This window comes from Eubalaena glacialis, chromosome 3, assembly GCF_028564815.1.
Source record: "Eubalaena glacialis isolate mEubGla1 chromosome 3, mEubGla1.1.hap2.+ XY, whole genome shotgun sequence".
Lineage (NCBI taxonomy): Eukaryota > Metazoa > Chordata > Mammalia > Artiodactyla > Balaenidae > Eubalaena > Eubalaena glacialis.
Genome location: NC_083718.1, coordinates 155,305,690 through 155,377,778, shown reverse-complemented (window position 1 = coordinate 155,377,778; position 72,089 = coordinate 155,305,690). Strand labels below are relative to the sequence as shown.

Sequence of the window (72,089 nt, the reverse complement as noted above, 5' to 3'; positions counted from 1 at the left end):
GGGAATATGGTTTATTCCCCATGCCTCTAATGTAATTAAGTGCGCATTATAAAGAAGGCTGCACTGTTGAGATGCAGATTAGTAATGGCAGTTTACCTTCTAATTGCCATTTTGTTAAGGTTACCATAGTGTTGTTTCAAGTGCTTAAAAGTGCATTATTCATGTAACAAACACAGGAAGTCCACCAGGAGAGAAAGTACAACACACTCAAGAGACAATTCGAGGCCTCTGGACTTCGTCATATCCATGAGAACTATTACTTCAACCCCTCCCCTGTTTGTTCTCCCTGTATCCTGCAAAATGTGCCAGACACAGAACACTGGGGTAGTGGGGGAAGGAAAAGAGAAAACAGTCTGCAGCTTGGGCAGCTACTCTTGAGATTCACCACTTTGAGCAAGTTGTTCTTTTTTTTTTTTAAAGATTTTTTTGATGTGGACCATTTTTTAAAGTCTTTATTGAATTTGTTACAATATTGCTTCTGTTTTATGTTTTGGTTTTCTGGCCAGGGGGCATGTGGGATCTTAGCTCCCAGACCAGGGATCGAACCCACACCCCCTGCATTGGAAGGCAAAGTCTCAACCACTGGACTGCCAGGGAAGTCCCAGAGCAAGTTGTTCTTATTAGAGATGTCCAAAAGGCAAGCATTATTTTGAGGTATTTCTCGAATGTCTCCCAGCTAGGGAATACCGTACAACGAAGGGGAGAAGCACGTGAAGAACACTTTAAAAAAAAAAAAATTATTTATTTGGTTGTGCCGAGTCTTAGTTGCGGCAGGCGGGCTCCTTACTTAGGGTTCGCAGGCTCCTTAGTTGTGGCACATGTGCTCCTTATTGTGTCCAGTAGGCTCCTTAGTTGCGGCTCATGGCTCCTTAATTGTGGCATGTGAACTCTTAGTTGCAGCATGCATGTGGGACCTAGTTCCCTGACCAGGGATCGAACCCGGACCCCCTCTGTGGGGAGAATGGAGTCTTAACCACTGTGCCACCAGGGAAGTCCCTGAAGAACATTTTAGAATCCTGAGCTGTGTCTGTGTCTGGCAGCCTGGCCTGTCCCTCTGCTCTGCAGTCTCTCTCTCAATCCTGAGAGGGCTCTGGCCTAGCCACAGAGTGGGTATCACAGAGAGGATGCTCAGGGGACCCAGATGAGACTGCTGCCAGATGACACGAGCTCTGACTTGGATTAGCAAGAAACCACCAGGAACAATCCTCTCAGTTCTACGAACCACCATTAATCAAGCGCTGCCATTGTCCAGGTGCAATGCTTGAATGACCCCCTTCACCAGTCTGAAGCATAAAAAAGATTTACAAGCCTTTTACTTCTTAATTAATTGTTCAAGGCCTACCTGCTTATAATATCTATCCTCCTTGAGGTATGAGAATGTCAACAACTTCCAAGAATGTCATGTAACACAAAGGGTTTGGCGATGCTTCCAAGTGCACTCAATCTATCAAGGAGATTCTAATCTTCCTAGAGATTCCTCAACTCCATGCAAGTTCATCTCCTTCTCCTAAGTAGTCAGATCTTGGGAGGTTTTGCAAAGAACAATCTTTGTGAGCCTAAAGCCTCCTGTTATACCCATCCCACATCTCAGTGTGTACTTTGTGGTCTTTTTTTGCAATAACTAAGACGTACATCTGAGGTATTCAAAGGAAAACCGAAGATCTACTGCAAGATAATAAAGCTTACAATATTTGTCAGGTAGAAATCACTGGCAATTTCTCTTGATGAAAAAATCTTAAGTTCTGTCTCACTTGGCAGTCTATCACGCATGTGTACATAATTTAATCCTTTCAACAATTTTGTAAGGTAAGACAGTTAATCTCATAGTTCAAATTTTTATTATTATTAGAGTGATAGAAAAAGCTAATAAGTTCTTAGCACCTTCTTTGTTTCAGGAATGGCGCTAGGTCCTATATAAATAATAAATACTATCACTAATCCTTACCATAAGACCACAAGGTGAATATTATCATTCCATTTAACAAACTAGGAAATCAAATCTCAGAGGAGCAATTTGCTCAAGATTCGGTAGTTTGCACATTCTGTAAGTGGCAGAGCTAGGATTCAATGGCACATCTCACTCACTCCCAAACCCACGATTTGCACAACATAGTGACCTGCCTGCAGATGTTCACCTGTCCTGGATATGGCGGGACATGCTTTTCCAGAGGGTCCTGCCCTAACAGGGGCAGGGGACACATTTCAGATATGTTGTATAAGGTGCTCCTGCCGAGGGGACCAGGGGGCTGCACAATGTCCCTTCCAGCCCAGGGACTGACTCATTGTGAGTCAGCAGACAGGCTCTTTGTCGAGCACAATCTGGCACAAAAAATGGGTTAAAAAGTATTTGTTGAAGATTGAAAGTGTTCTGACTTGGGACTGAATTAATGATAAAGAAAATACACTAGAAATAGTCAGGGAAAGGGAGGTTACCGTAGTCTGCAGTGGTCAGGGAAGTGGAGGCAGATTTTGACCCAAGACGTGAAATAACTTGCTTAGTGATGCCCATCAGACTGAGAAGATTAGGGTCTCTGGGAGCAAATCTCTGTGACCCCTTTTGTAAGACTTTAGAAAGCCTGCAGTATGAGTTTTAACCCTAGATGGCACTCATGTACTTTTTTAGCTTTTATAGCTTGGCTTTCAAAGGAACTCAAGCAGTGGTTCTGGCCAATGTCTGTCCAAATTTGCATCTAACTGTGTTTCTCTAGGTCAGGGTGTCCACTTATGACTAATAAAATACCAGAGAAAAAACACGTTTTTATCTTGTTTATTCTTACTTCATTCACGTATACCTCCTCTCAGCCTAAAAAGGATTTGAGACTGGACAGTCTGGCATCCTGTATGATACATATTTGAGGCAGATGACACAGATGCTTTTGAGATAGTTCTTCTGATGCCAGCGTGACACAGCATGAAGGGACAAGATCCCGGCACAGCCCTGCCCTGGGGTAAAGTACCTGTTTTGTCTCAAGTGGCAAGTAGAGGAAATTTGTCTTCTTCAATTCCGTATTTATCGCTCTCTGCTTGCTCTTACCTAATCTACTCTTTTGAAACACGGATAGGTAGACAGGATGAAAGTAAGGCAGGGTCAAGATCACAATAATGAGCATTGTGTTTGGAGAGGTCATGAGAAGCAGAGATTCTAAAATGTACCAAAGAAATGTAACAAACAACAAACTAGGGATATAGGAACTGGAGGTGAGGCAAGGGCTGGTGAAAGTGAGATCCTATCATCCTTGATTCTCTAGCCATGGAGAGGATTGAGTGGATTTGAGGTTGGATGAGGAGAAGTTGTGGGAATGGGGATCAGCCTGGGCTGGTTGAATTTTTTGCTGAAACCGAAGCATCTTTCCTTCTCCCCACCCTGCCAGTAACTCATGGCTATGCCTTTATTTAATAAATATCTGAGCACCTCTCATGTTATAAGAATTGGTAGAGGCACTGAAGATATAGCTGTGAATAAGATAAATAAATTCCTATCCTCGAGCTTACATTTTAAGAGGGGAATAAATAATAAATAACAAGATCAGGTGATGATAAATGTTATAAGGATGACAAAATAGGGAGCCATGATAGAGAGTGGTTAGAGGTGGGGTTTATTTAGCTGAGGTGGTCATGGTAGACTTTTCTGGGGTTACATTGGAGCTGAAATGGAGCTGAAACCTGAACAACGAGAAGGAACCAACTCTCTGTATTGGCGTTCTTAATTCCAAGGAAGCTGCAGCTAAAGGCAATAGACTTCCCTGGTAAAATCCAAGAAAGGCTTGAGACTCTATGCACAGGAAAGAATGTGAATGAAAAGTGGGGAAGGAAACAGGGAGATAAATTGAAGCTTTGTAAATGCAATAGTCAACTTGCACCCTTACCCCTATTCACAGCATGGCCTTTAGCCAGCATTTATCCCTTGGCAAAACCCAACCAATCAAACAGACCACAAACAAATAAAACATTGATTCCTTTTAAAAGATATGGAACAAGCCATATGTGGAAGTCTTGAATAGCAAGTGTAGCTTTTTTCTATCTAGGTGAAGCCCTCCATATCCTGTTGCTTTTCTAGGAGAAGGGTGCCCCAGAGAAATAGCTCGTTCCCCATCAGCTGATAAGGTTTGATCGTCCATGTCTCACTCAACTAACAGAACTCTAATTTTACCTTTTAATCTTCTTCAGTCTTAAAAGTAAATTGGTAAAATGATTACAAGATACTTGAGAAAAGCCTGCAATGTGAAAAAAGACCAATGTTAAAAGACAGAAAACAGAAAGAAACAAAGAGAAATTTGGAGAACAGAACAAAATCAGACAAGCAAATGAACAAAAAATAAGTTCCCCTGTATCTCCAATAACATTAAAAAGACAAGTTATTAAATAAAGGTTAAATAATTAGAATAAATTACTGTAAATTAAAATTTAGGTTATAAAAATTTAATGGAAATTGGGAAGAAAGAGTCAAGAAAATGTCTTAGGGCTTCCCTGGTGGCGCAGTGGTTGAGAATCTGCCTGCCAATGCAGAGGACACGGATTCAAGCCCTGGTCTGGGAAGATCCCACATGCCGCGGAGCAACTAGGTCCATGAGCCACAAATACTGAGCCTGCGCATCTGGAGCCTGTGCTCCGCAACGAGAGAGGCCGTGACAGTGAGAGGCCCATGCACCGCGATGAGGAGTGGCCCCCACTTGCCACAACTAGAGAAAACCCTCGCACAGAAACAAAGACCCAACACAGCCATAAATAAATAAATAAAAATTTAAAAAAAAAGAAAATGTCCTAAGATATAGAAGAAAAAAATAAAGTGAAAAATAAGTGAGAAAAGAAAATTAGTATGGTGGATAAATCTAAGAAGTTCAACATCTGAGAAATGGGATTTCCAGAAAGAGATGAGGAAAAATAAAGGGGAGGAAATTATTCAAAAGTAAAAAAAATGATAATTTTGCCAGAGTAAAATGGGTAAAGAAATTTTAAAATTGAAGCAATCAAGTAGGATAATTAAAAAATAAAGACCCACAAATAGTTATAAGATTTCAAGACAGCAGGGTTCAAAAGAAGATCCTAAAAGTTTCAAAGAGTGAGAGAAAGAGAGACAGAGATTCTCACAGAAAAAAAATTTAGTTAAGTAGATAAGCTTATCAGAAACACTTTCAGATTTCTCATCAGAAAGACTTCATCAGACCAGCTGTACACATTCTTTTTCAAGTATTCATTAAAAAAAAATTACCAGGGAGTTATGAAGTAAGTTTCCACAAATTATAAAAATTGAAATCATATGAGGTATATTCTCTGACCACAGTGGAATTAAGCTAGAAATTAATGTCAAAGAGATAACTAGAAAACATTGTATGGAAAATTACAAAATCTACATCTAAGTATCCCTGGATCAAAAAGAAACCAAGATTTGTGAACCAAGATGGCGGAGTAGAAGGACGTGCTCTCACTCCCTCTTGCGAGAAAACCAGAATCACAACTGGCTGCTGGACAGTCATCGACAGGAAGACACTGGACTTCACCAAGGAGGATACCCCACGTCCAAGGACAGAGGAGAAGCCACAGTGAGACGGTAGGAGGGGCGCAATCAGAGTAAAATCAAATCCCATAACTGCTGGGTGGGTGACTCACAGACTGGCGAGCACTTATACCACAGAAGTCCACCCACTGGAGTGAAAGTTCTGAGCCCCACGTCAGGCTTCCCAACCTGGGGGTCCGGCAACGGGAGGAGGAATTCATAGAGAATCAGACTTTGAAGCCTAGTGGGAATTGATTGCAGGACTTCGACAGGACTGGGGGAAACAGAGAACCCACTCTTGGAGGGCGTACACAAAATAGTGTGTGCATCGGGACCCAGGGGAAGGAGCAGTGACCCTGGGGGAGACTGAACCAGACATAACTGCTGGTGTTGGGGGGTCTCCTGCAGAGGCGGGGGCTGGCTCTGTTTCACCGTGGGGACAAGGACACTGGCAGCGGAGGTTCTGGGAAGTACTCTTTGGCGTGAGCCCTCCCAGAGTCTGCCATTAGCCCCACCAAAGAGCCCGGGTAGGCTCCAGTGTTGGGTTGCCTCAGGCAAAACAACCAACAGGGAGGGAACCCAGCCCCACCCAGCAACAGTCAAGTGGATTAAAGTTTTACAGAGCTCTGACCGCCACAGCAACAGTCAGCTCTACCCACCTCCAGAGCCTCCCATCAAGCCTCTTAGATAGCCTCAACCACCAGAGGGCAGACAGCAGAAGCAAGAAAAACTACAGTCCTGCAGCCTGTGGAACAGAAACCACATTTACAGAAAGATAGACAAGATGAAAAGGCAGAGGGCTATATACCAGATGAAGGAACAAGAAAAAACCCCAGAAAAACAACTAAATGAAGTGGAGATAGGCAACCTTCCAGAAAAAGAATTCAGAATAATGATAGTGAAGATGATCCAGGACCTTGGAATAAGAATGGAGGCAAAGATTGAGAAGATGCAAGAAATGATTAACAAAGACCTAGAAGAATTAAAGAACAAACAAACAGAGATGACCAATACAATAACTGAAATGAAAACTACACTAGAAGGAATCAATAGTAGAATAACTGAGGCAGAAGAACGGATAAGTGACCTGGAAGACAGAGTGGTGGAATTCACTGCTGCGGAACAGACTAAAGAAAAAAGAATGAAAAGAAATGAAGACAGCCTAAGAGACCTCTGGGACAACATTAAACGCAACAACATTCGCATTATAGGGGTCCCAGAAGGAGAAGAGAGAGAGAAAGGACCAGAGAAAATATTTGAAGAGATTATAGTCGAAAACTTCCCTAACATGGGAAAGGAAATAGCCACCCAAGTCCAGGAAGCGCAGAGAGTCCCATACAGGATAAACCCAAGGAGAAGCACGCCGAGACACATAGTAATCAAAGTGGCAAAAATTAAAGACAAAGAAAAATTATTGAAAGCAGCAAGGGAAAAACGACAAATAACATACAAGGGAACTCCCATACGGTTAACAGCTGATTTGTCAGCAGAAACTCTACAAGCCAGAAGGGAGTGGCATGATATACTTCAAGTGATGAAAGGGAAGAACCTACAACCAAGATTACTCTACCCGGCAAGGATCTCATTTAGATTTGATGGAGAAATCAAAAGCTTTACAGACAAGCAAAAGCTAAGAGAATTCAGCACCACCAAACCAGCTCTACAACAAATGTTAAAGGAACTTCTCTAAGTGGGAAACACAAGAGAAGAAAAGGACCTACAAAAACAAACCCAAAACAATTAAGAAAATGGTCATAGGAACATACATATCGATAATTACCTTAAACGTGAATGGATTAAATGCTCCAGCCAAAAGACACAGGCTTGCTGAATGGATACAAAAACAAGACCCATATATATGCTGTCTACAAGAGACGCACTTTAGACATAGGGACACATACAGACTGAAAGTGAGGGGATGGAAAAAGATATTCCATGCAAATGGAAATCAAAAGAAAGCTGGAGTAGCTATACTCATATCAGATAAAATAGACTTTAAAATAAAGAATGTTACAAGAGACAAGGAAGGACACTACATAATGATCAAGGGATCAATCCAAGAAGAAGATATAGCAATTATACATATATATGCACCCAACATAGGAGCACCTCATTACATAAGGCAATTGCTAACAGCTATAAAAGAGGAAATTGATAGTAACACAATAATAGTGGGGGACTTTAACACCTCACTTACACCAATGGACAGATCATCCAAAATGAAAATAAATAAGGAAACAGAAGCTTTAAATGACACAATAGACCAGATAGCTTTAATTGATATTTATAGGACATTCCATCCAAAAACAGCAGATTACACGTTCTTCTCAAGTGCGCACGGAACATTCTCCAGGATAGATCACATCTTGGGTCACAAATCAAGCCTCAGTAAATTTAAGAAAATTGAAATCATATCAAGCATCTTTTCTGACCACAACGCTATGAGATTAGAAATGAATTACAGGGGAAAAAGCATAAAAAACACAAACACATGGAGGCTAAACAATACGTTACTAAATAACCAAGAGATTACTGAAGAAATCAAAGAGGAAATCAAAAAATACCTAGAGACAAATGACAATGAAAACACGACAACCCAAAACCTATGGGATGCTGCAAAAGCAGTTCTAAGAGGGAAGTTTATAGCTATACAAGCCTACCTAAAGAAACAAGAAAAATCTCAAGTAAACAATCTAACCTTACACCTAAAGAAACTAGAGAAAGAAGAACAAACAAAACCCAAAGTTAGCAGAAGGAAAGAAATCATAAAGATCAGAGCAGAAATAAATGAAATAGAAACAAAGAAAACAATAGCAAAGATCAATAAAACTAAAAGCTGGTTCTTTGAGAAGATAAACAAAATTGATAAGCCATTAGCCAGACTCATCAAGAAAAAGAGGGAGAGGACTCAAATCAATAAAATCAGAAATGAAAAAGGAGAAGTTACAACAGACACCGCAGAAATACAAAGCATCCTAAGAGACTACTACAAGCAACTTTATGCCAATAAAATGGACAACCTGGAAGAAATGGACAAATTCTTAGAAAGGTATAACCTTCCAAGACTGAACCAGGAAGAAGCAGAAAATATGAACAGACCAATCACAAGTAATGAAATTGAAACTGTGATTAAAAATCTTCCAACAAACAAAAGTCCAGGACCAGATGGCTTCACAGGTGAATTCTATCAAACATTTAGAGAAGAGCTAACACCTATCCTTCTCAAACTCTTCCAAAAAATTGCAGAGGAAGGAACACTCCCAAACTCATTCTATGAGGCCACCATCACCCTGATACCAAAACCAGACAAAGACACTACAAAAAAAGAAAATTACAGACCAATATCACTGATGAATATAGATGCAAAAATCCTCAACAAAATACTAGCAAACAGAATCCAACAACACATTAAAAGGATCATACACCACGATCAAGTGGGATTTATCCTAGGGATGCAAGGATTCTTCAATATACGCAAATCAATCAATGTGATACACCATATTAACAAATTGAAGAATAAAAACCATATGATCATCTCAATAGATGCAGAAAAAGCTTTTGACAAAATTCAACACCCATTTATGATAAAAACTCTCCAGAAAGTAGGCATAGAGGGAACCTACCTCAACATAATAAAGGCCATATATGACAAACCCACAGCAAACATCATTCTCAACGGTGAAAAACTGAAAGCATTTCCTCTAAGATCAGGAACGAGACAAGGATGTCCACTCTCACCACTATTATTCAACATAGTTCTGGAAGTCCTAGCTACGGCAATCAGAGAAGAAAAAGAAATAAAAGAAATACAAATTGGAAAAGAAGAAGTAAAACTGTCACTGTTTGCAGATGACATGATACTATACATAGAGAATCCTAAAACTGCCACCAGAAAACTGCTAGAGCTAATTAATGAATATGGTAAAGTTGCAGGATACAAAATTAATGCACAGAAATCTCTTGCATTCCTATACACTAATGATGAAAAATCTGAAAGAGAAATTATGGAAACACTCCCATTTACCATTGCAAAAAAAAGAATAAAATACCTAGGAATAAACCTACCTAGGGAGACAAAAGACCTGTATGCAGAAAACTATAAGACACTGATGAAAGAAATTAAAGATGATACCAACAGATGGAGAGATATACCATGTTCTTGGATTGGAAGAATCAACATTGTGAAAATGACTATACTACCCAAAGCAATCTACAGATTCAATGCAATCCCTATCAAATTACCAATGGCATTTTTTACAGAGCTAGAAAAAATCATCTTAAAATTTGTATGGAGACACAAAAGACCCCGAATAGCCAAAGCAGTCTTGAGGGAAAAAAACGGAGCTGGAGGAATCAGACTCCCTGACTTCAGACTATACTACAAAGCTACAGTAATCAAGACAATATGGTACTGGCACAAAAACAGAAACATAGATCAATGGAACAAGATAGAAAGCCCAGAGATAAACCCACGCACCTACGGTCAACTAATCTATGACAAAGGAGGCAAAGATATACGATGGAGAAAAGACAGTCTCTTCAATAAGTGGTGCTGGGAAAACTGGACAGCTACATGTAAAAGAATGAAATTAGAATACTCCCTAACACCATACACAAAAATAAACTCAAAATGGATTACAGACCTAAATGTAAGACTGGACACTATAAAACTCTTAGAGGAAAACATAGGAAGAACACTCTTTGACATAAATCACAGCAAGATCTTTTTTGATCCACCTCCTAGAGTAATGGAAATAAAAACAAAAATAAACAAATGGGACCTAATGAAACTTCAAAGCTTTTGCACAGCAAAGGAAACCATAAACAAGACGAAAAGACAACCCTCAGAATGGGAGAAAATATTTGCAAACGAATCAACGGACAAAGGATTAATCTCCAAAATATATAAACAGCTCATTCAGCTCAATATTAAAGAAACAAACACCCCAATCCAAAAATGGGCAGAAGACCTAAATAGACATTTCTCCAAAGAAGACATACAGACGGCCAAGAAGCACATGAAAAGATGCTCAACATCACTAATTATTAGAGAAATGCAAATCAAAACTACAATGAGGTATCACCTCACACCAATTAGAATGGGCATCATCAGAAAATCTACAAACAACAAATGCTGGAGAGGGTGTGGAGAAAAGGGAACCCTCTTGCACTGTTGGTGGGAATGTAAATTGATACAGCCACTATGGAGAACAATATGGAGGTTCCTTAAAAAACTAAAAATAGAATTACCATATGACCCAGCAATCCCACTACTGGGCATATACCCAGAGAAAACCGTAATTCAAAAAAACACATGCACCCGAATGTTCATTGCAGCACTATTTACAATAGCCAGGTCATGGAAGCAACCTAAATGCCCATCAACAGACGAATGGATAAAGAAGTTGTGGTACATATATACAATGGAATATTACTCAGCCATAAAAAGGAACGAAATTGAGTCATTTGTTGGGACGTGGATGAATCTAGAGACTGTCATACAGAGTGAAGTAAGTCAGAAAGAGAAAAACAAATATTGTATATTAACGCATGTATGTGGAACCTAGAAAAATGGTACAGATGAGCCGGTTTGCAGGGCAGAAGTTGAGACACAGATGTAGAGAACAGACATATGGACACCAAGGGGGGAAAACTGCGGTGGGGTGGGGATAGTGGTGTGCTGAATTGGTCGATTGGGATTGACATGTATACACTGATGTGTATAAAATTGATGACTAATAAGAACCTGCAGTATAAACAAACAAACAAAACAACTAATACTAAACTTTCATTGGGTTATTTGTATGGAAATATGTTAATATAAATGTTTCAGACATTACATGAAATTTCTAAAAATCTTATATGTTCTGGTATAATGTTATAAGTCATAATCCTAGTTATTACTTTAAAATGTATATCTCAGAAATAACTAATTTTCTTGTCAACTGCATTATTATGAACTTTCATCAAATCTTTAACCGTGGTCATTTTTAAGTCTTTTGTCATTTACAGACAGTTCTGGGTGTACTCTGATGCTTTTGTAAATATGTTCCTATAAAAGGGTTTCATCTTCAGGAAATTCATGGAAAAGACTCTGACAAGTACAGGTTTCTGGTACCTGACTGTACTGCTGAACTGAATGAACAAGCATTTTCAGAACTCTAATGAAAAACTGATGAGCTCATAAAAGTGCTAACAAAAGATCAAGATAAAAAAAAAAATTAATTACATGGGACTGAGTGAACTGATGAGGATGAGTATAATTTTTGTGACTTTCTGGTTGAATTTAAAAAAAGAAAAAATCCCACAAGAACTCAGAGGCAAAGAATATACAAATCAATTTTCACTGCAAAGTAAAGGAGCTGTTGCAGTGGAGGATTACTGGACTGAATGTCAATATTATGACATAGTATGAGTGTGTTTCATGTTTGGTAATTGCAATCATTGTTGCTTTTGTTGTGGTCATCATGTGCAATGCTTGGTGTCAGTCTATTTATCTCTTGTAAAAATAAAATACAGTGTGTGTGAAAAAAAAAAAGAAAGAAACCAAAGTGAATATTATATTTGAGCTGGATGATAATGAAATCGCAACATATCAAAATTTTAGGGTAGCTAAAGCCCTGTTCAAAGGTAAAATTATACACTTAATGATAAATAACTGGAAATAAAAGGCTGAAGCAATGATCTAAATATCCATCATAAGAAGTTAGAAAAGAAAAGCAAATTTATCTCAAAGAAAATACACGAAGAGCAGAAATTAATGAAATAAAAAAATCATACAATATAGGGGATCAACAAGGTAAAAAAATTTTAATACTAATAACATTGATCTGTTTTAAAAACAAGATCACACAAATTATTAATATCAGGAATGAAAAAGAACACAATTATAAATTGCATAGACATCAAAATTAGTAAAATACACATTAAATCATGAAAGTTGAATAAGATTACTATAGACACTAAAATTTAGTAAGATGTTGTCATACTAGTAAGATTAAAACTTTAGATGAAATTGACAAAGTTCTAGGCACAAAAATTTGACCACACCAACACAAAATGATGCAAAAAATATGATGATGAATTCAAGAAGTTATAAACATTTCCACCAACCCATAAAGTAAATTGCAAAACCAAGTGATTTAAATGTTACATTCTACCAAATAGTTAAAGAGGGAATAATGTAAGTACATCATTAAGTACATCAAATAAATAATGTAAGTACATCATTAAGTACATCAAATAAATAAAGAACTGGAAACACTCCAATATAATATTTATATCAAACTTGATAAATTCAGTATAAAATAGGAGTTACAGGCCAATAATGACCTAAGTCATACAATTTGCACAACATGAAATTGCTGATATCTAACCATCTGAACCTAGAAAAATGACAATTTTATGTGGTTCAACATAGTAAATGCAAAAATTTTAAATATATATTAGCAAACCAAACCAGTCTGGGATCAGTTGAGGCAGTCTAGGATGAGGGGTTAACCTGATTGGATTAAGGTGAGCACCTCATTTAATCTATCTGCCTGGCAGAAGAAAGGGTAAACCCCTTGGCAACACCATTGAGAACTTCTATACTTTTTAATGCACAATGCCTGGCATTTAGTTAAAAATTACTAGGAATATGTAGAAACAGGGCCTTAGGATAAATAACCAACAGAAAAAGCAAACAATAGAAGCTGACCCAGAGATAATCCAGATGTTGAAGTTAGCAAAGACTTTAAAATAATTATGATTAATATGCTTAAGAAAAGAGAGGAGAAAGATAAAATAGATGAGTAGAAAGAAATTTCAACAGAGATTTGGCATTTATGAAAAGATTTAAGTGGGATTTTAAAACTAAAAAAAAAAGACTATATGAAGTTAATAACTCAATGGATGAAATAAGAGTCAGCTGAGCACAGAAAAGACCATAAGGGCTAGTAAATAGAAAGTATCCAAACTGAAGCACAGAGAGACAAAAAAATGCAAAACACAACAGAATGTAAGAAATGTGAGGGTTAGGTCATAGGGTTTAGATAAATGTAACAGTAATCACAGAAGGAGAGTAATAAGAGAATGAGGGAGAAGCAATATGAGAAGATAGAATGGCTGAGAATTTTCCAAAATTTTATACAATATGTACTCTTTTTTTTTAAACATCTTTATTGGAGTATAATTGCTTTAAAATGGTGTGTTAGTTTCTGCTTTAGAACAAAGTGAATCAGCTATACATATACATATATCCCCATATCTCTTCCCTCTTGTGTCTCCCTCCCACCCACCCTCCCTATCCCACCACTCTAGGTGGTCACAAAGCACTGAGCTGATCTCCCTGTGCTATGTGGCTGCTTCCCACTAGCTATCGATTTTACATCTGCTTGTGTATATATGTCCATGCCACTCTCTCACTCTGTCCCAGCTTACCCTTCCCCCTCCCCATGTCCACAAGTCCATTCTCTAATAAGTCTGCATCTTTATTCCTGTCCTGCCCCTAGGTTCTTCATGACAATTTTTTTTCTTACATTCCATATATATGTGTTAGCATACTGTATTTGTTTTTCTCTTTCTGACTTACTTCACTCTGTATGACAGACTCTAGGTCCATCCACCTCACTACAAATAACTCAATTTCGTTTCTTTTTATGGCTCAGTAATATTCCATTGTATATATGTGCCACATCTTCTTTATCAATTCATCTGTCGAAGGACACTTAGGTTGCTTCCATGTCCTGGCTATTGTAAACAGAGCTGCAATGAACATTGTGGTACATGACACTTTTTGAATTATGGTTTTCTCAGGGTATATGCCCAGTAGTGGGACTGCTGGGTCGTATGGTAGTTATATTTTTAGTTTTTTAAGGAACGTCCATACTGTTCTCCATAGTGGCTGTATCAATTTACATTCCCACCAACAGTGCAAGAGGGTTCCCTTTTCTCCACACCCTCTCCAGCATTTATTGTCTGTAGATCTTTTGATGATGGCCATTCTGACTAGTGTGAGATGATATCTCATTGTAGTTTTGATTTACATTTCTCTAATGATTATTGATGTTGAGCATTCTTTCATGTGTTTGTTGGCAATCTGTATATCTTCTTTGGAGAAATGTCTATTTAGGTCTTGTACCCATTTTGGATTGGGTTTTTTGTTTTTTTGATATTGAGCTGCATGAGCTGCTTGTAAAATTTGGAGATTAATCCTTTGTCCATTGATTCATTTGCAAATATTTTCTCCCATTCTGAAGGTTGTCTTTTCGTCTTGTTTATGGTTTTCTTTGCTGTGCAAAAGCTTTTAAGTTTCATTAGGTCCCATTTGTTTATTTTTGTTTTTATTTCCATTACTCTAGGAGGTGGGTCAAAAAGGATCTTGCTGTGATTTATGTCATAGAGTGTTCTGCCTATGTTCCTCTAAGAGTTTGATGGTGTCTGGCCTTACATTTAGGTCTTTAATCCATTTTGAGTTTATTTTTGTGTATGGTGTTAGGGAGTGTTCTAATTTCATTCTTTTACATGTAGCTGTCCAGTTTTCCCAGCACCACTTATTGAAGAGGCTGTCTTTTCTTCACACTGTATATTCTTGCCTCCTTTATCAAAGATAAGGTGACCATATGTGTGTGGGTTTATTTCTGGGCTTTCTATCCTGTTCCATTGATCTATATTTCTGTTTTTGTACCAGTACCATATTGTCTTGATTACTGTAGCTTTGTAGTATAGTCCAAAGTCAGGGAGCCTGATTCCTCCATCTTCTTTTTTCTTTCTCAAGATTGCTTTGGCTATTCGGGGTCTTTTGTGTTTCCATACAAATTGTGAAATTTTTTGTTCTAGTTCTGTGAAAAATGCCACTGGTAGTTTGATAGGGATTGCATTGAATCTGTAGATTGCTTTGGGTAGTAGAGTCATTTTCACAATGTTGATTCTTCCAATCCAAAAACATGCTATATCTCTCCATCTATTTGTATCATGTTTAATTTCTTTCATCAGTGTCTTATAATTTTCTGCATACAGGTCTTTTGTCTCCTTAGGTAAGTTTATTCCTAGGTATTTTATTCTTTCTGTTGCAATAGTAAATGAGAGAGTTTTCTAAATTTCATTTTCAGATTTTTCATCATTAGTGTATAGGAATGCAAGAGATTTCTGTGCAATAACTTTGCATCCTGCAACTTTACCAAATTCATTGATAAGCTCTAGTAGTTTTCTGGTAGCTTCTTTAGGAGTCTCTAAGTATAGTATCATGTCATCTGCAAACAGTGACAGCTTTACTTCTTCTTTTCCGATTTGGATTCCTTTTATTTCTTTTTGTTCTCTGATTGCTATGGCTAAAACTTCCAAAACTATGTTGAATAATAGTGGTGAGAGTGGGCAACCTTGTCTTATTGCTGATCTTAGTGGAAATGGTTTCAGTTTTTCACCATTGAGGATGATGTTGGCTGTGGGTTTGTCATATATGGCCTTTATTATGTTGAGGTAATTTCCCTCTATGCCTACTTTCTGCAGGGCTTTTATCATAAATGGGTGTTGAATTTTGTTGAAAGCTTTCTCTGCATCTATTGAGATGATCATATGGTTTTTCCCCTTCAATTTGTTAATATGGTGTATTACATTGTTTGATTTGCCTATATTGAAGAATCCTTGCATTCCTGGAATAAACCCCACTTGATCATGGTGTATGATCCCTTTAATGTGCTGTTGCATTCTGTTTGCTAGTATTTTGTTGAGGATTTTTGCATCTATGTTCATCAGTGATATTGGCCTGTAGTTTTCTTTCTATGTGACATCTTTGTCTGGTTTTGGTATCAGGGTGATGGTGGCCTCGTAGAAAGAGTTTGGGAGTGTTCCGCCCTCTGCTATATTTTGGAAGAGTTTGAGAAGGATAGGTGTTAGCTCTTCTCTAAATGTTTGATAGAATTTGCCTGTGAAGCCAGCTGGTCCTGGACTTTTGTTTGTTGGAAGATTTTTAATCACAGTTTCAATTTCAGTGCTTGTGATTGGTCTGTTCATATTTTCTATTTCTTCCTGGTTCAGTCTCGGAAGGCTGTGCATTTCTAAGAATTTGTCCATTTCTTCCAGGTTGTCCATTTTATTGGCATAGAGTTGCTTGTAGTAATCTCTCATGATCCTTTGTATTTCTGCAGTGTCAGTTGTTACTTCTCCTTTTTCATTTCTAATTCTATTGATTTGAGTCTTCTCCCTTTTTTTCCTTGATGAGTCTGGTTTATGGTTTATCAATTTTGTTTATCTTCTCAAAGAACCAGGTTTTAGTTTTATTGATCTTTGCTATCATTTCCTTCATTTCTTTTTCATTTATTCCTGATCTGATCTTTATGATTTCTTTCCTTCTGCTAACTTTGGGTTTTTTTTGTTCTTCTTTCTCTAATTGCTTTAGGTGTAAGGTTAGGTTGTTTATTTGAGATGTTTCTTGTTTCTTAAGGTAGGGTTGTATTGCTATGAACTTCCCTCTTAGAACTGCTCTTGCTGCATCCCATAGGTTTTGGATCATCATGTTTCATTGTCATTTGTTTCTAGGTATTTTTTGATTTCCCCTTTGATTTCTTCAGTGACCTCTTTGTTAGTAAGTAGTGTATTGTTTAGCTTTCATGTGTTTGTATTTTTTACAGATTTTTTTCCTGTAATTGATATCTAGTCTCATAGCATTGTGGTCAGAAAAGATACTTGATATGATTTCAATTTCCTTAAATTTACCAAGGCTTGATTTGTAACCCAAGATATGATCTATCCTGGACAATGTTCCATGAGCACTTGAGAAGAAAGTGTATTCTGTTGATTTTGGATGGAATGTCCTATAAATATCAATTAAGTCCATCTTGTTTAATGTATCATTTAAAGCTTGTGTTTCCTTACTTATTTTCATTTTGGTTGATCTGTCCATTGGTGAAAGCGTGGTGTTAAAGTCCCCTATTATGATTGTGTAACTGTCAGTTTCCCCTTTTATGGCTGTTAGCATTTGTCTTATGTATTTAGGTGCTCCTATGTTGGATGCATAAATATTTAGAATTGTTGTATCTTCTTCTTGGATTGATCCCTTGATCATTATGTAGTGTCCTTCTTTGTCTTTTGTAATAGTCTTTGTTTTAAAGTCTATTTTGTCTGATATGACAATTGCTACTCCAGCTTTCTTTTGATTTCCATTTGCATGGAATATCTTTTTCCATCCCCTCACTTTCAGTCTGTATGTGTCTCTAGGTCTGAAGTGGGTGTCTTGTAGACAGCATAGATACGGTCTTGTTTTTGAATCCATTCAGCCAGTCTATGTCTTTTGGTTGGAGCATTTAATCCATTTACATCTAAGTAATTATCGATATGTATGTCCCTATTACCATTTTCTTAATTGTTTTGGGTTTGTTATTGTAGGTCTTTTCCTTCTCTTGTTTTTCCTGCCTAGAGAAATTCCTTTAGCATTTGTTGTAAAGATGGTTTGGTGGTGCTGTATTCTCTTAGCTTTTGCTTGACTGTAAAGGTTTTAATTTCTCCATCAAATCTGAATGAGATCCTTGCTGGGTAGAGTAATCTCGGTTGTAGGTTTTGCCTTTTCATCACTTTAAATATGTCCTGCTACTCCCTTTTGGCTTGCAGAGTTTCTGCTGAAAGATCAGCTGTTAACCTTCTGGGGATTCCCTTGTATGTTATTTGCTGTATTTCCCTTGCTTCTTTTAATATTTTTTCTTTGTACTTAATTTTTGATAGTTTGATTAATATGTGTCTTGGAGTGTTTCTCCTTCTATTTATCCTGTATGGGACTCTCTGTGCTTCCTGGACTTGATTAACTAGTTACTTTCCCATGTTAGGGAAGTTTTCAACTATAATCTCTTCAAATATTTTCTCAGACCCTCTCTTTTTCTCTTCTTCTTCTGGGACCCCTATAATTCGAATGTTGGTGCGTTTCATGTTGTCCCAGAGGTCTCTGCGACTGTCCTCAATTCTTTTCATTCTTTTTTCTTTATTCTGGTCTGCAGTAGTTATTTCCACTATTTTATCTTCCAGGTCACTTATCCGTTCTTCTGCCTCGGTTATTCTGCTATTTATCCCTTCTAGAGAATTTTAAATTTCATTTATTGTGTTGTTCATCATTGTTTCTTTGCTCTTTAGTTCTTCTAGGTCCTTGTTAAACGTTTCTTGTATTTTCTCCATTCTATTTCCAAGATTTTGGATCATCTTTACTATCATTATTCTGAATTCTTTTTCAGGTAGCCTGCCTAATTCCTCTTCATTTGTTAGGTCTGGTGAGTTTTTACCTTGCTGCTTCATCTGCTGTGTGTTTCTCTGTCTTCTCATTTTGCTTAACTTACTGTGTTTGGGGTCTCCTTTTCGCAGGCTGTAGGTTCATAGTTCCCATTGTTTTTGGTGTCAGCCCCCAGTGGCTAAGGTTGGTTCTGTGGGTTGTGTAGGCTTACTGTTGGAGGGGACTAGTGCCTGTATTCTGGTGGATGAGGCTGGATGTTGTCTTTCTGGTGGGCAGGTCCATGTCTGGTGGTGTGTTTTGGGGTGTCTGTGACCTTATTATGGTTTTAGGCAGCCTCTCTGCTATTGGGTGGGGTTTTGTTCCTGTCTTGCTAGTTGTTGGGCACAGGGTGTCCAGCACTGTAGCTTGCTGGTCATTGAGTGGAGCTGGGTCTTGGCGTTGAGATGGAGAACTCTTGGAGACTTTTGCTATTTGATATTACATGGAGCTGCAAGGTCTCTGGTGGACCAATGTCCTGAACTTGGCTCTACCACCTCAGAGGCAGAGCCCTGACACCTGGCTGGACCACCAAGAGCCTGTCATCCACACTGCTCAGAATAAAAGGGAGAAGAAGAAGGAAAGAAAGAGATAAAATAAAATAAGATAAGATAAAATAAAATAAAGTTATTAAAATAAAAAATTAAAAATAATTATTAAAAAATTTTTAAAAATAATAAGAAGAGAGCAACCATACCAAAAAACAAATTTACCAATGATAACAAGCGCTAAAAACTATACTAAAAAAAAAAAATCTGACAGAAAAAAAAGCAAAAGTAAAAGTAAAGCTATACAGACAAAATGACACACAGAAGCATACACATACACACTCACAAAAGGAGAAAAAGGGGGAAAAAATATATATCATTGCTCCCAAAGTCCACCTCCTCAATTTGGGATGATTCGTTGTCTATTCAGGTATTCCACAGATGCAGGTACATCAAGCTGATTGTGGAGATTTAATCCGCTGCTTCTGAGGCTGCTGGGAGAGATTTCCCCTTCTCTTCTTTGTTCGCACAGCTCCCGGGGTTCAGCTTTGGATTTGGACCCGCCTCTGCGTGTAGGTCGCCTGATGGCATCTGTTCTTTGCTCAGACAGGACAGGGTTAAAGGAGCAGCTGCTTCAGGGGCTCTGGCTCACTCAGGCCGGAGGGAGGGAGGGGTACGGATGCGGGGCGAGCCTGCGGCGGCAGAAGCCGGCGGGACGTTGCAGCAGCCTGAGGCATGCCATGTGTTCTCCCAGGGAAGTTGTCGCCGGATCATGGGACCCTGGCAGTGGCGGGCTGCACAGGCTCCCGGGAGGGGCGGTGTGGAGAGTGACCTGTGCTCGCACACAGGCTTCTTGGTGGCGGCAGCAGCAGCCTTAGCGTCTCATGCCCGTCTCTGGGGTCCGCGCTGATAGCCGCGGCTAGCGCCCGTCTCTGGAGCTCCTTTAAGCAGCCCTCAATCCCCTCTCCTCGCGCACCAGGAAACAAAGAGGCAAGAAAAAGTCTCTTGCCTGTTCGGCAGCTCCAGACTTTTTCCCAGACTCCCTCCCGGCTAGCTGTGGCGCACTAGCCCCCTTCAGGCTGTGTTCACGCCGCCAACCCCGGTCCTCTCCCTGCGATCCGACCTCCGAAGCCCGAGCCTCGGCTCCCAGCCCCCGCCCGCCCCGGCGGGTGAGCAGACAAGCCTCTCGGGCTGGTGAGTGCTGGTCGGCACCGATCCTCTGTGCGGGAATCTCTCTGCTTTGCTCTCCGCACCCCTGTGGCTGCGCTCTCCTCCTTGGCTCCGAAGCTCCCCCCTCCGCCACCCGCACTCTCCGCCCGCGAAGAGCCTTCCTAGTGTGTGGAAACGTTTCCTCCTTCACAGCTCCCTCCCACAGGTGCAGGTCCGTCCCTATTCCTTTGTCTCTGTTTTTTCTTTTTTCTTTTGCCCTACCCAGGTACGTGGGGAGTTTCTTGCCTTTTGGGAGGTCTGAGGTCTTCTGCCAGCATTCAGTAGGTGTTCTGAAGGAGTTGTTCCACATGTAGATGTATTTCTGATGTATTTGTGGGGAGGAAGGTGGTCTCCACGTGTTACTCTTCGGCCATCTTGAAGTCTGCCCCAGTATATATTTTTGTTTTTCACTAATCAGTAAATGGCATTTTAAGAAAGAAAATTAAGAGAGATGAAAATGTCTTTAATTTTATCCACATATTTACTATTTCTAGAACTTTTCTCCTCTGATAGTTTGGAATTTACATCTGGTATAATATTCCTTCATCCTTAAAACTTCACGTTACATTTATGGTAGTGCAGAAATGCAGGCAAAAAATTCTCTCTGCTTTTATTTTTCTGAAGATTTTTGACTTACATTTTAATTTGATACAGAATTTAAGGCTGACTTTTTTTCTCTTGAAGCCTGTTTCTCATTCCATATTGTTGGACCTTATTTTACTTCTACTGAGAAGTCAGTAGTGATTCTTATCTTTTGTCCCCTGTATCTAACATGTCTCATTTCTCTGGCTACTTTTAGTTTAAACAATTTAATCATGAATGCCTTGGAGTGTTTTCCTTCATATCAATATTTCTCCTGCTTCCAGAGATGTCAAATACCTTATTTTTTCATTGTTGAAATGATTCTTACCTAGACTGCTCCCAGCCTTTTTCTTACAAATAAACTGTCAGAAACATTCTCTTTCATGTCTCCATGGGCACTTGCAAGAGTTTCTTTGAGGTATATAGCCAAATATGTCCTTAGTATGTCGTAAATACGTAAATCCTTAATTTAATGCCAAGTTAAGAGATCCCAGAAAAGATGGGTTATTTTCACTACCGCATGCCATGGATGTTAGCTCCCACTGTCCCAATCCTCATCAGTACTCAGTGTTATCCATCTTCTTAATTTTGCTCATCTGATCGGTAAGAAGTTTTATCTTTTTCTTATATTTGTATTTATCTGATTACTAGCAAGATTATGAATTTCTTCATACAGGTTTAGATATTCGGATCTACCCTTTGTAGATTCCTTATTTACACAATTTAACAAATTATTTATCACATTTTCTGTCTTTTTCCTCTGTGATTTACAGGTATTCCTGTGTAGGTATTAATCCCTTAATATCATTAGGCTTTGAAAATATCTCCCCATCATGTCAGACATCTGCTGTCTTTGTCTATAGTGCCCTTAATTTAGCATAGATACTTAAGGTTGTCAAATTAATTTTCCCCATACAGTTTATACTTTGGGGTCTTATTAAGAAATCCTTTGCACTCCAATGTCACAAAGACACTATCCTGAGTTTTTATTTGTATGTTTTTTCCCATAGAGTGAGCCAGTTTTCCTCAAGAACCCCTCCTTTTCAACTAATATGTGATCCCACCCGTTTTTAGTCAGGACTTTGGCAAGGAACACAAGGCAGATTCAGATGACATTCTGAAGAAAATCAAATGAAGTAAATGTTTATTTAAGAATGATTGGTCATTTTCACAATGTTGATTCTTAAAACCAAAGAGCATGGTATATCTCTCTATCTGTTTGTATCTTTCATCAGTGTCTTATAGTTTTCTGCATACAGGTCTTTTGTCTCCTTAGGTAGGTTTATTCCTAGGTATTTTATTCTTTTGGTTGCAGTGGTGAATGGGTGTGTTTCCTGAATTTTTCTTTCAGAGTTTTCTTCGTTAGTGTATAGGAATGCAAGAGATTTCTGTGCATTAATTTTGTATCCTGCTGCTTTATCAAATTCACTGATTAGCTCTAGTAGCTTTCTAGTAGCATCTTTAGGATTCTCTATGTATAGTATCATGTCATCTGCAAACAGTGACAGTTTTACTTCTTCTTTTCCGATTTGTATTCCTTTTATTTCTTTTTGTTCTCTGATTGCTGTGGCTAAAACTTCCAAAACTATATTTAATAATAGTGGTGAGAGTGGACAACCTTGTCTTGTTCCTGATCTTAGAGGAAATGGTTTCAGTTTTTCACCACTGAGAATGATGTTGGCTGTGGGTTTGTCATATACGGCCTTTATTATGTTGAGATAGGTTCCCTCTATTCCTAGTTTCTGGAGAGTTTTTATCATAAATGGGTGTTGAATTTTGTCAGAAGCTTTTTCTGCATCTTTGAGATGATCATATGGTTTTTCTCCTTCAATTTGTTAATATGGTGTATTACATTGTTTGATTTGCCTATATTGAAGAATCCTTGCATTCCTGGAATAAACCCCACTTGATCATGGTGTATGATCCTTTTAATGTGCTGTTGGATTCTGTTTGCTAGTATTTTGTTGAGGATTTTTGCATCTATGTTCATCAGTGATATTGGCTTATAGTTTTCTTTTTTTGAGACATATTTGTCTGGTTTTGGTATCAGGGTGATGGTGGCCTCGTAAAATGAGTTTGGGAGTGTTCCTCCCTCTGCTTCATATTTTGGAAGAGTTTGAGAAGGATAGGTGTTAACTCTTCTGTAAAAGTTTGATAGCATTCACCTGTGAAGCCATCTGGTCCCGGACTTTTGTTTGTTGGAAGATTTTTAATCACAGTTTCAATTTCAGTGCTTGTGATTGGTCTGTTCATATTTTCTATTTCTTCCTGGTTCAGTCTTGGAAGGTTGTACTTTTCTAAGAATTTGTCCATTTCTTCCAGGGAAAACTGGACAGCTACATGTAAACAAATGAAATTAGAACACTTCCTAACACCATACACAAAAATAAACTCAAAATGGATTAAAGACCTAAATGTAAGGCCAGACACTTAAAACTCTTAGAGGAAAACATAGGCAGAATACTCTATGACATAAATCACAGCAAGATCCCATTTGACCCACCTCCTAGAGAAATGGAAATAGAAACAAAAATAAGCAAATGGGACCTAATGAAACTTAAAAGCTTTTGCACAGCAGAGGGAACCATAAACAAGATGAAAAGACAACCCTCAGAGTGGGAGAAAATATTTGCAAACGAAGCAACTGACAAAGATTAATCTCCAAAAGATACAAGCAGCTCAATATCAAAAAAACAAAAAACCCGGTCCAAAAATGGGCAGAAGACATAAATAGACATTTCTCTAGAGAAGATATACAGATTGCCAACAAACACATGAAAGGATGCTCAACATCACTCATCATTAGAGAAATGCAAATCAAAACTACAATGAGGTATCACCTCATACCAGTCAGAATGGCCATTATCAAAAAATCTACAAACAATAAATGCTGGAGAGGGTGTGGAGAAAAGGGAACCCTCTTGCACTGTTGGTAGGAATGTAAATTGATACAGCCACTATGGAGAACAGTATGGTGGTTCCTTAAAAAAAGAACTACCATATGACCCAGCAATCCCCCTACTGGGCATATACCCTGAGAAAACCATAATTCAAGAAGAGTCATGTACCACAATGTTCATTGCAGCACTATTTGCAATAGGCAGGACATGGAAGCAACCTAAGTGTCCATTGACAGATGAATGCATAAAGAAAATGTGGCACATACATAAAATGGAATATTACTCAGCCATTAAAAGAAATGAAATTGAGTTATTTGTAGTGAGGTGGATGGACCTAGAGTGTGTCATACAGAGTGAAGTAAGTCAGAAAGAGAAAAACAATACTGTATGCTAACACATATATATGGAACCTAAAAAAAATGTTTCTGATGAACCTAGGGGCAAGACAGGAATAAAGATGCAAACGTAGAGAATGGACTTGAGGACACAGGGAGGGGGAAGTGTAAGCTGGGACGAAGTGAGAGAGTAGCATTGACATATATACACTACCAAATGTAAAACCGATAGCTAGTGGGAAGCTGCTGCATAGCACAGGGAGATCAACTAGGTGCTTTGTGGCGACCTAGAGGGGTAGGATAAGGAGTGTAGGAGGGAGGTGCAAGAGGGAGGGGATATGGGGATATATGTAAACATATAGCTGATTCACTTTGTTATACAGCAGAAACTAACACAACAATGTAGAGAAATTATATTCCAATAAAGATGTTAAAAAAATAGAAAGAAGAATGATTGGAATTAAGTGAGCCAACAAGATCCTCAAGGTCTGTCTACAGAGGGAACTTATCACTCCTCAGCATTAATGACAAAGGTTGAAAAAGAGTGTCACCAGAGCCTTGGCGATCCAGAGCCCTGGGTGATGGGCCATGCACAAGAGCTATAGTTGTAAGGGGATGAGCCCGTTGACGAAGTGTGGCAACAAAACAGGAAGGGAGCAAGGAAAGAGATGCTTTGGCCTCTTTTTCTTCCCATCCTTCAGTCTTCCACTAATGACTCTCATAGGCCAGAAGAGAAGGGGCCCCAGGTGACAGACTTGGTAGAGGTCAGCCCTGCAAGCTACCGAATAAAGAAAAGAAGGAGAGAATGGATCTGAGGGGACAAATGGAGAAAGACGTACATACACCACTTATATCAAATACCACACTTTTCTCAACTCTTTAATCTGTTCCATTTGGATTTGTCTTTTTTTGCACCAATACCACTCTGTGTTTTTTTTTCTTTTACTATGGCTTTATTATATATGTTAATATCTGGTACAGTGAATTTAAAACCTTTCTCTTTATTGTTTTATAATTATCTTAGTTATTAGTAAATGTTAATTCTTCCGCACAATTTTGAGATTAAACTACCCTATTGCTCCTAATATTCTGCCAGCATTGTATTAGAATTTTATGGTCTATAGAGTAATATGAAGGCAAATTTTATCTTTAAAATGTTAATATTTTCCTCCTCCATGAACATGATATTGTTATCCAGTTGCTTAGGTTTAGAAAAATCTTCTGAAAATTCCAAAGAGATCTCACACATTTTTAAAGTTAACTTAATCTGGAGAAAAGGAGTACTATTTTTTCAAATTTATTTTTATTTGTCTATTTTCTTATTACTTTCCATGTAAATTATGTCATCCACGTTTGTTCATTTTTCTCCTTCCTTTCTCATACTTGTGCTACACTGACAGCTTTATTTTCTTATTGTGTTGGATAAAAACCTTTAATTATTTAGATTTAAAGAGAAAGATTACAAAGATTTTTTTCTCATTAAAATGTTTATGGAGATTTTTATTGATAGCCTTTATCAAGATAAGGAAGATCCTTCCTATTTCCATTTTCAAAGACTATAATCACAATATTCCTTGATATAATATTCTTAAGACATTACAGTGTAATTTCTCCTTCATAGATAGTTTAAATTGATCCAGATTATATGATACATAACAAATACTGTTTCATGCTTTACTTTCAAGGAGAGGCAAGTCAAGTTGAAACCTATTCTTGCTTGGGAATTGTTGATTCTTGATGGTAAAAATGAGTTTGAACAAGCAGTCCTACACACTGGGTGAAGTTGCCACCTTCACATTTCTCTTGTGAGGGGAAATTATATCAGGCTTGAAAAATAAGCAGTTGCATGCAGGCATCCACTGGGGTTCTTACAGAAGGTCCTGCTGGTTGCTATATGATGATAGCACATCTGCTAGTGGTTTCTGTGGCAGCAGGAACCCAGCTGATCCATGCATAAATCTACAAGGCATTTGGATGAGGTTCTTTCTGAAGGGCCTGGAGTCCTTCTTAGACCCGTGCTCTGTTCTCTGGGAACAAGTAAATGGGGAAATTTAAGATGCATTTATTCATTCCATCTCTTTCATTACTCCTTTGCTTTGAGCTGCATAGAATGCTATCCAATGCTCTTGAGCTTAGGTTCTTTTTATTCTGTCTGGGATTTGTTTTGTTTTGTTTTGTTTTGTTTGTTTGTTTGTCTTTTTTGGGGGAGGATGGGTGGTTTTTGCTCCTTTTTCACTTCTTTCCTTACAGAGCAGTTAGCTTTAGAAGTTAAGAAAAGTAATATGTAATATGTATGGTAGGTCTCTATTACTTTAAAGAGTAGACTTCCTTCAACTTTCATTAGAAAGGAGGTAATAAACAGAAATAGTTATACATGTGCCAAGTAGCAACAAGTATATGCTACTTATTCCTTTGGATTGATGATAATAGTAAAAAATATTGCCTATGTTCAAGATATCCCTAAAATAGAGTAAACTAATTGTTCCATTTCTAGATAGAGTAGAAGCCAAGATTATGCCCTAAGTAACTAAAATAACTCTGAGAATTTAAACAAAAATTTAATGAGTTGATTCATTTTATACATACATATGTGTATATATGTTTGTGTATACATATTAATATAAGTTTCATTGCTTTATAAATCATGAATATAAATCTCCCACACATATAAGATATAATTTCAGTGATTTTTAGCCCATATGTGTATATTTAAGGGTGGGTGAGATACATTCAAAATACTGTATCTGGAAGGAACCTAGGTCTTTAAACAATTTTGGGAAGCTGGCTTACCATTCTTGAGATGCTTGCCTTTGGTCTTTCATCTTGTTTAAGAAAACTTTAAAGATAAATATTGAATTAGTATAAATATTATGTATAATATATTTGTATTATAAAGAATAACAATAAACTGAACAACCACGTAACTGCAACCCATTTAAGAAAAAAAGACATGTAAATTAAACGAGGTAAAAGAAGACCAAAGTTGGTTTCCAAGGCTGGTGGGACAGCTTCATAAAGTTAAGGAACCAAGCTTCTTCTATTTTACTTGCTGCTCCATCTTCAGCCTCTTCCACTTCAAGGTCCGAGTTCTATCTGAGGTATAGCCATAGGATGGCCTTCAGTCTGGCTCTAAGGAGGAAGGGAAGGTGTGCCTCCTGAATTTAGGAATTGAAGAAAACTCTTTACAGTTCTGTTTATATCACATTTACCAGAAAATCAGTCCTATAGTCTCACCTGGCTGCAAGGAATCTGAAAAGTGTAATCTTTGAGTTGTCCAAGTTACTCCATAAACACTGGATGTTCTTTCTAAGTAAGGAAGAAAGACAGAATAGTCTCTGTTAAGAGACAACTAGCAATTTGTATGGCAAGGAGTAATTAATATATTTTAGATATTGAGCCTTTGAGCTCTAGTTGTTGTAAATGTCTTCTTCTTTATCAGGGCTTATCATTTTACTTTTTTTATAACGTCTTTAGATATAAACACTATTAAATTTAATGGAGTTGAATTTAACATTTGCCATTGACATTTTATTCATAGGAATAAAAGGAATTTGTTCATATTTCAATTTCATGAAAAGTTTGCTGTTATAAAATGGTCTAACATTTGCATAGCTTTGGCTTTCACAAAGGATTAATCTTTGTTAATTTGATCCATTTGGGACACATTTGTGTGTGGTGTGAAGTGGAGATTCTAAGGCTCTGCTGAAGAGCTGATACAGGTGAGATAAATCTTGAATTCGGTTTTCATCAAGGAGTTTATTTAAATCTTTCTGAAGAATCGTTGTTAAGTGTTCACCTAGAAGTTGTTTTTCCACAGTAGCAATTAACGAGTTTTGGGTGGTCTGATCTAAGTAAGTAATAAGTCTGTCTGCTTCTTCTTCTAGACGTTTGTTAACATGATGAAGATATTCAGGAACCTCTCTTTCCTGCATTAATTTTTGGCCTTCAGCTGCGTAGAGTCGGTTAGTTTCTTCCAAAAATCGTTGTTCAAAAGAATCCTGATAAATTTGCAAATCAGAGAGCATGCTTAAAAGGCTTCGGAGTAAACGTCTATCAATTGCTTCACTATTCCTTTCCCAAATGGAGGGTAGCATTGAATTTTGAAGAACGTAAGTCTTATCCAGAAACAAAAAAATGCTCCTGATCATGATCATTTGTCTGCAATGGTTTTGCCAACATCTATCGATCTTCTTTAGAAAAAGAACACTATCCAATGAGTCCTCTCTGAACTGATGAATTTGTGCTTTGATGTGATCGTCACAGATCTGTCTCAGCTGTTTGTACAAGTTTGCAGAAATCTTGTAAGAACAGAGATTTTCCACAGCCTGATAGAGTTCTTCTTAATTGTTCTTAATTGAAGTACTATTCTGGATTAGCTTCCACTGCTTTTTTCAGTTTCTGCCACATTTCATCTGTGTAGCTTTCTGGTAATTTAGGCTTATCTTTAAAGTTCTTGATCACTAACTTCTTAGCAGAGCCAGGCTTGCTGTTAGCAAAGCTAGAGACGGTGGTAGAAGATTTGGCTAGGCCGCTTGCGTGATGCACCGAAGCCACAGAAGAGATTCATATACTCTTATTTTTAAGTTGCTGCTGCTGAGATGTTGCAGCAGTTGGTGAAGATGAGGAGGAGGAGGAGGATTCCTCAGCCATCTTCGCATCAAACCCTACAAACTCCAGGGTGTCTTCAAAACGCAGCTTCTTCTGTATCGGTACGTGGCTGGGAGCAGCCACTGAAACTCCCAGGCAGGAGAAGGACGAGGTTGAAGGGGATGCCGAATCCCTGGGTTGTAAAGGAGTGGAAGAGGAGGGAGAGGTGGAATCAAAGTCTTCTCTCTCGTTACTACTGTTACTGCCGCTATTGCTGCTGCTGCTGTTTAACTTTCTCTTCTTGGCAGAGGTGAGTGGTGGTGCTGGTGTTACACCAGGGCAGAGTGGTGCTGGTATTACCATCAGTGGCAGATCTGACCTCCTGAACAGCAGCAGCAGCAGCTGAGGGATTGGGGGAAGAAAAACCTGTTGGAAACATGAAAATAGCGGGGTCAACAGGCAGACGAGCATCAAAAACCTACGTTTATATGCCTGCGTGCGTGTAGGAGAGAAGGTGGCAATGCTAGAGGGGGAAGGGAAGAAAGAGAGGAGAAACAGAGGACGAGAAGGAAAGTGAAGGGGGCGCTGCACCGGGGGAATGGGAGGGTTTGGGAAGGAGGATAGGCTGACACCAGGAGTGAGCAGAACAAGGGTGGAGAGCGAATGAGGAGACAGACAGATAAACGGCCGTGCTGTCCCCCTTCCCTGCTTTTCCGTCTCTCTCCCCCCCTTTCTGCAGGAGCAACTCAGTAAGTCTGTGAGGCTGCAGCTCCTCCTCCTTTTCTCCCTCTTGGCTTGTATGTTTGGGCTTCTTGTATTGTTCCAGTTTAGGTATTACCAATAATGTTATCAGGAAATTTATTGTATATGTCTTTTGTGCATTTGTGCATACATTTCTATGGATTATGTTCCTAAAGTAGAATTGCTGGATCATAGGCTATGTTTATTTTCAACTCTAGTAGAAGATGCTAAATGCTTTCAAATATCATCCTACCACTGTACTCTCACCAGCCATGAACATGAGAAATGCCCTGTACACTGCATTACACCACATTACACCACATTACACCACATTACACCACATCCTCATCCAAACTTGGTATTGTCAGCCTTTTTTATGGTACCCATTCTAGTGAGTGTGATATTGCATTGTGGTTTTAATATGCATTTTCCTGATTCTTAATGAGGGTCTCTACCTTTTCTTATCTTTACTGCTATTTGGGTATTTTCTATGCTGAGATTGTTCAGGTCCTTTAACTATTTTTCTTTCAGCATATCTACCTTAAAAATAATTTTTATAATTAAAGTTTTGATATGAGCCCTTAATCAGTTGATGTTTTGCAAATATCTACCCCTACTCTTTGACACTGCTTTCATCTATCACACTCTTTCCAATTCCACTTATTTTTTAAATGGATATATTAAATCACTGCAAGAGACACCTTACCTGTAACTTTTCTCTCCTTTAATACATTCTTTTATATTCTTGTATTGTAAAACACACATCTCAGAACAGATTTACACAGCTTATATTTTGCATTTATGCACTCCGTTTTCCAGCAGGTAAAATCTAGCATTTTATTTATTGACATATTTGAGATTCTTCATGAACCAGATGTTGCTTAACTGTCGAGTATATGAAACCAAATACATGTTCCTAATTCCAGCATGCTAATATGTATCTCCATACTTAAGCAGTGTTTTTTTTTTTTTTTTCTCTGTTTAGGATCCCTAGAAAAAAGAGCCTGTGTCCAAATTATTACTAAATGTTTATTGGAGGAGGGTGGCAATTTAGGCAGCAAGAGTGAGGGGGGTAAATTAGGAAATAAAGCAAGAAAGGACAGGCATTTATCTTCTTACTTCTTCTAATTTCTTGTATCTGACTGATCCAACTTTATCTGGCAGGCAGTTAACACACCATTCTGTCTGATATTTTTTACACACCGTTCTACCTGATTTTTTTTTACGCAGGCCCTCTGGGCAGCTGCTGGGGAATCTAGATCCTACCTCCCTGATGTGGCATTTCCTTTGAATGTGGAAGTAGTGGGTGGAGCCAGAAGGTCCATGGATCCAGGCAGGTCAGACCCTGCCAATAACAGTGGGATTATGAATGTTTTGCTAAAGCTGGCTTGTCGCCCAGAGGAGAGGGCACACAAGTGTTCCCATTAAGAAATGAAGTAACCTCAGAGGCAGTAGCCAGGTCTCTGAACTGAGCAAGTGGCTTAAGCCAAGATGCAGATGAGGCTAAGTGAGTGTGGGATATGCATATCTGGGTTCTGTACACCTTTTATGCTCTTGTCTACCACAGATGCCCTTCACAGTAGTAATCTAATGAAGACAATGAGCCACAGTAAAGGCACAGGAAGGAAAGAGGAAAAGACATAATCTCAGGGGGTCCGACACCTGTGGTTTGACTAAATCATTTAGTTGCACATCAAAGGGAATTTTCTCAAAAGACAGGATTTCAAAATTCTCTGTTTCTTTTTCTGAGTTACCATGATTCTTGCTGCCTGATCCCACAATTGCTATTTCATTTTCCAGGTGTGATGGAGCCGGCATTTTCTTACGTATCTGGATACTCAGTGGTCATTCTCCTCTTACAGATGATAGTAATCACCTCAGGTAGGGATATCTACTTCTTTTTCATAGTGTGTCACATCTATAAAGAAAAATAGTGAAGGTAAATGACAGTGAAGAAAATGAGGAGGCTTCTTCACTGCTGTTCCTCAGATTCTACCCTTTCTGTTCTAGTTCTGAGGATAGAAATTAGTGTTAAAACAACCTATGATTATAAAATGTTATTTCAGTTTCTGTGTCTTTCTGAGCCCCAACTCCGTGCTGCAATGTTGTACCAAGGAGAAGAGACAGATACCTGGCTGACATCTACTCTCAGGAGACTCAAATTCTCACTGGCAAGTCATAACGATTAGATCCCTTATATTTAAGAACAAACCACGATCATTTATGTGATGATATGAATTATAAGTTGAGTAGGACCTCAGATAAAGAAGTTGGTGTGACCTGGAGCTGTCCACAAATTTTTCTTAGAGCAATAGGCCTTAAGTCTGATAATTTGGACACCTTACAGTAAAAAGGATAAACACTCTTGACAGAGACAGGAATGAATTTGGCATAATCAAAAGGAGGAAAAACTAAGATTATGGGAGGAGCTTGTGATAGTTACCTATAGCTTCATAGCAAATTATCCCCCAAATTAGTGATTTAAAGCAACCATTTTATTATATCTCACATCTGGTTGGGCAGGAATTCTGGCCAGTGCTCAGCTGCGTGACTCTTCTGTTCCACATGACATAGACTGAGGTCTCTTGGTATATTCAGCTAGTGGGTGGAGTGTTCCAAAGGGCTCAAGGTGGCTTCATTCACATGTCTAGCACTTTGGTGGAGCAGGCTGGAAGGCTGGGATCCCCTGGGATTGTCAACTGACATGTTAACCTATGGCCTTTCTGTCATGATGGTCTCAGGGTTGTCAGACTTTGTATATGGTTGCTGACGGCTTTCAGAAAGAATGGTAAAAAAAACAAATGAGACCAGCTCATTTCTTAAGACAGACCCAGAAACTATTGCAGGTTGTCTTCTGCCATATTCTATTGAGCAAAGCAATATCAGAACACACAGTTTTAAGAGGAGGGGACATAAGCACTTTCTCTTCATGGATGGAGCATCAAAATATTTGTGGCCATTTTTAACTCGCCAAAAACTGATACTGAAAAAAGCAGCTGGTGTATTTGATAAGTAAAGGCTGTTGTTCAGCAATAGCGGTCCACATCCCACCTCTCAATATTGGGGACTCTCCACATTCCTTTATTAAATATTTACGGAGTGCCTACCACGTTCAGGCAATGCTTTATGCACTGGGGATAATAAGGAGAATTTTTTAAAAAGATAGAGACTCTGTTGTTGTGTGGCTTACATATTAGTTGGTTATGAGAGAAAATAAAGACAGGAATTAAAAATATCAGGTAATGATACGTGCTACTGAAGATATGATTAGGGGAAATGTTAAGTGGATGGTGATAAAATTTTTCTCTAAGGAGTTGACATTTAAGCTGGGACCTGAGAGGTAAGAAGGAGGCAACGATGGGAGGGTCTGAGAGAAGAGCGCTGCTGTCAGAGCGAAGATATCTCTGAGAACAAAGTTCTGAAGTCAGAAAGGACTTGGCATCAAGAATCAGGAAGAAGGCCAATGTGTCCAGAGCCGAGGGAACTAGGTGAAGCATTCTCCTGTGGCCTTCAGAATAAATCCGGTCTCCGACTTCTTCCGCAGAGCAGTTCACTGTGAGCAGCTCCAGGAGCCACCAGGTGGTCCTGGTGGGCGGAAGTGCTGAGATCAGCTGCCAGCTGTCCCTGCCACAGTGTGCTTTCACGAGCACTATTCCCATCTGGTTTACCTGTACAAGGATGGGGAAGAACTCTCTGGAAAAAGCACTCACAGCTATATGAATCGCACAGTGCTTCTGAAGGACACCCTGGGAGAGGGCAAAGTGACCCTCAGGATCCGCAGTCAGTGTTCTTGATGGGGGGCAGTACCACTCTTTCTTTAAAGACCATGACACCTATGAGGAGGCCATCATGTTTCTGAGGGTAGCAGGTAAGGACAGAAAAGAGTCATCTCCACATTTCCTTGGTAATGCTACCCTGGACCACTTCCTGATATAGTTTGCATATTTATATATGTGCATAATATACATATACATACACATGTAGGGACTTCCCTTGTGGTCCAGTGGCTAAGACTCCATGCTCTCAATGCACGGGGCCCAGGTTCGATCCCTGGTCAGGGAACTAGATCCCACACGCTGCAACTAAGAGTTCACGTGCCGCAACTAAGAGAGCTCGCATGCCACAACTAAGACTTGGTGCAGCCAAATAAATAAATAAATAAATAAATATTTTAAAAGATACACATGTACATACATACAGATATAAAAGTATTATATACATCAATATATAAATATTTATATATCCATATCTTCCTTTTAAATGCTAATATGGCATATACTTTGCTTTGCAGCTTGCTTTTTTTTAACATAATTGTATAAACAGAAAGAAACTTCATATCAGTGTATGATTTTTTTCCTATTCCTTCTATGGTTGCAAAGTTTTCCATTGTTTGGATGATTCAGAATTATTTTACACATATTCTACTTTTTTTTTTTCAGGTCATCACCATTTTATTTTATTTTATTATTTATTTTTTAACATCTTTATTGGAGTATAATTGCTTTACAATGGTGTGCTAGTTTCTGCTTTATAACAAAGTGAATCAGCTATACATATACATATATCCCCATATCTCTTCCCTCTTGCATCACACTCCCTCCCACCCTCCCTATCCCACCCCTCTAGGTGGTCACAAAGCACCGAGCTGATCTCCCTGTGCTATGTGGCTGCTTCCCACTAGCTATCAATTTTATATTTGGTAGTGTATATATGTCCATGCCACTCTCTCACTTTGTCCCAGCTTACCCTTCCCCTTCCCATGTCCTCAAGGCCATTCTCTAGTAGGTCTGCATCTTTATTCCCGTCCTGCCTCTAGGTTCTTCAGAACCTTTTTTTTTTTTTTTAGATTCCATATATATGTGTTAGCATACGGTATTTGTTTTTCTCTTTCTGACTTACTTCACTCTGTATGACAGACTCTAGGTCCATCCACCTCACTACAAATAACTCAATTTCATTTCTTTTTATGGCCGAGTAATATTCCATTGTATATATGTGCCACATCTTCTTTATGCATTCATCTGTCGATGGACACTTAGGTTGCTTTCATGACCTGGCTATTGGAAATAGAGCTGGAATGAACATTGTGGTACATGACTCTTTTTGAATTATGGTTTCTCAGGGTATATGCCCAGTAGTGGGATTGCTGGGTCATATGGTAGTTCTATTTTTAGTTTTTTAAGGAAACTCCATACTGTTCTCCATAGTGCTGTATCAATTTACATTCCCACCAACAGTGCAAGAGGGTTCCCTTTTCTCCACACCCTCTCCAGCATTTATTGTTTGTAGATTTTTTGATGATGGCCATTCTGACCAGTGTGAGATGATATCTCATTGTAGTTTTGAGTTGCATTACTCTAATGATTAGTGATGTTGAGCATTCTTTCATGTATTTGTTGGCAATCTGTATATCTTCTTTGGAGAAATGTCCATTTTTTTTGGATTGGTTTTTTTGTATTTTTGATATTGAGCTGCAGGAGCTGCTTGTAAATTTTGGAAATTAATCCTTTGTCAGTTGCTTCATTTACAAACATTTTCTCCCATTCTGAGGTTGTCTTTTTGTCTTGTTTATGGTTTCCTTTGCTGTGCAAAAGCTTTTAAGTTTCATTAGGTTCCATTTGTTTATTTTTGTTTTTATTTCCATTTCTCTAGGAGGTGGGTCAAAAAGGATCTTGCTGTGATTTATGTCATAGAGTGTTCTGCCTATGTTTTCCTCTAAGAGTTTTATAGTGTCTGGCATAACATTTAGGTCTTTAATCCATTTTGAGTTTATTTTTGTGTATGGTGTTAGGGAGTGTTCTAATTTCTTTCTTTTACATGTAGCTGTCCAGTTTTCCCAGCACCACTTATTGAAGAGGCTGTCTTTTCTTCATTGTATATTCTTGCCTCCTTTATCAAAGATAAGGTGACCATATGTGCGTGGGTTTATCTCTGGGCTTTCTATCCTGTTCCATTGATCTACATTTCTGTTTTTGTGCCAGTATCATACTGTCTTGATTACTGTAGCCTTGTAGTATAGTCTGAAGTCAGGGAGCCTGATTCCACCATCTCCGTTTTTCTTTCTCAAGATTGCTTTGGCTATTCGGGGACTTTTGTGTTTCCATACAAATTGTGAAATTTTTTGTTCTAGTTCTGTGAAAAATGGCATTGGTAGTTTGATAGGGATTGCACTGAATTTGTAGATTGCTTTGGGAAGTATAGTCACTTTCACAGTGTTGATTCTTCCAATCCAAGAACATGGTATATCTCTCCATCTGTTTGTATCATCTTTAATTTCTTTCATCAGTGTCTTATAGTTTTCTGCATCAAGGTCTTTTGTCTCCATAGGTAGGTTTATTGCTAGGTATTTTATTCTTTTTGTTGTAATGGTAAATGGGAGTGTTTCCTTAATTTCTCTTTCAGCTTTTTCATCATTAGTGTATAGGAATGCAAGAGATTTCTGTGCATTAATTTTGTATCCTGCTACTTTACCAAATTCATTGATTAGCTCTAGCAGTTTTCTGGTAACATCTTTAGGATTCTCTATGTATACTATCATGTCATCTGCAAACAGTGACAGCTTTACTTCTTCTTTTCCAATTTGGATTCCTTTTATTTCTTTTTCTTCTCTGATTGCTGTGACTAAAACTTCCAAAACTATGTTGAATAATAGTTGTGAGAGTGGACAACCTTATCTTGTCCCTCATCTTAGTGGAAATGGTTTCAGTTTTTCACCATTGAGAATGATGTTGGCTATGGGTTTGTCATATACGGCCTTTATTATGTTGAGGAAAGTTCCCTCTATGCCTACTTTCTGCAGGGCTTTTATCATAAATGGGTGTTGAATTTTGTCGAAAGCTTTCTCTGCATCTATTGAGATGATCATATGGTTTTTCTCCTTCAATTTGTTAATATGGTGTATCACAATGATTGATATGCATATATTGAAGAATCCTTGCATTCCTGGGATAAACCCCACTTGATCATGGTGCATGATCCTTTTAATGTGCTGTTGCATTCTGTTTGCTAGTATTTTGTTGAGGATTTTTGCATCTATGTTCATCAGTGATATTGGCCTGTAGTTTTCTTTCTTTGTGACATCTTTGTCTGGTTTTGGTATCAGGGTCATGGTGGCCTCGTAGAATGAGTTTGGGAGTGTTCCGCCCTCTGCTGTATTTTGGAAGAGTTTGAGAAGGATAGGTGTTAGCTCGTCTCTAAATGTTTGATAGAATTCACCTGTGAAGCCATCGGGTCCTTGGCTTTTGTTTGTTGGAAGATTTTTAATCACAGTTTCAATTTCAGTGCTTGTGATTGGTCTGTTTATATTTTCTATTTCTTCCTGGTTCAGTCTCGGAAGGTTGTGCTTTTCTAAGAATTTGTCCATTTCTCCAGGTTGTCCATTTTATTGGCATAGAGTTGCTTTTAGTAATCTCTCTTGATCCTGTGTATTTCTGCAGTGTCATTTGTTACTTCTCCATTTTCATTTCTAATTCTATAGCTTTGAGTCTTCTCCCTTTTTTTCTTCATGAGTCTGACTAATGGTTTATTAATTTTGTTTATCTTCTCAAAGAAACAGCTTTTAGTTTTATTGGTCTTTGCTATTGTTTCCTTCATTTCTTTTTCATTTCTTTTTCATTTCTTTCTGCTCTGATGTTTATGATTTCTTTCATTCTGTTAACTTCTGGGTTTTTTGGTTCTTCTTTCTCTAATTGCTTTAGGCATAAGGTTAAGTTGTTTATTTGAGATGTTTCTTGTTTCTTGAGGTAGGATTGCATTGCTATAAACTTCCCACTTATAACTGCTTTTGCTGTGTCCCATAGGTGTTGGGTGGTCGTGTTTTCATTGTCATTTGTTTCTAGGTATTTTTTGGTTTCCCCTTTGATTTCTTCGGTGATCTCTCGGTCATTTAGTAGTGTAGTGTTTAGCCTCCATGTGTTTGTATTTTTTACAGATTTTTTCCTGTAATTGATATCTAGTCTCATAGAGTTGTGGTTGGAAAAGTTACTTGATATGATTTCAGTTTTCTTAAATCTACCAAGGCTTGATTTTTGATCCAAGATATGATCTATCCTGGAGAATGTTCCATGAGCACTTGAGAAGAAAGTGTATTCTGTTGTTTTTGTTTGGAATGTCCTATAAATATCAATTAAGTCCATTCTTGTTTAATGTATCATTTAAAGCTTGTGTTTCCTTATTTATTTTCATTTTGGATGATCTGTCCATTGGTGAAAGTGGGGTGTTAAACTCCCCTACTATGATTGTGTTAATGTTGATTTCCCCTTTTACGGGTGTTAGTATTTGCCTTATGTATTGAGGTTCTCCTATGTTGGGTGCATAAATATTTGCAATTGTCATATCTTCTTCTTGGATTGATCCCTTGATCATTATGTAGTGTCCTTTTTTGTCTCTTGTAATAGTCTTTATTTTAAAGTCTGTTTTGTCTGATATGAGAATTGCTACTCCAGCTTTCTTTTGATTTCCATTTGCATGGATTGTCTTTTTCCATCCCCTCACTTTCAGTCTGTATGTGTCCCTAGGTCTGAAGTGGGTCTCTTGTAGACAGCATATATATGGGTTTTGTTTTTGTATCCATTAAGCCAGTCTATGTCTTTTGGTTGGAGCGTTTAATCCATTTATATTTAAGGTAATTATCGATATGCATGTTCCTATTATCATTTTCTTAATTGTTTTGGGTTTGTTATTGTAGGTCTTTTCCTTCTCTTGTGTTTCCAGCCTAGAGAAGTTCCTTTAGCATTTGTTGTAAAGCTGGTTTGGTGGTGCTGAATTTTCTTAGCTTTTACTAGTCTGTAAAGGTTTTAATTTCTCTGTCGAATCTGAATGAGATCCTTGCTGGATAGAGTAATCTTCATTGTAAGTTTTTTCTCTTTCATCATTTTAAATATGTCCTGTCACTTCCTTCTGGCTTGCAGAGTTTCTGCTGAAAGATCCGCTGTTAACCTTATGGGGATTCCCTTGTATGTTATTTTTCCCTTGCTGCTTTTAATATTCTTTCTTTCTATTTAATTTTTGATAGTTTGATTAATATGTGTCTTGGCATGTTTCTCCTTGGATTTATCCTGTATGGGACTCTCTGTGCTTCCTGGACTTGATTAACTATTTCCTTTCCCATATTAGGGAAGTTTTCAACTATAACCTCTTCAAATATTTTCTCAGTCCCTTTCTTTTTCTCTTCTTCTTCTGGGACCCCTATAATTTGAATGTTGGTGCATTTAATGTTGTCCCAGAGGTCTCTGAGAGTGTCCTCAATTCTTTTCATTCTTTTTTCTTTATCTGCTCTGCAGTAGTTATTTCCACTATTTTATCTTCCAGGTCACTTACCCGTTCTTCTACCTCAGTCATTCTGCTATTGATCCCTTCTAGAGTATTTTTAATTTCATTTGTTGTGTTTTTCATCATTGTTTGTTTGCTCTTTAGTTCTTCTAGGTCCTTGTTAAACGTTTCTTGTATTTTCTCCATTCTGTTTCCAAGATTTTGGATTCTCTTTACTACCATTATTCTGAATTTTTTTTCAGGTAGACTGCCTATTTCCTCTTCATTTGTTTGGTCTGGTGGGTTTTTACCTTGCTCCTTCATCTGCTGTGTGTTTCTCTGTCTTCTCATTTTGCTTAACTTACTGTGTTTGGGGTCTCCTTTTCGCAGGCTGCAGATTCGTAGTTCCCATTGTTTTTGGTGTCTGCCCCCCTGCGGCTAAGGTTGGTTTAGTGGATTGTGTAGACTTCCTGGTGGAGGGGACTAGTGCCTGTTTTCTGGTGGATGAGGCTGGATCTTGTCTTTCTGGTGGGCACGTCCATGTCTGGTGGTGTATTTTGGGGTGTCTGTGGCCTTATTATGATTTTAGGCAGCCTCTCTGCTAATGGATGGGGCTGTGTTCCTGTTTTGCTAGTTGTTTGGCATAGGGTGTCCTGCACTGTAGCTTGCTGGTCATTGGTTCTGGGTCTTAACATTGAGATGGAGATCTCTGGGAGAGCTTTCATCATTTGATGTTACGTGGAGCCGGGAGGTTTCTGGTGGACCAATGTCCTGAATTCGGCTCTCCCACCTCAGTGGTGCAGGCCTGACACCCAGCTGGAGCACCAAGACCCTGTCAGCCACACGGCTCAGAAGAAAATGGAGAGAAAAAGAAAGAAGGAAAGAAAAAAATAATAAAATAAAATAAAATAATTAAAATAAAAAATAATTATTAAAAATAAAAAAATTAAAAAGTAATAATAAAAAGAAAAAAAAAGAAAGAAAAAAGAAGAGAGCAACCAAACCAAAAAACAAATCCACCAATGATAACAAGCACTAAAAATATACTTAAAAAACAAAAAGCAAAAAATGGGCAGGCAGAACCCTATGACAAATGGTAAAAGCAAAGCTATACAGACAAAATCACACAAAAAAGCATACAAATACACACTCAGAAAAAGAGAAAAAGGAAAAAAATTGTATATCGTTGCCCCCAAAGTCCACCTCCTCAATTTGGGATGATTCATTGTCTATTCAGGTATTCCACAGATGCAGGGTACATCAACTTGATTGTGGAGATTTAATCCGCTGCTCCTGAGGCTGCTGGGAGAGATTTCTCTTTCTCTTCTTTGCTTGCCCAGCTCTTGGGGTTCAGCTTTGGGTTTGGTCCCGCCTCTGTGTGTAGGTCACCTGAGGACGTTTGTTCCCCACCCAGACAGGATGGGATTAAAGTAGCAGCTGATTAGGGGTCTCTGGCTCACTCAGAACTGGGAGAGGGAGGGGTAGGGAATGAGGGGCGAGCCTGCAGCGGCAGAGGCCGGTGTGATGTTGCACCAGCCTGAGACACGCAGTGTGTTCTCCCAGGGAAGTTGTCCCTGGATCACGGGACCCTGGCAGTGGCGGGCTGCACAGGCTCCCGGGAGGGGAGGTGTGGAGAGTGACCTGTGCTTGCACACAGGCTTCTTGGTGGCTGCAGCAGCAGCCTTAGCCTCTCATGCCCGTCTCTTGGGTCCGCGCTGACAGCTGTGGGTCGTGCCCGTCTCTGGAGCTCGTTTAGGCGGTGCTCTGAATCCCCTCTCCTCGCGCTCCCCGAAACAGTGGTCTCTTGCCTTTTTGCCAGCTCCAGACTTTTTCCTGGACTCCCTCCCGGCTAGCTGTGGTGCACTAGCCCCCTTCAGGCTGTGTTCACGCAGCCAACCCCAGTCCTCTCCCTGGGATCTGACCCCCGAAGTCCAAGCCTCAGCTCCCAGCCCCCACCCGCCCCAGCGGGTGAGCAGAGAAGCCTCTCGGGCTGGTGAGTGCTGGTCGGCACCGATCCTCTGTGCGGGAATCTCTCCGCTTTGCCCTCTGCAGCCCTGTTGCTGTGTTCTCCTCCGTGGCTCCGAAGCTTCCCCCACGCCAGCCCCCACCCCACCCCGTCTCCGCTATTGAAGGGGTTTCCTAGTATGTGGAAACTATCCCTCCTTCACAGCTCCCTCCCAGAGGTGCAGGTCCCGTCCCTATTCTTTTGTCTCTGTTTTTTCTTTTTTCTTTTGCCCTACCCAGGTACGTGGGGAATTTCTTGCCTTTTGGGAAATCTGAGGTCTTCTGCCAGCATTCAGTAGGAGTTCTGTAAGAGTTGTTCCACATGCAGATGTATTTCTGATGTATTTGTGGGGAGGAAAGTGATCTCCACGTCTTACCCCTCTGTCATCTTGAAGGTCCTCCTATGCATGAGTCTTTGATAAAAGACATCTGTGCTAATCCTTGGTATAGTCACGATGCTCTGATGTGTGTTAATCCTCCCAATATTGTCTTGAGTCATTAGGCTGCCTCCCTACCCTCGCAGCTGCTCGTAGGAACAACTGGCCCCAAGGATGTGCAATGGAGTGGCTCTGGGCTGCTGCGGCCTTGGCCCTTGGCAGCCTCTCATACCTTCCTAAACTAATCTCTGCTGATGGGCACTTGGGACAAAACCCAATTATTTTTTAAAATTTATTTTATCGAACTATAATGGATTTACAATGTTGTGTTAGTTTCTGTTGTACAGCAAAGTGGTTGAATTATACATATATATATTCTTTTCATGTTCTTTTCCATTATAAAACCCAATTATTGATGTTACCTATAGGTTGGCTCCAAGTCATGATTCATAAGCATTTTTGGATTAGAGATCTTCTTTGAGAAATTAATGAAAAAATTAAAATACAAAATTTTACTTATTTTATTTCCTACTCAGTTTCAAGACTAGTGAAATCTACCATTTAACCCTCTTGACTATGTATTTAGATGTCATTTAGAAGTGAGATTATACTATATCATATGCCTTATTATGATAGTATCTGAGAATTTAGCAATACCTTTCATTATTTTGCAGTCACTGGGAAGTATTTACATAAGACAATGACTATCAAAGTAAGCAAAAGAATCACTTTATTATTTTCTAAGGCTTTTTCAAATTTATTACACATTTCTGAATACCCCCAAACAAAGCACATTACATCTCTTTGTAGCTCCAATTATAAACTCAAGTTTCAAATCTTAACAAAGATGAACACAAAGGACAGCTCTATGAGGTCAATTAGAAAGTAGTAAGAATATGTAAGAGTGTACAAAATGGAATTCTGTTTCCAGCCGTATGAGAGGTCTGAATACCCTAAACCACCCTCAGACTACAATAAATATGCTGCAATACCTATCTATTTATCTATCTATCTATCTATCTATCTATCTATCTATCTATCTATCTATCATCTGTCTATCATCTATTTGTCTATCATCTATCTGTCATGTATCTACACACCATTGTTTTTAAGTTATTTTTGAGCTATTGAGAAGCATTGCTAAAGGAAATTTTTCAAACAGAAGGGAAATAATACCAGAAAGAGATGTGGACATTGGGAATTAAGGAAGAGTAAGAGAAATGGTAAATATCTGGGTAAATCTGTTAGAATGTTCTTCTCCTCTTGAGTTCTTGAAAAACCATTGACTATTTTTCTCCACGTTGTCCTACTAATTGGCTCTGGATACAGTTAAGGTACAGTCACAGGAAGTGTACAGCAAATTGTATGTCTTAGTCCATTCAGGCTGCTATAACAAAATGCCACAAATCTGGTAGCTTCTAAACAACAGAAATTTATTTCTCACAGTGCTGGAGGCTGAAATGTTCAAGATCAAGGTGCCAGGATGGTCACATTCTGGTGAGGGCCCTCTTCCTGGTTCATAGCTGGCACATCCCCACTGTGTCCTAACATGGAAGAAGGGATTCAGGGAGCTTTGCATGATCTCCTTCATAATAGCACTAATCCCATTCATGAGGGTTCCAACCTCATGACCCCTGAAAGTCTGCTAATACCATCATATCTGATGTTAGGATTTTGACATGTAAATTTTAGGAGGGACACAAAAATTTAGACCATAGCAGTGGAGGTAAGTAAAAAAAAAAACCTTTAAAACATGTTTGATGGTGGAAAGCAAAAATCAATATTGTCTGATTGGATTTTAATGTATCTAGATGTAGTTGTAATATATAAGACAACTACAATATAAATAGGGACAGTAGAGGGACCTAACTGTAGTGGTAAAATTGGGATTCTAAGTAGGTTGTAGAAAGTCGAGTATGTATATTTTAATACCTAGAGCAACCACTGAAACCAAACAAATGGACAAAAACTGTACAAAATGATAAATTTCAAAACACAAAAGGTAAATTAAAGTGTAATAATAAAAAGTTCAAAGTACTCCAAAAATTCAGGAAAACGGAAACAGAAATAAGAAATAGGGAAAATATAGGAAATAAATAATAAAACTGTAAACTTAAATCCAAACATATCAATAATTACATTGAATGTAAATTATCTAATTTGTCAATTTTTTCTTTACATGTTTGAAGCCATATTAGGTATATGCACGTTTAAAATTGATAAATGTTACTGGTGAAAGAGAACAATCATCATTACAGAGTAGCTAATAATGCTTTCTTACCTTAGTAGCTATTTTGTCAAATGTAGTATGGCTACACCAGTAGTCTTTTGATTTGTATTTGCATTGTATATCTTTTTCTAACCTTCAATCTTATAAAATCTTTTATATTTAAACTTGTCTGTGTGCTTATGCTTTTATGTTCCTTTAGTAAAAGTCATATAATTAAATTTTAATTTGTAAATCTATTTTGACAATAATTGTCATTTAAATGGATCATTTATCTCTTTTGCTTATTGATGTTTCGAATCTCTAACAATTTTTGTGTTTATTTGACCTTCCTCTTTTATATACATGTTTCCATTCTTACATTCACTTTTATTTTATTGTGTATTTTTAGTAATTCAATTTTTATTTTTAAAATTTCAATCATTCTATCTGTTATCACTTATAATTGGCATATAATTTATACAGTATTTCTATTATTTAAGTTATTCCCTTAGAAATTATAACAGGTGCACTTAACTTACCAAGTTTAAAGTGAATTAATACCTTAAACACTCTCAGATTACAATATGACCTTGGAATAATTTAATAACATTTAGCCCCATTCAGTTACATACTGTGGTTATTGGGGAATTTAATTCTAGGTATAGTTAAGCCTCATAAGAGGTTATTATAATCATGCTTTATACAACATTTTTCATTTATATTTATCCATATATTTACAGCTTTTTTTTTTTTAATCTTTATTCTTTCTTGCAGTTCAGACTTTTCTTTCCATCTGGCAACCTTTACCTCAACTTTATTTCAATGGCTACAGAATTTTAGGTTGGAAGTTATTTTCTTTCAATGCATTGAATATATTATTTCACTCTTTTGGCTTCCACTGCTGTTATTCTATTGAGAAATCTGCTGTCACTTTGATTGTGACTCTTGAATGTGAACTGTTCTATTCTCTGGCTGATTAAAGAGATTTTATTTGCCTTTGTGTGTGTGTGTGTGTGTGTGTGCATACCTCAGTGTGGAATTCTTTTAATTTTTCATAATAGGGATTTGTAGGGCTCCCTGATTTTCTAAGTTAGTGTTTTTTACCAGGTCTCAAAAATTATCAACTACCATTGTTTCAAATACTTCCCTTTCTCCATTCTTTAACTCTTCTTCTTTTACAACTTTAGGTAGCTATCAGTCAGAAATTTCTACTCCATGGTATATGGCTCTTTCCTTCTCTTCTTTATTTGCCACGTTTTCTCTTCATGTTCATGTCTTCCCATTTATACCCAGCTTATTAATTACCTCCTGAAATATGACTACTTTGTTGTGAAACCCATCCTTCAAATTCTCTATTTTAGGTATTATGTTTCAGTACCATCTGTTCTATTTACTACTTTTCACATGTACCATTGCTCATGTTACTTTTTATCATTTTCTGTCCTGCATATATTTCTTAGCTTGTCTCTTTCAATTTTTGAAATATAATATGTATAAGTGTTTTATAATATTCTCTCTTATAATTGAAATATCTAAAATTGTTTTGGATCTGCTTCTGATTTCTGCTGAACGTTGTCTTTGTAGCTCTAATTTATTTAACAGATATTTAATAAGGGCCTACTATGTGCCAGGCATATTTCTAAATACTGGGGATTCAACAATAAACAAAAAGTTAAAAGACCCTGACCTTCTAGAGCTTACATTTTAGTGACAACATTTGGCATTAATGAAATGAAAACTACCATCTCTAACTTCTCTATTGGCCCTTTCAGGGTCTTAAGAATATGACAGACTTTTAAAGATTTGAATTGAATGATCATGGCTCCTTCTTTATCATTATTTGTCCATTTGTTACTTAAATAGATTGACTTCGAGCTCCTTCAACATTGTGATGATATCTAGTGCATATTGCATATTCAAATTTTGCCTTCTACCACTGACCTGCAATTACAAATAATTTTATCAAACTGCTCAGTGGCCCATTGTATTATCTCTATGACATTTCTGGAACTCTTTGCTTCTACAGCTCCTAGCCAAGAGTATAAAAGCAAATAAGAGTCTGTCTTTGGTTACCTGTGGATAAGTGAGTAGAGATGGAGCCTCACAGTTTGCATTCATGGTTCAGCCCAAATTGCATGCACCCTCTGGCTCATCCAAACTACCAAGTCTTATCTTGTCATAAAGCCTGGAGTTGCTGTCACAAAATAGGCTCAGAAAAGACAAGTAAATGAGGGTTAGAAGACAGATTTTCCTTTGTCAATGCTCCCTCTTCTCCTTGTTTAGGGGGCTCTACACATCTGTTTCCCTTATTTGTGCATCTTTTCCAGTCTCCGTTTCATTTTGTTTAAAAAAATATTGTTTTTTTAATCTTCTCTTTTTTCCAGTCTCTGTTTCCAATGACCTGTTCCCATTGTATCATACTTGGATGTGTGATATACGTGTAATCCTGACTGTACTGATGATATTTTTTGCCATACTCATTTCTCGTCTACTGCAAACCCTGAAGGGTAAGGGAGGCAGCAAGGGTAGGAGCTCTGAGGATGTTGTCTCCTATAACCCCACCTGAATCTCCTGAGTGTTAAGCCTACACTCTTAAAACTTCTGTTACAGGATTAAATAAGCTCTAGAAGAAAATGGTAGCGTGGGTTATTCACATGTTTTCTTCTACATCAGCAGGAAGAACAAGGGCATTTTAGGGTTTACCTCATGTCTTGCTAAGTGCTCATTCCACTAAATTCCAAAATCCCCCTTAACCGATAAAAGAACAGATAATTGTGACAATAGGGGTTTTAACATTTACATTAAAGACTCAGCGTCAGCAGAGAAAGACCTCAGCCCAGCCACACCTAGCTGCTGACCAATTAATTGTTGAAAGTTTTCTTTCCACAGGGAAGGTCCTCTTTGACATCTCCATGTAACTCTTCCTTCACCTAAAACTTATGACACGGTAATGAAGACACATGTCGAGGGTGGGGTAGCATATGATCCAAATCATGAACAATTCCCATGTGAGTCACATGTAAGCAAAAAGAAAGAGCAGATGCAATAGCATAAGAGCCAGAGCAACAAAAGCAGATTCATTTCATACCCTTCTGAATGCCGTAGCTCCAAACCCTAATTAATCACTCAACCATTGTACTTCTCTGGGACTAATAAATAAGTGTAGTTCCTTTAAGAAATTGGGGGTTACATAGTGAGGAAGAATGAAGACCACATTAAGCTTCATACTCTGCCCTTTCAAGCCCATGAATAAAACTTCAAAAAAAAAAATCTCACTTACTGAAACTTTTCTCGTTTTGCTTAAAGTTCGACATTTAATTCTAGAGGCTTTTTCCCCCATGTGGGCCATAGATACCTAAACTTTAGTCTCTTTTATAATCATTTCTTCCAGTTCTAGATACTGGAAATAGAAAAGAGGTAGAGCTATTTGGACAGGGTTACAGAATCTGAATCTTCACTTCTTGTTATTTACTATCCACTGATTATACCAACAATATTACCAAGGGAAGTAATAAACAGAGGAATGGCTAGGAAAATTAGCACTACATAGTTTTAAGAACTTTCTCCAAAAGAGTTAAACTTCAGCATGTGGAGATTGGGCCTACTGCTATTTAAATTTGAGTTAAGCCTCATACCATGAACTAAAATGGCACCAAATGGTTTAGACCCATAAGTTCAACAAAGACCTGCCCTGTTGACTTTACTACTACAATTGTGAAGGAAGGCTAGTACAACAGGGCACAGCAGTCAGGAAGAAAATCAGGACAAGGGTAAGAAAGACAGGACAAAAGTGTGTTTGCCCCAGTGGAGTCTTATGTTAAGGCTCTGCTTCCTGCCAGAGATGAAAATGAAGGCCCACATACAGGGAGAGGTAGTATATCATCCAAATAGTAAACAATGTCCATGTAAGAAGAGCATGCCAACAAAAAGAAAGAGCAAAAGAAACAGCATAAGAGCCAGAAACGGGCTGTGCTCACTCTAACATAAGTTCATTTTGTCCCTTTCTTGCCACTGTTCTAGGTTTTTCCCTTCTGTCAAAAGAGGATCAGGTAGATTCCAAATTGGTCCTAATTTGGTGGTGTCCAAAATGTCTACCAGTGCCCTAAGCTTGCGAATCAGGAATGCCCCTTTTCTGAGAGGGGCCAAAGTGTGTGTCTTGTCCTGACTTGTTTCTATCTAAGTCAAGCAATTGCAGAGGTATCAGGCTTCCTTTACCTGGACTGCAATTGCCAAAGGAATGGGTCATAGCTATGATATTTGAGTTAATGTTCTACTTCCAAACCATATCACTTAACTTCTTCCCTGACAAATATATTCCAAATATCCCAATATGGAATTAGAACTGTACGTGTCTTGGGAGAGACTCTATTCCCTTTTCAAAATTGTATTCTCCAAGTTTATAGTAGGCAGCTCTCAAATTTTGTAGCTTGCATGATACTTAAACCGTTATCTTTGCTTGTCTTTATGTATCTCTCCATCATTCAAGGCTTCTTGAATGACACTTGTAATTTACATGAAAATGATTGTTTGTACTTGTTTACACTCTAGAACTTAACTGTACAAAACATTACAGTCAAAGGGGTTCTTTTCTTTCTCCAATTTTGTTCTATCTAGAAAATGTAGATTTTCACCTTGATCTTCATTGTCCTATGGATGTCAGTGAGTACCAGAATGGCCTCTGATATACACTTCTCCCCCATATCTAACTTTAATTAGGCTTGAATCTATACACCTTTAGTAACGCTCACTGCTTCCCTAACAGGTTTTCTACAGTGATGGATATTCAACTTCTCATCTGAAACATAGGACACTTGAAGACAGTAGAACCAGTAAAATAAAACTTTGAGGAAAAAGCATTTTGGACTAAGAGCCTGCCCTTTTGTGCAAGCCCAAATAATTTCCAATGTATGAGAGCAAATTAAAATTTTCATAGATGTTCAAAGACTTCTAAAATATATTACCTATGTATCTTCTTTGCAAATTTACATGAGAAATTACCTGAGCCAAATGTAATTGTACCATAGTTAAGATCTCAAGCTGGGAGAATATCTCATATGTAGGAAAAGTGGTAAGTTAAGAAACAAATAAATGTATCATAAAATCTAAATATTTCCCTGAAATAATCCAAATGTACCATAATCAGAAATATATATGGACTAAAATCTCTGATTTTCAAACTGAGACTCAAATTGGATGAAATTACAAAATAGAAGATGGTTGGTTTTCAGGACATAAGCTATGATGGTTAATTTTATGTGTCAACTTGACTGGACTATGGGACACCCAGATAACTGATAAAACATTATTTCTGGGTATGTCTGTGAGCATGTTGCCAAAGAGTTTAGAATTTGAACTAGTAGACCGAGTAAAGCAGATGGCTCTCTCCAATATGGGCAGGAATCATCCAATCTGTTGAGTCATCCAATCCAATAAAACAAAAAGGTGAAGGAAGGGCAAGTTCTGTCTTTCTTGAGCTGAGATGTCCATATTCTCCTGCCCTCAGACATCAGAGATCCTGGTTCTCAGGCCTTCATACTCCAGGACTTAACACCAATAACCCTCAGTTCTTAGGCTATTAGCTTTAGATCGGGAGTTACACTTTCAGCTCCCCTGGTTCTCAGACATTTGGATTTGGACTGAATTATACCACCAGCTCTCCAGGTTCTCCAGCTTGCAGATGGCAGATTGTGGTACTTCGTGGTCTTTGTAACCACATGAGCTAATTCCTATAACATATGTTCTGTTACATCTGGAGAATCCTGACTAGAGTGTATGCTTAAAACTTAATGATGAAGTCAGTTTCATTGTAAAGGGATGAAAAAATAAATACCTGAAAAATAATGCTGCATACTGATATTAATACTAGTAATTACACAGAAAATATAATTCTACACATTAGTAATAGATGCCTGTGTTTTAAATTTTAGCCATTCTGGTTGGCATGCGGTGCTATCTCACTGGGTCTTAATTTGTATTTATGTGAAGACTACAAATATAACTTAGTGATATGTATTGGGAAAAGGAACACATTTAAACATGATATACTTGTCTTCTCAGTGCAAAATGAATCCAAGGCAATGTATGAGTGTCTACATGAGACTTTAAGAGAGTGAACTTTTATACCTTAATCCAAAATACCAGAGAAGGAAAAGTTTGACATGGACCTAACAACTCAAAGAAAGATTTCTGGAGAAGGTGGGGTTTGAATTGGACTTTTAAGATAATTAATGTTTTGGGCTCAGAAATTTGGAGAAAATAAAGCAAGAGGGGGCAACACTCAGTGATGCTAAAGGATAGAGTTTTTGTAAGAATGGCTTGTTTTTAAGCAGTCTTGCTTCTCTCTTAGTTCCCTGGTGATTTGAAAAGTTCCTTTGTAAGATCTGCATGGTGGATGAGAACTAGAAACATGCTAATGTACTTCTCTGATGACACAGTTAAATGAATTGTAGAGTCTGAGTTCAGCATATTTCTGAGAATGTGTTGTATCTGGAAATCCTTGGCTTTCCGGCAGGACTGAATTTTTATCATAATAGGAATATTTTGTTCAATATTATTAGGTATGAAGAGTAAATTGAAAAAGACATTTTTTTCTAGGGTTGTACAGGTACTCAGATTATTCATTTCCTTTTCTTTAAGCCTAAAACAATCATGGTCCGTATGGTAATTCACATATTGATTTTAAAATATATATATTAATACACTATTATAAATTGTTACACATAAATTTTAGAATCACAAACACTATATTAAGTTACGGAAAATATTTAAAATGACTTAGGAAAATATTTGTTTATTGCCCTCTCCTTGGGCACATCTAGAAATGTTTAAACTTATTTAAACATCAATGTTGCTTCTTGGAGAAAAGAACTTCACTTAACTGAGATGCGGTACTGTTTTTCATGGCCAAGATGTGTGACAAGATAGTAAATGAGCTCATTAAAGTGACCTTGTCTTGGGCCTCATTTCCTCATTGGTTATTACTGAGTTTTGATAAACTAATTTTTACTGAAGTGTCAGTATTTTGTCATCCCTGAAACATGACATTCTACCACAATGTCCCATTACTTTTTAGTAGTGGTCTGAGGTTGGTTAAAGCAGTCGTATAAAATTCAGTGAACTGGATTTTAAAGAATCATGGCCAACACAACTAGTCACAAGAGGGAGATTTTTTTTCTACTGTAATTTGTCTTAAAGTTTACTCTTCTCACCCCTTTACATGGATGTAGATTTTAACACATCCTAGAAAGAAAATTCTAACATTCAGAATTCTCCAGCCAGGAAGAAGTCTGTCTCAAGATAATCGTGAGTTCACCATACTTGGGAGTATTCAAGCAAATAATTGACAGCCTAATTAAAAGATCAAAGAAATTAACGGAATTTCTTCCCTATGCTAGGTAACTTGATGTTTGAAGTCCTTTGTCTATGTGTTATTATGGGACTCCAATTACTTTGTTTTCTTAGCATCCTCGGAAATCCTTAAGCCACAGCTGTGATTTTCCCATATCTTTCAGTACATCTGTATGCAGGGAGTGATGTCTAATTACAGCCATATGCTGGCTCTACTCAAAATCACTTGAAACTCCAAGCTCTGCCACATCTCTGGGTCTTGCTCTTCTTCCTTACTGATCCTAATTTCTAAATAACTCCATATAGAACTAAAAGTAAACAAGAACTTAGAGGCGAGGGTTAATACTGCTTTTTCAACATGTTCCTATTAGAAAATCCTGGTTTCCTAATTTTTACATTTCCTTTCTCTTTCTTCCATATTTCCAATTCCCACCAAATGCTTATTGGATGAAAAGTGTGCTATAAAGCATATTTATACTCATGATTAGTGTAGCCATGCTAATTTTATTACTGTATTATTTTGGACTGATAAATGTGCATGGCAGATAGTGCGGGTGCTCTGAGGTATTCTTTCTCTGCCTCATTTTAAAGTCCACTGAAATTTGTTTTTCATTGATATATGATTCCCTGTCTCAGATAGGAAAAACATTGATCTGGGTTACATTTCCAAGATCTTCTACTTCAGTAGTGTTGGTTGAGTTCTAGGTATCCAGGTTCTCATGCTATTTGGGGTTGCTTTCAGTAACAATTTTGTTGTTTCAACACCCTTATCAGCATTAAGCAGGAATTAAGGTTCATCTTTACTGTGACTTTATAAGTGTGTGTGTATATTTTATAACATTGTGTGCATATGTCTATTTAAAATTTCATTTTAAGGCATTTTTCTCAGCATTCTTTTGCATTGGCATGTAACACTTTGTCATTCTTCTATTTCCAATTTTTGGTACTAAATGCAATGCTGCTAAGAAAATTATTCAATGTGTCTCCTTGTATAGGAGCTTCAATGAGATGTATACCAATATGTGGAATTTCAGAATTAAAGGCTATTTGAATTTTCAGCTTTACTTGATATAGCTGCCATTTATAAAATATACCTGCCAAGTATCTTGATGAATGGATCAAATAATGAAGGAAAATGACAGGAGGCACAATACATGCAAACACAGAGTTAAAGGGGAAATTGAAAATTCACTTGTATTAAGCATTATAATCCTGAAATATTTTCAAATGACTATTTAGATTGATGATATTTATGTAAAGATAAAAATATATCTGTGAGATCCAATTTAAGAAATATTTTATAAGCCACTAATATCTCTTCTCATTGGTTAAACCTCACAGATGGAAACTAATGTAGTAGAGGAAAAAAGCATAAAAATTGCTAGAATATGGACAAAGTTAAAATGCTCAGGAAACTTTTTGTTGTTGAGAAAAATAATTAATAGACTGATAAATTGTATATCTTTTAAACTTAATTTTAAATTCCCAAATCTCTAATGGGGTCTCTAATATTGCACAAGTAGAATTAAAATATTAGAACAAAGAGAAGAAAAATATATACTGAGAAAAATCCAATCTATCCCAAAGAGAACATTAAGGAAAATAAATAACAAAGCATAGAAAAGATGAGACAAATAGTAAACACAAAATAAGATAGTGGAAGTAAATTTAACTAACTATCTTCATAATCACAATAAGTTTAAATGGACTAGGAACTCTGGTAAAACTTAAAAAATGAGTTTAAAAAATCAGCAGTATGCTATTTAAATGAAATCTAATTAAAACTTAAGACTACAGAAGGTTTAATTATAAAAGGCTAGGGAAAAAATAATCCCTAAGTAATAATCAAAAGAAATCTGATATAGTTGGATAATATACAAAATAAGATGAAAGAAGTACAGAGTTTCAATATCTAATGATAAAAATTTCATTCTTTCCAACCATAAATAAAACATTAACAAACAGTAATCACATATTATAATTACAGAAGTCCAAAAACTTTAATAATAAGTACCATAGAGGCCACATTCTCTGATGACACTGTAATTTAGTTGGATATCAATTTTTAAAAAAATATTTAAAACAATTTAAAGTCTTTTAGAATTTCAAAAATATTTTAAATAATTATAGGTATAAAGAAAATTATATATAAAAATTCACACACAAAGGAAATTCTGGAAAGATAGAAAATGTGACCTAGAAAATAAATCTTCCTCTTTCCCCACATAATAATAAACAGAGAAACTTTTGGGCCAACCCAATGGATAGCTAAAACAAAATCCACTGGGAAACATTACCAACAAAAACTAAGTGCCAATGTATATTCATGAATAAAGATATACAAAGGATTGGAGAAAATGTGAGAAATAAGTGAATACAGGCAAAGAAGATTCAAAATATGTATAACAGCAGACATTGGAATGCAAAGCCAAATCAAAAGAACAAAACAAATACTAAAAACTATAATTCAAGAAAACCTTCTGGAAAAAAACAAAGCAAACAAACCAAAAAGAACACCCAGATTTGATGCTACATATTAACTAAGTATATCATATGCAGAAGAATTCAGACTCAAAACAATGAACAGCAAGACATGTTCTATTAAAATTCCTGGACATTTAAAGTAAAAGAAAAATATCCCTCTGGTCACCTAACCAAACAACAAGTAACATGAAAGGAAAATAAAATCAGATTATGATCAGATATTTCAATAGTAATACTTCAGGCTAGAAGACAGTAGTGTAACAGATTTAAGATATTCAGGAAAGTAAATAAAAACCAAAGATTTATTAACAGAAGAAATGACTTTGGAAAATAAAAGTTACTGCCAAAAGTTACTGCTATTAGACATAGTAGTTACTTTTAGAACTAAAATGAAATGAAGGTTAAGAACATGAAAAATGTTTAATATCATAGTTTTTAAGGAAAGACAAATTAAAACCACAGTGAGTTACCGTTATGCACACATTAGAATGGCTAAAAATGCAAAGACTGACCTTACAAGTGTTGACTAAAATGTGGAGCAATTGAAACTCTCATTCACTGCTGGTAAGACTTTCAAATGGTATAACCACTTTTAAAATAATTGGCAGTTTTGTAAACAGTGAAGCTTACACATATAATATGACCTAGCCATTCCACTACTAAATATTTAACCAAAGAAAATGAAGACATATACAATCATGCAAAAACTTACACGCAAATGTTCATAGCAGCTCTATTTGTTAGAGCAAAAAAACTGGAAACAATCCAAAAGTCCATCAACAGTTGAATGGTTAAACAAAGAGTTGCCTGTCCATACAATAGAACACTATTCAGCTGTACATATAACAAGGACAAATCTGAAAATAATTAATCTGGATAAAAGAAGTGTGATAAAAATGAATATGCTTTTTATGACTCCATTTAAATGAAATTCTAAAAGATACATACTAGGGACTTCCCTGGTGGCACAATGGTTAAGAATCCGCCTGACAAGGCAGGGAACACGGGTTCGAGCCCTGGTCCGGGAAGATCCCACATGCCGCAGAGCAACTAAACCCGTGTGCCACAGTTACTGAGCCTGCACTCTAGAGCCTGCGAGCCACAGCTACTGAGCCCACATGCCACAACTACTGAAGCCCGCACACCTAGAGCCCATGCTCTGCAACAAGAGAAGCCACCACAGTGAGAAGCCCGCACACCGCAACAGAGTAGCCCCCGCTCACCGCAACTAGAGAAAGACCGTGCACAGCAACGAAGACGCAATGCAGCCAAAAATAAATAAATAAATGTATTTTTTAAAAAAAGATACATACTAATCTCTGTTGACAGAAAACATATCAATGTTTGCCTGAGGATGGTGGTGGGGAGAGAGTAAAGAATGGATTATCAAGAAGTACGAAGAAAATTTTGGAATTAATGGATATTAATTATATAGTATAAAGGGTGTATGGATATGTCAAAATCGTCATATTGTACACTTTAAATGTGTGTGATATAATGTACATCATTATACCTGGATAAAGTTTTAAAAAAGAGAATAAAAGGGCTGACTCTCTCGATATAAAAACAGGGAGAATTAAAGGAGAATATGCAAATTCTTTGAAATTTTAACAGCACTTTGAATATGTCCTCTCATTACCTTACATCCTCCACTGATTTTGATAAGTCAACTATGAATGGTGTGGTTCCCTTGTACATGATGAGTCTTATGCAGATATATATACCATAACTTCTTTATCCATTCATCTGTTGATGGACGCTTAGGTTGTTTCCATGTCTTAACTATTGTAGATAGTGGTGCTATGAACATTGGGGTGAATGTATCTTTCCAAACTAGAGTTTTTGTCTTTTCTGGATATTTGCCCAGGAGTGGGATTGCTGGATCATATGATAACTCTATTTTTAGTTTTTAAAGGAGCCTCCATACTGTTCTCCATAGTGGTTGCACCAATTTACATTCCCACCAACAGTGTAGGAAGGTTAAGAGTGCATTATTAGTGTTTATGTACTATGCACTAATTTTTAGAAAGTTTTGGTTCATGGTTCTTGTCTTTATTTTGTGGATGACCTTTTTATTCCTGCTTATTTCTTTTTAATTATTTTTTACAGAATATTAATATATCTTTCAACATATATTTTGGTAAAAGTTGCATAGTTTTGGTCTTTGCATCCCTGTATTTTCAACTTTTCTGTCATTGAGCATTAGTTAAGTCTCTTCTAAACATCATGGATTTGAAAATAGTTTTCTTTCAATGGACATGTTTAATTATGGATAGATATGACATTTAATTACTGATGGGTATAGATTTATTTCTGTCTTCAGAGTTACTTCCATTTTGCCCTGTAGATTATTTGTTTTTACCAGTCATTCCCCTAATTTGCTGTCTTCTGTCTTCTGATTACTTTCTATCTGTCTTCTGATTACTTTCTAACCTTTATTTTTTTTTTTAAGTTAACATAGTTTGCACAAGAGCTACAAGCGAAATGCAAACTTGAGTGTGCAAATATATTTTACTTGCCCTCCGCCTGGCAATTATTTGGCTTTATATAAAATTGTAAAGCCACAGTTACTTTCTTTGGAAATCTTAGCATATTGTTCCTCTGTAGTCTCTTTATCCACTGTCCCAGATGAAACATTTGATGCTTGTTTAATCCCTTAATTTTGCAGGAAACCTGTCAAGGAAATAAAATGTACTTGAGGTATTGTAAATTCAAATTTTACTAAAGGCAAGTAGCTGAAATAAAAACATGTTTGAGAACAAATTGATTTCCTCTGAGATGCCAAAAACATCTTTGGAAAAGCCATGAGAAGCAACTTTTAGGTAGAAGTCATTAACTTGAATTCCCTGGCTTAAATCAATGAGAGGGAAACCTCTGCCGGGAGAAAGTGTACAAGGAATAAAGGCATTCTAGAAAGGAGTCTGATTTAATTTGCACAGTATCTCTTTGCAACTGAAGTAAATGAATACCCCTGTGAAAACATAATTCACTCTCTCGTTCTTTCTCTCTGTCTTCTCCCTCCCCCACTCTCTTCCTGTACCCTTATAACTCAGATAACAGTAAATCACTATATGTTGTGTTTGTTTGCTTGGAAAAGGCTATTGCACAATAATAGTGATGCATACATCATAAGACACATCAGAAACTGCAGTGGATTTGTGGATTTGCTTTTAAAATTTTTCTAAATATTCTTATGCATCCCCTTACCCTTCTGGAACTTGAAAAATTGTGAAACATAAGAGACATCAAAATGGAATAATCAACTTTTCAACACAGGAGAAGAGCTAAACTCATTCAATGAAAGGGTGCAGAGAAAGCAGTTATTGAAAAAACAATGAGATTCATACTAAAACCCTAACACAAACTTGGTAGAACCAGAGAAAACATTAAGACAAATTGTAGAAAATGAATTTGGGGAAATTATTTTTTCTTTGTAAAACAAAATTGACTTGTTTATGGGAAGTGGTTGATTTTTTTAAATTTAAAAATCTCGTAGCTAATTTAGAGCATTTCAATTTATGGTCAAGTTTGACCATTTTCAATTTTGGCCTGTCATGAGGTTGCTGCTATAAACTCTATAATATTAGCAATGTGAGACATATTAATAGAGTGTAAATGGTGATAAGTAGAGTGAACTGGGTCTTTTCAGTTGACTACATTGTGTAATCTCTCTTTCAAATCAATTAATGTATTGTCTTAATTTTTTAAAGTAGAAATCTGGGAAAACCAAAAGGATAATTGGCAAAATCTTTGAGCGGCTAATGCAACTCTATCGTTGGTCTCCATGGGATACAGAGGAGCAGTGCTGAGAAATGGCCTTAGGGCGCCAAGTGGATGAAAACAGGATTCGTTTTTAACAATTCTGGTCCCCTCCACTGTGAATGACAGTAAAATTTCTCCTTGATTCTAACTCTTCTTTTAATCCCACTGGGTCAGCAGGTAAACCTGACTTTTTTTTTTAACATCTTTATTGGAGTAAAATTGCTTTACAATGGTGTGCTAGTTTCTGCTTTACAACAAAGTGAATCAGCTATACATATACATATATCCCCATATCTCCTCCCTCTTGCATCTCCCTCCCACCCCTCTAGGTGGACACAAAACACCGAGCTGATCTCCCTGTGCCATGCGGCTGCTTCCCACTAGCTAGCTATTTTACATTTGGTAGTGTATATATGTCCATGCCACTCTCTCACTTCATCCCAGCTTCCCCTTCCCCCTCCCTGTGTCCTCAAGGCCATTCTCTATGTCTGCGTCTTTATTCCTGTCCTGCCCCTAGGTTCTTCAGAACCTTTTTTTCTTTTTTTGGTTCCATATATATGTGTTAGCATACAGTATTTGTTTTTCTCTTTCTGGCTTACTTCACTCTGTATGACAGTCTCTAGGTCTACCCACCTCACTACAAATAACTCAATTTTGTTTCTTTTTATGGCTGAGTAATATTCCATTGTATATATGTGCCGCATCTTCTTTATCCATTCATCTGTTGATGGACATTTAGGTTGCTTCCATAACCTGGCTATTGTAAATAGAGCTGCAATGAACATTGTGGTACATGACTCTTTTTGAATTATGGTTTTCTCAGGGTATATGCCCAGTAGTGGGATTGCTGGGTCGTATGGTAATTCTATTTTTAGTTTTTTAAGGAACCTCCATATTGTTCTCCATAGTAGCTGTATCAATTTACATTCCCACCAACAGTGCAAGAGGGTTCCCTTTTCTCCACACCCTCTTCAGCATTTATTGTTTCTAGATTTTTTGATGATGGCCATTCTGACTGGTGTGAGGTGATACCTCATTGTAGTTTTGATTTGCATTTCTCCAATAATTAGTGATGTTGAGCATCTTTTCAAGTGCCTCTTGGCCATCTGTATGTCTTCTTTGGAGACATGTCTATTTAGGTCTTCTGCCCATGTTTTGATTGGGTTGTTTGTCTTTTTGATATTGAGCTGCATGAGCTGTTTGTATATTCTGGAGATTAATCTCTTGTCAGTTGCTTCATTTGCAAATATTTTCTCCCATTCTGAGGGTTGTCTTTTCATCTTGTTTATGGTTTCCTTTGCTGTGCAAAAGCCTTTAAGTTTCATTAAGTCCCATTTGTTTATTTTTGTTTTTATTTCCCTTCCTCTAAGAGGTGGGTCGAAAAGGATCTTGCTGTGATTTATGTCATAGAGTGTTCTGCCTATGTTTTCCTCTAATAGTTTTATAGTGTCTGGCCTTACATTTAGGTCTTTAATCCATTTTGAGTTTATCTTTGTGTATGGTGTTAATGCACAGAAATCTCTTGCATTCCTATACACTAATGATGAAAAATCTAAAAGAGAAATTAAGGAAACACTCCCATATACTGTTGCAACCAAAAGAATAAAATACCTAGGAATAAACCTACCTAAGGAGACAAAAGACCTGTATGCAGAAAACTGTAAGACATTGATGAAAGAAATTAAAGATGATACAAACAGATAGAGAGATATACCATGTTCTTGGATTGGAAGAATCAACATTGTGAAAATGACTATACTACCCAAAGCAATCTACAGATTCAGTGCAATCCCTATCAAACTACTAATGGCATTTTTCATGGAATTAGAAGAAAAAATTGCACAATTTGTATGGAAGCACAAAAGACCCCGAATAGCCAAAGCAATCTTGAGAAAGAAAAACAGAGCTGGCGGAATCAGGCTCTTGGACTTCGGACTATACTACAAAGCTACAGTAATCAAGACAGTATGGTACTGACACAAAAACAGAAATATAGATCAATGGAACAGGATAGAAAGCCCAGAGATAAACCTACACACATATGGTCACCTTATCTTTGATAAAGGAGGCTAGAATATACAATGGAGAAAAGACAGCCTCTTCAATAAGTGGGGCTGGGAAAACTGGACAGCTTCATGTAAAAGAATGAAATTAAAACCTTACTTTTGAGTGGATGAATACTGGGTACAGGCTCCTTTCTGCTTCCCTGTATCATTAACCTGTGCCTTTGGATGCAAAGATATTGATTGGGTTGTTTTCCTTAGTGGCAGAAACTAGGCATGAGAAGCATAAATCTGTACTGTAGGAATCATGGACTTGTCCTTGACTTTGTTTAATTTCAAAGGGTGGAATGTTTCTCCACATTGGAGAGGTAATGAGGGTCTGACTCCAGGCCAGATTCCCATATGTGATTCCTTATGTCCGATCATAGGAAATTACAAAGGCTTTGCGTAGCAGGCCCCATGCGGGAAAGCTGTCCTCCCCACACCAGACTTGGTGCAGAGTCAATGCCTTGCACTTTCTGGAGGAAGCTGCAGTCAAGGACTAGGTCTCCGGGCCCCAGCAGCCATGCTCATATGCATACCTGCATTCCCAGCCCAGGTACCTCCTTTTGGAGGCCTCGTTTTTGGGGTCCTCAGTTGAGATGCTTTTTAGTCGCCTCTTCTGAGACCTTCTTTTATTGGGAGATGGTGTCTTGACTAAAAGCTTCTCCTCCACTCTGACTCAGTATTTTTCCATTCTAGCCCTTCTCTGTCTCTCCTCCCCATCTGCTCTCCCCTGGGTCCATAAAATGGCAGGAGCCTTTTGTTCAGTGTTCTTTATAGTAAGACACAATTTCCCCTACCTGTGCTGCATGTCACCTGACCCTTACCCAGTGCTGTTCTATGGGGGAAATGGAACTGTGAGGAGCCACCATAACTTTCCTTTTTTGGCCTCTTATACGCTCACAATAAGGGGATAAAAGCTTGACTGTTACTTTTAGTTTTGCTCGTTGTCCTAATTGGCCACGTCAACATCTAGCAGCTCTCAACAGGTAGTACAGAGAAAGCCAAGAGTCAATGGATGCAAAGATGAAAAAACAAATACCCATTTTTGTGGTTCTAGGTTATAGGCCTTTTTTTTGGTTTAAGTAAAAATAATTTATCTGTATTGTCCATAATAACTTATCATGGATTTGCATTGTATTCGGGGGAAAAAGTCTGCTAGTAATTAAGAGTACATGTTTTCATAACCTTGCATACATTTTTTAATGGAACGTTTTAGGATTGTAGATTACTGGTGGAACACAAGAATTAAAATTTTTCTTCCCGTGTGACTAATTTTACATTTCCTTCCATTTTTCATAAGAAGATTATATCTGCACAATAAAGCCAGGACTTTCATCGTTGGGCATTAGTTAGGGGATTTCAAATTAGTTAGGCGATTTCATTAGTTCACATGCCTTACCGTGAACATAGGCTCATAAATGTTCCTGTCCAGCCTTTGTGGTCATCTATAAGTTTCTATAATATTAAATTATTATTATTAACTATGATATTAAATTTTTAATTCTGCCTTTGAGATCAAAATAGAAGAAAACATCTAAACCTCACAAAGAACTCAGTATTGAATGTTTCTGGATGAAACACTTGGGCCTTCCAATTTTACTTGAGAGAACTATCACAGGTGTGAAGTCAGAAATGAGACTGTCACTGGAGTTTGAGGCACTAATACTGCACTTGTAGAAACCCCGGAGCCTCAAGGCAGCTACAATCAGAAAGCCCTTATAAGGCATAAGTCTTCCTCCTTTCCCTCCCTTCCTCCCTTCCTCCCTTCCTTCCTTCCTTCCTTCCTTCCTTTTTTCCTTCCTTCCCTCCTTCCTTTCTTTCCTTCTTTCTTTCTCTCTTCCTTTCCTTTTTTAGGAAGGGACTATATTGTGTACATTTCTTTCAGTGATATCAGCTGTTACCTCTATGAGATTTTGAGAGAACAGGTAGAGACAGTGAGAGGCAGTAGAGGTAGATGTTTCAAGAGATATAGAAGCAGAGAGGAAGAGATAGACAGATTTCACTGGGGTAGAATCTGACCGCTTCTGGTCTTCTCCCCCTCTGATTGTCTCCCTGATGTGTGTGTATGTGCAGGTATATGCATGCATGTGTGTGCATATGATATTTATTGAGTGTTTACCAGGCACAATGTTAGACCTTTTACATTAAAATTCCTGATCTTCACAATCTCATAATTATCTTCCACATTTCATGGAGGAAATAAAAGTAGATCAGAAGGGATAAGCCATTAACCCAAGGTCACTCAGCATGGTTAAGTCAGGATAAAAACCCAACTCTCTGGATTCAAAAACTATGTTCTTTTCATTAAGCAACATTTCTTCTCTAGCCTGAGTAAAACCTGGTCTCAAAATCACCTTATTTTTCCCCTTGTTTTTTTTTTTAATAAACAGGGTACTCCCCTCACTTCTTTTTTCTTTCCTCCATAATCATATTTAGTTGAATTTAGAGTTATCCTGAGAATATTATCATCCTGGCTTGGGCAGCTTTATTACATGCATAGTTTCATTACATGTGCCAAAGACATCATGTTAGAAAAGTACACATTCTGGCAAGAAAATCTCTAATGTATTACTCTCACATCAAATCCACCAAGAGCTTTGCACATTAACAGATCAAGAGAAAATCTACAGGTCTTTGTTTCTTTCCCCAGTTATTAAGGCACAAAGACTGGAAAGGTCACTTTTGTAGAAACCCCAGGAGCCTCAAGAAGGCTACAATCTGAGATTGTATCTGGAGATCAGTTGGAAGAAAGATGCCTTCTGAGTTACCACCCTTCCCATTCCATTTACCTCTGAATCTAAAGTAAATAAAGGAAATGACCATGGTGATAAAGACCATCAGAACACACAGGATCAGAGTCATATCTTCCAACTACATGACATCCAACTGGAAATGTGGATCTGAAATTGAGACTGGAAAGAAATGCAAGAATTAAAAGGGTCACAGAGGGAAAGGAGAACTGAGTTACAGACCAATAAATTTACTTTTCACATTCCTATTGCTCCATACTTCTGGGCTTATGTGAGGGTGAAGGAGAAGTAGGCTGGGTTATGTGGATGATCCTGGAGATGAGTACATTTGGCCTAAGTCTGGAAGAAGGCTGAAAAGAGGCAGATACCCATTCTTCCACCCAAGCATCATGACACTTGCTCTGGTTGACCAGAGTCTGAATGACAGATAGACACATTATACCTTTATCTTCTTTATGTGGTGCTGTAGCCCCTCAAGAATTCTAGACCTCTTGAGGAGTATGGTGAAATAGAATAGTCTAAGATGAACAGAATCTCTGAGATGAAAGAGATCTTACAATTCTCAAAAGTCATCCTCTTATCTGGAGCAGAAGTCTTCTGTAAAGTATGTTTTCTGGGTGATTATAAAAGTGGAAAACACCCCTAACTCATAATACTGATTAATATGTCTTGTGATGGGAGCACCATTGCCAACAGTTAGGGTATCTGTTTCATTACTGGACAGCTATGTCTATTAAAAATTACTTTCTTATATCAACCCTAGTTTGTTTCACTGACATGATTGTTCACTGATTCATACTACCTTATAGAGAAAGACAACCCAGATGGTGAGGATGAGGAAGCCGAAGTTAGGAGTCTTAAATCCATGTCCTTGAAATAACAGTTGAAATAATTGATAATATTCTTGTTGGAGAAGCGAAAACTCAGAAGTTACCAAGGTTGTTGCCCACATGATATATTCCATGTGGTCTTAGACGTACAAACAGAGGGTAAAGCGTTCACCTAATTAATATCTACTTTCCCCTATAATTTGATATAAATTCTCTGCCCTTAACTAGATCAGAGATCCCTTTTATAAGGGTAATAGCATACATTTTTAAAAATAGCAAAATTGCCCTGGGAGTGTGTGCATAAGGATCAGAGAGTGGAGAGTCTGTAAGTCTCTGTCTTGGTCACATACCTCTATTTTTCTCACACTAACATTTAGGAGAACTTCAAACCTCTTCCCATAAGGGATAGAAAATAATTTAAAACAAAATTGAAAGAAAAACTTGGAAGTAAGATAGTACAAAGATGCTAAGAGTATTTATTCAGAGGATTGTGTGTGTGTGTGTGTGTGTGTGTTTAAATCTAAGCTGAGTTTTTAATTTTCTTTCCTTCCTACATGGCTAGGAAGCACGGCTTCTAAGCATGGCTAGAGCTGTCCATGCTTAGAAGGAAAGTTAAGATGATGGTGGGATGCGAGTGAAGAAATACATGCCATAAGCTTAGGAGAAAAGGGGAGAAGGATGATGGCAAACACATATAGCAGATGAGACACCAGAGAGGGAATTGAGACAGAATCCCTAGATTATGCTAATAGTAATGATAGTAACAATAATATCATACATTAGTGTTGTTTGTACTATGTGCGAAGCCAGGCTAAATGACTTTGATATATTGACTAATTTAACCTAAAATAACCTTATGAAGTAGGCATTATCATCAATATTTTAAGGATGAGGAAACTGCAGTTCAGAGACTTTAAATAACTTTCCCAAGTTCACACAGGTAATACTATTGCCAAGAAGTCTGACTCTACTCTGGCACTGATTCTTGGAAATAAATGGTATACATCTCTTGCAGATTGAGAGTCTTCTGCATCTCTTGCAGAATTAAAATGTACAATGCTTGTGGAATTTCCTGGCAATTCATATTTGTTAAATGAATTGATAAAGAGATTTCTGAATTGATAAACCTCAAGAAGGAAAATCAGTCCAGAAAGGCACAGCAAACAGAAAGTTGCCTAAATAGGGAAGAAGGCTGCTAAATGAGATAGTTGTAGAGGAAGCAGTACCTTCAGGGGAAAGTCCATCTTAGGTAAAGAGAAGAAAGTTCAGTAGCAATTATAAAAGAGGTTAGTGGATGGGTGTTACCTGCATAATTACCAGGAGTTGTGAGCAGTGTGGGTGGAGGCCTCTGTGATCAATGACTCAATTTTAGGTCCTCAAGGTAGAGCAAGCCAAAATAAAATTTTAATTCCCAGATTCATTCTTAAGTGATTCCAGGTCTGCTTCAACAATGACAGTGACCTGCAGCCTATTCTTGGGGCTTTCAGTTATATCCAATGGAAACCTCATAAATCGCTAAATGCCCAGGCTATATTTCCCTGTAATGATAAATTCCTTTTCACAAGGCTGCTATGACTAAATATCTCTTTCTTTTTTACTTTATTTTTAGTCTTTTCATAGAGGAACAGTACACTACAGTTGTTGAAACAGAGGGCTAAGGAGTCTAAGTGCCTGGCTGGGGTCCTGGCACCACCATCACTTAACTGTGTGAATAGCTATTCAACTTCTTTGTGTACCAGATTTTATCACAGATAAAATCTAATTCACTGAAAATTAAATATATTAATCTTATAAAATGCATACTGCACATAATAAATATTTAATATATACTAGCTATTATCATAGCATCTTGCTCCTTTCCTCCAGCACTGATGGATACGGCATTTAGTCGGCTAACATGGTTAATAAGCAAGACTCAGGTATGGACTTTCTTCGAGTAAAATATAAAAGCACTTTCAGTCTGGTCTGCTTTAGGGTATTTTGTCTTTATTTCATAGGATAAAATTAATAAATAAAATCCTCTGAATTGTTCAGTGCTACTTTGTGACTTCTGCATTGTGATTTTTAGCTATAGCTACAGCTCCAGCTATAATAAAAAAATTACCTTACCTTGCTGATCATTGACATGTATACGTAATTTCCATGGGGACCTCAAAGATAGAGCTGATGACACATTTTAAAATATGTTGGGTTCAGCTATCCTCAAACTTTCACAATTGCCTTTTCAATTTCACCCTCAAAGAGAGTCAAAGAGGAGAAGGATCAGTTTCAGTTGTCCATACAGACCATAAACTTAAGCGAAATATCTGTGGACATATGAATTATTTTGAGAAGAGGACTTTTTTACTTTGCATCAGTCTCTAAAATAATCTATGACCCCAAAAGTTTAAGATATACTGAATTATTATCTCCTCTAAGATTCAAGTACAGGAAGAATTGGCATATTTTATTACGTGAAATGATGGCTGGATTTTTGGCAAAAATATAGCTATTACACTGAAAGAAATATATTCTTTTGCTATGGAGGAGAAGCATCAGCAGTTTGTATCATTAAGCCCATAAATTCTGGAGGCTGGAATCCAAATTCAGTGACATGAGATCCAAAAGTTTATTGTTCATGGAATTCAAACAAATATTTGAGGTACAAGAAGCCCAGGCTTTCTGATAAATAGCCTGTTACTCTTCTTCAGCTAAATGTTTTGCCAGCTACTAAACACTTGGGAAAGGAGATACTTTCATGAAGTTCTCATCTTTCTGGTCCCACATACCTCTTTTTTTGTGATGCAAATAGATAATGAGGAAGACAATCACACATATTGAAGTCAAGACTACCGGCATGCCCACTGACCAAGGAGGTATGACATTGCAGGAGCAATCCGAAGGAAAAAAGAGATAATCATCAGTTATTGGTGTGGAGACACTTTGCACTGGGGGAAATGCACCAAGAAAGCAAGAGTTATATTTTAATGCCATCCCTTTGTATTTATTTAGAATAGGACCAAGGGAAAAAAATATGGCTAAGGCTTAGGACTAGAGGATCCCAAGGATCTAAAGGCTTAGGTCTAAAACTGTTTGTCACTGGGACAATAAGCAGAGCTGTTTCTAGGATGGGACCAGTTTTGGGCTGAGCCTAAACAGACCCAGAGAAAAGCAACTTATCTTGCTTTTTCTCTATCTAGTCCATCAATCAACGTGCCTCATTTGGAGGATGAGACAAAGTTATGCACTCGTCCTTGTATTGTCTAGGTTCAAAATAGGCCAGAGTAGGATAGGTCTGGAGACGTCTGAACTACCTAAGAGATCATAAGAGCTCTGGAAGTAAGAATTTCATCAATGGAAGGGTGGTTAGACAGCATTTTGTTTAAAATCTTATTTAGCACATGTCGTGGTGTCACTTGGCTATATAGTCTCTCCATGAAAATAGTCTATGACGGGGGTGCTTACTACCACAGGTCGTGCCCAGTCCTCTGCTGGAGAGTATTATGCACAGTCTAACTTAGTGTTTAAAATATGGGATACAAAGACTCATGAGCGTCATGGTGGCATAAGATAGCCCTCATTTTTATCTCCCCATCAACAACAAAAATGTGGCATCCATGCATAAACAGAAGTACCTCTATAGGATTTGTGGGACACAGCACCATACACCAAGGGACCCGGGAGGAGTCTTGCTCACCTGTGTGTCAGGTAATAAGCAGACAGTATTTGGTACCTGCTCTGGAACATACAAGAGACTGTGAACTGTGGCTCCTCTCAGCTGTGCTCCTGGAGAACATGCGGAACATTGACCTACCAAAGAGAGAGTCTTTGTGGAAGTCCAGGTTTTCAGGCAGAAAGAGACCTCAGAAGAACGTAGTCTTGAGAGATAGAGCTATACCAGAAAGGATCTGTGCATTTGAAGCTTTTAAAATTGAGCACACCCTCAAATCAAACAGCTATTTTATTGTGTCTTAAAATTTTCCCCCAAATCCTCCAAGTCCATTTCCCCGAATACAACATGGTTGAGATGGATGAAAACTTTCTCCCTGGGAAGGGTAGGCCACCTGGTGTAACTTTCCCTGCATGTTCTATTTTCCTGATGCTGTGGACTATTAAGTGACCTTTGCTCCGCTGTTTCTGCCCTGTGTAATTAACACTTTATTTCCTGCCCCTGACGGGGTCATTGGACCATTTAAGGAGTCAAGTAAGAAATATGTGTAAACTGTGTTACATGTTAAATGCTAAATGTTAAAACGATCTCCCAGTTTGTTGGGAAAGCTATCACCATACGGGAAAGGAAAAGGATTTCAATTTGACTGAAGTACAAGAAAGCCCAGGCTTTCAGATAAACAGCATTGTCAGAAGCTCCGCGGCTAAAGAAGAATATCTAGGACCAAGGAATGATGAACGGCATATGTCTAACATTTGTCCCGAGAGTTTAGAACTTCCTGAGGTAGATGGGCTTGGGAATCAAGGGTCATGCAGCTTTAGCTCTCCCACCCCCACTTTATATCTCCTGCCCTTCAAACCCACTTACCTTGTAATCTGTAATATAAATCAACACTGGGCACCATGATAAATGTCAGCAGCAGAACCAGAATTATGACCAGAATCAGTATCCAAATTGTATTCCATGGAAACAGTTTATCAGAAATAGATTCATCCAAAGCATTCAAGACCCCATGACAGTGGGATATTAGACCTAAGCCAGTTTGGGGAGGTAGTTATAATTGGGTGAGTGAAAAGTGACAAAGGGTCTGGAGTGGGACTGAGCCAAGTGTGATTAGTTTGAGACTGGAGCAAAGGTGAATGAAGGCTGCTCACCCCAATTCTTCCCATCCATTCTGTCTCATGTTCTCCCTAAGGCAGAGCTGGGTTCTTCCTACTAAGCCTCAGACCAACTCAGTCCTTCAGTCCTTTTGTCTAAGCAACAAATACATGCACAGTTCTGAATTCTCCAACGTATTCACTGGGTCTGGCATTATTCTTCTTGAATACATTGAGACATACGTTTACATAAGCTTTCCTCCTTTCCTATTCATGTGAACAAGCATCTGCTTTGGTTTGCTGGTTTGCACATACTGAGCATAGACACCTATCATTTTGTTTGGGAATCTGATGTCTTTCTGCCTAGAGAAATAAACACAAAAATGTTCTAAAAGTAGTAAACTGCTAAACCTGTTGGGGACTTATTCCTATTATAATAATCTTGAATTGGGATACCCCTCTCAGCATCTGTCCAACATTAATTTCACAGACATATACAAATACTAATACATGTACATTTACTTAGCAGTTTCCAAGGCACTCATTTTATTTTATTTCAATCATTCAAGTATTGATTATTTATTGCTTACCTACTATGTGCCATGCAATATTTGAAGAAACTGGGGTATATTACAACAAAGATCTCTATCTTCATGTTTTAGAAAGGGAGATAGATAAGTGACAATAAACATAATAAATAAGTTACATAGCCGGTTAAAAGGTGATACTACTATGTAAAAAAGAAAAATTAAAAGAGGGTAAGGTGATAGGAAATGCCAGGTGGTGGGGGTGGTAAAGGTTGCATTTTTTCAAGTTGGTTTGTCAAAGTGGTCCTTATTTACAAGGTGAGACTTGAGTATAGATTTGAAGGAGATAGGTAATTTATTGGAATTATAGCATTCTGGGAAGAGGGAACAACTGGAGCAAAGACCCCAGGCAGGAGCAGTTCTGTCACGGTTGGGGAACAGCAAGGAGTTCTGTGTGACTAGACTAGAGGAGACACAGAGAACATTAGGGGATGAGGTCAGATAGGTAACGGGGGCAGAGATAGTGCAGGACATTGTGGGGCATTTTACTTTGAATAAAATGGGGAACAATTGCAGGGTCTTGAAGAGAGGTTGACATATATCTCATGTTTTAAATGGATCCTCCTATCCATGTGTTGAGAATATACCATAGTGGACAAGAGAAGTAGGGAGAACTTTTCAGTTGCTATTACCAATGTTCAGACCATGGGCGATGGTGTCTCAGACTTGGAGGGCAGCAAAGGTGGTAAGAAGTGGTGAGACTCTGGGTATATTTTAAAGGTAAAGCCAGTATTATCTCTCGACACGTGTGATGTAGAATATAAGAGAAAGATGGGAGTCAAGGATGACTTCAAGGATTTTTTTCTGAGAAAATAAAAATTAGAAGTGTGACTGGGAAGGCAGTAAATCACACAAGTTGACAGGTGATTAACAGTTTAGTTTTTTATCTGTTTGATTCAGGATATTTACTGGACTTCCACACTGAGATGCTGAGTTTAGAGATGAGACTAGAGTTTGGGAGAGAGGTCTGGGTAGAAGATATCATTCGAGGAATTCTTATCATATTGATTTTACGTAAAGCCATGAGATAGAATTAAGTCACAATAGAGAAAAATGACTCAAAGACTATGCCCTGGGAAACTCATATATCAAGAAGGCAGAGTGAAAAAGATGAAGTAGCAGAAGAGAATAAGAAAGAAGACAAGCAAGATGGTGAACAAAGCCAAGAGAATATAATATCCTAAAAACCAAGTGAAGAAAGTATATTAATTTTTCTCTTTAGTTTATAAATTTGATGACAATGGCCATCATTTGAAGAACAAACACACAGATCTCACCTGATAGGACAATGCTTGTTCCTTTCTCTTGACCAGTTACAGGTTTCGAAAGTAGCAAGTGACATTCCCATAGGAACTCCCTCTTAGAAGAAGGGTCATCTTCAGGTTGAACGATTTGTCAGTATGCTGTGAGTGGAATTTTGATGAAGGTAGAATGATCTCTCCTCTGCTGTCTCTCCATTCCATTTGAGGTTGCGGGAACCAACCTCTTGAATTACACTCCACTAAAAGACCTTTGGTATTAGGAGGATGCACAAGAATCTGCGTTTCCAGGCTTGTAGCTGGTTGGAAAGAAAGGGGAAAACAATATTTAGGTGAAGGGATGGGGAAACATAAGAGAGAAAGAAAAGCCCCCTTCTTCTACTTTAAACCTTATGCCCTTAGGTATACTGATAGTCAAACACTGTGGGGCTCTGATTGCTTCTACAAGCTAATCAAAAGGGAAAAAGGCTAAGCCAGACTGAAGGATTATGATATCCAAATTAACAACCTGATCCTAAAAAGTCAGGAGAGGAAATGCCTGTTTGTTTCATTTATTCACTTAGTCAAAAATATTTATTGATTATTTACTAAATCTAGGAGACTGGGCTAGGTCCATGGACATAACGATGAACAAAAACAATCAAGATCTCAGTCCTCATAGAATTTATAGTGTAACATTTTTTCTTGTATCTTCATCATTAGTTACATATGAGCTACCATAATTTATTAATAAGCAGTAAATAGCATAAAGGCAAGTTTGCAACTTTAATTGAAACTTTAATTTATGTGCTCTTTGAATAAAACAGGTAACGCACTACTGTTATCAAAATAAAGCAGTAGTTATCAGTTTAGAGAAAATAAACAAGTTTTTGAAAATTTTCAGGACATTGCTGGGGATGTTAAGAATTGCCTAATGCGTGGGCAAAGAAAGAATGAGTAGAGATTTAAAGAGTGACTCTAGAGCAGCTCTGTCTGATAAAAGTTTCTGCAATGATGGAAATATTCCATATCTGTGCTGTCCAATCAGTAGCTTTTTGCAACGTGAGACTTTAGCACCTAAGATGTGGTCAGTGATCCCTTCTTGGCCTTTTGGCTAAGATCAAGATGTGGTCAGTGAGACTAAAGAACGAAATTTTCAATTTTATTTAATTTTTTACTTCAAATTTTGCCTGATTTTAATTTAATTTAATTTAAATATAAATGTAAGTAGCCACATGTGGCTAGTGGCTATCATATTGGATACCTTAGCTCTAGGCAATACAGATGAGCGTCACAATAGCTAATGAAAATGTTACATGTGAATGGGCCTAGGACCCTACCCTTGTGCCCTCACATTTGGAAGCCTTTCAGTTTACTTCAAGTCCTCCATCTTGCCACCATTTCTTTGTTATTCAGAAAACTAAGACTGAGGTGATATTGGAGGACACAGAAGATTATAGATGAAGGCTTTTTGAACTAGATTTAAGAACTAAGTAGTCAGCAAATTGAGTCAGGGAGAAATGGGAATACGAATGATCATTAAGGAGACAGTTGTAAAGATTTAGGTGGTTTATAGAGTCAAGTTTTACTAAAGTGTTGTCAAAAATAATTGAAAAAAATAGTAACAAATCCTGAAAGGATTCTGTTGATACTTTAAAGATCTAACAGTGCACATGGACATGGGAAAACAGACAGTTCTTGCTGATAAAGGTAATATGTGCACAGACACAATTTGCATTCTTAATCCTACCCTCTTCCCCATTTAAAGACTAAATGCATGAATTTGAACTTGCTAACCAAACCCTGTAATATGAAATGGTCAGAAACACTAAGAATATTCCTAATACTCAGCCTCAGATGGATTGAGAATCGTGGATGCATAGAAGCCTCAGAGGGATCCATCCTTACCTGTGACCTTCACTTCTCTGATGGCCTCATCACAGAAATCACCATCTTTGAAGAAACAGTGGTACCACCCATCAGCAGCAGCATTCACATTAAGGATCCTGAGGGTCACCTTACCCTCTCCAGTGGCTTCTTTCAGGAGCTCTGTCCACTCCACATACTTGGAGATGGTTTCTCCATACAAGTCTTTACCATTCTAGTACAGGTGAACAGGTTTTGTGTAGTGGTTCCAGAACCAGCGTATTTCCATGTGTTCTGCACTCTGTGGTGGGGACAGCTGGCTACTGAACTCAACTTTTCCTCCCAATGGAGCCAAGATGGGCCCCTGTATGCCATTCACTGTGAACTGCTCTGTGAAGGAAGACAGTAACCAAAAGGTGAGAGTATGAACCAAGAGTCACCGTGTATTTGATTCATATATGTACATGATGAGTTCCTAGCTTTCTAGGTATCAACGGGTTCTTAACATTCCTTCCAAATACCACCTATAAGACTGCCTTACCTTTTTAGTATCTTTCCAGAGACTCCCAAAATTCCCCTTTTATTTGATTCTCTTTAAACAGGATTAAGACAGAAATTTCAAGAAAATAAAGAAGAGACCAGTTAAAAGAGGGATATTCCATCAGGCTCAGTCCTTAATAAAGATCTCTGCACTCACTAAGTGCCTAATCAAATAATGTAGACTGACTGATTTGCACAGGCAAATAAAGTCTTCTCTAAAAAATATGTGTGATCATTACTCTTGCCTTTTCTCTTAACCTCAGGCCAACCACCAACCATTTTTATTTCGACTGAAAAAATCCACACTGACCCTGACATCTGATAGATTTCTCTTTTCATCCCTTTAAAACTCAAAAATTTATTTCTGGGTAGGGCTTTTTTATTTTTATTTTTTTTAATTTTATTGGAGTATAGTTGATTTACGATTTTGTATTAGTTTCAGGTGTACAGCAAAGTGTATCAGTTATACATATACTTGTATCCACTCT

The 72,089-nt window shown here is 37.7% G+C and overlaps 1 protein-coding gene and 1 pseudogene across 1 annotated transcript; both read right to left on the bottom strand.

Annotated features, from left to right (window-relative positions):
- Positions 1-27,877: 27,877 nt before the first annotated feature.
- Positions 27,878-29,262, bottom strand: LOC133087195 (cullin-4B-like; annotated as a pseudogene).
- A 3,812-nt stretch (positions 29,263-33,074) lies between these two features.
- LOC133087194 (putative selection and upkeep of intraepithelial T-cells protein 1 homolog) lies at positions 33,075-71,464 on the bottom strand (the record flags this gene model as incomplete). Its single annotated transcript, XM_061183997.1, is given in 7 exon segments — positions 33,075-33,232; positions 61,834-61,956; positions 65,393-65,502; positions 67,143-67,257; positions 69,241-69,279; positions 69,282-69,515; positions 71,104-71,464. Coding segments are annotated over 7 exon segments (1,140 nt in total), but the record flags the coding sequence as incomplete, so codon positions are not given.
- Positions 71,465-72,089: the final 625 nt, after the last annotated feature.